Raw genomic sequence first — 72089 nt, forward strand, 5'->3', positions numbered from 1 at the left:
GATCTATAATGAGACGTTTCTTTCCGGAATACTTTCTAGTGGCGACCCCTATAGGATTAATGTGGTAGGAAGAAAGGGGGGGGGGGGGGGGGGGGGATCGAAGGGACTGATCATGAGTTTGTTATCAATTTCCTTTTGCAGAAGGGAATTGACAGACAGAGGATCAGAAATGGCAGACAGGAGGTTTTTGCATATAGTGCTAGAGAAAAGGAGGACTACGAGGCCGGTTGAAAATCCATTAGATAGACCATGCAAGAGGTAGGAGACGAACTGGGGGTCGGGGTGATTAGTGAGTTCTGAAGTGAGCACTTGGATGATGATGGGGGTGGATAGAAACTTTAATAGTCATTTTGGCATGTATTCATTTGGTTTAAGATTGGGAATGAGAGGCTTGGGTCCTTGGGGGCAGATGGTTTTTGTGTCTGCTTCGCCGCAGGTACTGCAAATGTGTAGGAAATTGCAGGAGGAGAAAGAGCATTCGCACTGGTTAAAATTGTTGCAAACTTGGCGACCTCCTTAAAAAATAATGGGACGGCCGCAGATGTACATTGAACGAGAGCTCCCCATTAGTTACATCTGGGATCAGTCTTACAGCAACCACATTGTTTGCTATAAAAACTGACAAAAATGCAAAACACATGCACACTATTATCATAGCACAGCACTGCAGCACAGTGTACTGCATTGGGTGAAATAGGAAGCTGCGCTGGGGGATGTTGTCTGGCCATTTAATGATGCTGCATGACTTCAAATCAAAATCATATCAAATCTTTATTTTATATAGCGCCTTTCACAGTGGACCACCATCACAAAGGGCTTTACAAGATGCAGTAACAACAAGAAAATACTTTAAATACAGAGAAATGCATAATACATGATATACAGTAAAAAAAAAAGCATAATACATTAAATACAGTGAAAAATGCATAATACATGATATAATAGCATAATACATAAAATAGTAGCAACAACACAGCAGCTAATAGCAGATATCAGGCTTAAAGAGCATGGAAAGCAAGAGAGAACAAGTGGGTCTTGAGAGTTCATTTAAAGCGAGCGACGGTGGGAGCATCATGCACCAAAGCTGGGAGAGAGTTCCAAAGAGTTGGAGCCATGAAGCTAAACAAGCGTTCTCCAAGTGTGGTGCACTTTTGCTTGGGGATAACAAGCAGGCCAGAGTCGGAGGACCTCAGCTTGCGGGCAGGGACATAGCAGGTCAGAAGGTTGAGGAGGTACTCGGGACCTGTGTAATGAATTGTAGGTGAGCAGGAGAGTTTTTAAAGTAATCCTGAACTTTACAGGTAGCCAGTGCAGCTGGGCAAGACAAGGGTTGATGCAGCGGCATTCTGAACTAGCTGCAGTCGGTTTATGGTGCGTGCCGAGAGACCACCATAAAGAGAGTTGCAGTAGTCAAGTTGAGAGGAGACAAATGGATGACAAAGTATCTCCGCATCCGGGAGGGAAAGGTAGGGATGGACTTTGGAGATGTTTCGAAGATGGTAGAAGGAAGATTTGACCATGGAGGAGATGTGGGCATCAAAGGAGAGGTTGCTGTCAAGAAGTACACCAAGGCTTCGTACTGTGGGGGAAGGCAGCAGCAGATAGTTTCCGAGGTTCAGGGCAGCTATATTGAGATTCTTAAGTTGAGTTTTAGATCCTACTAGTTCAGATTTGCTAGTGTTCAGCTGAAGAAAATTGGCAGACATCCAGGCCTCGATGTCTTGAATGCAAGCCGAGAGCCAGGCCATGGCAGAAGGGCTTCTAGGGTCGAGTTTTAAGTAGAGCTGGGTGTCGTCAGCATAGGCGTGAAACATGAGGCTGTGCTGGTGAATGAGGTGACCCAAGGGAAGCATGTAGATATTAAAGAGAAGGGTCCCAAGAACAGATCCCTGGGGGACACCACAAGTGACTGAGTTTGTGACACCACTGCCTCCAGCATAGAAAACAGACTGCATGCATCCGGATAGGTAAGAGGACATCCAGGAGAGACGGGTTCCAGAGATCCCAGCATACTTCTGAAGGCGGTCAAGAAGGACAAGCACAGAGGGAGCACCAGCATCAGCATTAAGCAGCTTCCCCACACCACAGGTGACTTGACAACTTTTCACAGCATCCTCTGCATAATAATTTCGACGTAGGCTGTAATTTCCATGCTCCAAACTAGTTTTTTCTTCAATTAAAAAACAAAGCAAAATGCAGTTCATTGTCACAGCTCTATATTATTATTATTATTATTATTATTATTATTATTATTATTATTATTATTATTATTATTATTGTTGCTACAGTACAATACAATCCAGTCTTCCCCACCCTAGCTTATAGATGCAATTCCAGTGTGCCTTGTCAGACACTCTGCAGTAGAAGCTACTACTAATGGGTCATTAATTATATCACAATTATAGCACTATTAATGCAGCACTAGAGTGTCATTAAAAATAATGTGTTTCTATAGTGCAAAGAAGGCTATAGCAGTTCCATAATTTCATAATCTGGACCTGTCTTCATTTGTAATCAGTGCTCACTGGCTTTATCTAAAGCAATTTAAAAAGTGACCTATTTTGCCTTTACAGCACAACAACAATGTATATATCTGGAATGTCAATGCGTACATGCCTATATAGTGCTTGTTTGTGTGTATGTGTGTATGCGGGTATGTTTAGGGTTATGAAGGTTGGGTTTTCTACAGTACAGTTCTACAGTAGTATTACTATACAGTTTTCCAATGAACATGAATTTCCACCTGTACCCATGCTGTATGATTGTTTCTTCAGCACAGGCCAACTTTTATGCAAAACTAATTTACTCAGCCAAATATGTTTTATACACATCCTTTTGGCTGCTATAAAAAAAAAAGTTCTCAAATGAAAAAAGGAAATATTTGTGTAAACATTTACATTACTTTTGTTGGTAATATGGAGACTCAGCATTAAAACAATGCGACAAGGAAATGCGTGACTAACCAGCTAAACGAGGATGTGTAGAAACCCTGATTTATGTATCCTCTGTTCACACTGGTGTTTTGTGGGGTTTCTAGTGGGGATTTAGTTGACTGTCTGTAAGACAGTGAAAATACTTCATTATTAACCCGCGTCGGATGGCATTCAATTGTACAGCCCCAGGTTACAAAAACCTGGCAGCTGCTATATCTATCTTATGGTCCATAGTTTCATTTGGTGCATTAGTGTAAAAGGTGCTAGGCTGACAGCACTGGAGACTGAAATCCATAACCTCATAAATCTGAATTAAACTAAAGAAACTTGACCTAGGATCACATTTTAATTATGGTGCCGCTATTTTAGTGGCTTGAAAAAATGCCTAAAAACAAAACAAACAATTAAGATAAAGATAATTGCTAGTATGCAAGCTCAACAAGTGCTCAAAAAAAGTTTTAAGGCTATTATTTGGGTAGGGTGCATAGGGTATAGCAGATTCTTATATCTACTCATTAGCTGACGCACCCTCCTGAGGGTTCCTTAATTGACATATTAAGGTTGATTAATCTAACAAGATTGACTGTGCTGTTTTTAGCCAGTCTTTATTAGAACAAGCTTAAACATTTCAGATGGAAACATTTTGCTCCATCACATTTCAGTTGTAATCAAATAATTATACCCGTCCTCATTATAGCAGTGTCCTTGGAATCCAAGTCGTTTTTTTCTTCTGAATTTGTTTTCATTACACTGCACTGGGTATTTTGATCAAGGATCATAGTATCACATAAATGAGCTTTTAATGAAAGACTTGCAAGTGGATCATGGTGTGCAGGTATTCTTCATCATTCAAGGATGTGGCATTTCTTAAACATAATTAGTTGAACTAATTGCTTTTATGTTTACATGCCTTGTGATATACAATTTCATTAAGTAACATTTATAAATTGAGACATCTCAAATACAAAAAAACATTAAATGCAGCACCTTTATATATAATGTGCATAATCATTTTAAATGTCTTGAAATAATAAACTGGTTGTGGGTGAAGGTTTTAAGTACTGCTGTATTTGATTTATGTGTTCATATTGTAGGTTTTGTTTAATAAGAATGCTGCTGAATAATTCAAAAGATGAAGGTAGCAATCACAAGGTTCTTGTATTTAGAACAATTCGTATTTTGCATTGAACTTACAATATAGAGAAATGGATATGCCTCAGTTCTTAAAAGTAAGAGCTGGAGGCAGTATACTCTTTCACCTGTGTAAAACCAGAGAGGATGCTGGGATAAGAGCTGCAATCAAAAGTATTTCCCTATTCCTCCATATTGGACTTAACTGTTACTTTGTATCATGTTAAAACTTGGGTTGGAGAGCGTTATTGTGAACTGTAATATTGTATAAGAGAAATTGACACAGCAATGTTATCCTGCACTTTTTGTTATATTATGCCATTGAAAATAGCCAGCAAAGCAAGGTGATAGCAGAAACATCAATCATTCTGCTAACCTTTGGCTGACCAATGCATATAGAAAACCATGGCCTAAGACACTGGTAAAGATCTTTTGATAGGTTTACTTTTTATGGTGTGTGGTCCTTAAAACAAAGCCCCCTCCCTTCATTTTGATACTGGAGATTGAATTATATTTTCATCTGTCAAAGTGTATTTCTTCCAAGGCCAAATTCAATGAAAGTCTGGCACAGTGCCTATATAAACTTATTTGTAGACAGATAGAGGGAATGAATCTGTAAGCTTTTATTTGAAGGAAAATGTGTATATATATATATATATATATATATATATATATATATATATATATATATATATATATATATATATATAGATAGATATATGTATATATATATATATATATATATATATATATATATATATATATATATATATATATATATATATATGTGTGTATATAAAAATAGGACCTGTGTCTAAATCCCTATAGTTGTAACATGTAACACAATACGATTCACACAACTTAACCTTATCAATTGTTTATTAAATAAAGAACTTTTCTGTACAAAGTCTATAAACAATGTTTTTGAACATTAGACCAGTGCCAGGATTAAATTTGCCCTCCTGTCCCAGACAGAAGATGTAATACTATCAATTCCAAAGTAAATTTCTATCAGGCTTGTTCCAAGGCACTTGGCAAAGAGTCAATAAAGTTGAATTAGTGGCTGCTGAAAAATGGGCTTGACTCTCCCTTTTCAGTCACCAGCTGAGCAGAATTAATTTACAGTGCTTTCAGCACTTTGCAATCAGTTCGTTATATTCAACTGTCCATGTACACCTTGAATTCTTGCTCAGTTTCAGCCGATGCAGCTCTAAGGAGTTATGTTGTTTGTGTGTGTGTGTGTGTGTGTGTGTGTGTGTGTCTGAGGTACAATTAAGAAATGTAGAGACTGAAAATCTTAGAACAGGTAAACCTGAATGCCAAGCAAATCAGATCAATTGCCCGTTGTGTTTTAAGTTTCTTTTAATAAAAAAATAAAATAAAATAAAAAGTGCAAGGCCTAGGCCTAAAGGCTTCTTCGGTTGAATCCAGGAGCTAGTATTTTTCAATGGCTCTTCTCCAAGAACAGTTATCTTAAGGCTCATCAGTGTTGTATCCACGATGTGGCTTCTGGATTTTTATCTGTATCTCCACACAAGCCTACAGCTGACTCTTGGTACTTGGTACGTCCTCCATTAATGGGCAAAAATGAGGTTCCTACGGGCTAACGCGCTGCAAAGAAGCACAGATCATTATCTAAAGCCAACAGCAATCCACAGGTTGCACTGGAAAAATTTGAAGTTCACAAGTAGCTTCTATGCTACACCAAAGTGGACACATGAAATCTTCTTCAATGGTCTATTTCATAAAAAAAAAAAGTCCAATAGTTTTGGCCAACTATATAGGTATTCAGAAAGATATATATTTTTTTCAAAGCAAAAAGTCTAACATGGTAAACACACTGCACTTGGGTGGGAAAAAAAGATCTGGTGGCCATCAGAAATACAACTGCTTAATAAGAACAGCAATCTTTAAGAGTCACAATATATTTTGTCTTTAGCAAAAATGATCTTCACAAAGCAAGAAGATCCATTGACAGCAGACCAAAAATGACAAGGATTCTTGATCATTGCTCTATCAATTTCACCAGTCAGCAGATTAAAAATCTATAGCTTTTTCTTTTGGAATAGACATTTTCTGATATGTATAGCACCCATAAAACAGTCAATCCCTTAGGGAACATTTGCAGATGCAACTGAAGTCCCAGTGGTTAAAACAGCAAAGCTTTATTACTGATGGGTGAGTTCTGTCACTCATTGACTCATATCGAAGTTGGCAAACAGTCTGGTATAGCACTGTGTTACTGTTGAATCATGCTTCGGAGCAACACCTTTGCTGGTTGATTTTAACTTTATGCTTGATCCCGTCATAAAGCTCGAAGTTGTAGTTCTCCAGGGTGGTGGAGCTCCGCGAGGAGAGTCCGTTGTAGGAACATGTACAATAAAGAAGGAGTCCAGCACAGACGGCTCCTAGAAGGACTCCTAAAGAGCTCATGGCGATGATGGTGACAAGGATGGGATCCAGTGAATACAGCCAGTTCTTATCCTTTTCAGATATCTGAGTAACGGGAACACCAGCAGAAGGTCCTGGAGTGACCCAATCTGGAAGTAGAAAAAGCATTGTTTGAATATCTTTTTTTTTTTTTTTTTTTTTAGAAACAGCATGATGAAAGATTAAATAGAAAGCACATTTGATTTAACAGAGGAACTGGAAAACATAAAAAAATATTATGCTCTGTCTCTTCATAATAGTTTGTTAAACAGAATGTTGCTTTAGGATCTGGATTTTCTTGGCTTTCATAAGCATCATTAAAAATTTCTCTTTCAGAGCTGAAAAAAAGTTGCCAAAACCACCCCAAAATAAAAACAGTTTCTATAGAAACCTTAGAGCAGTCTTGACTCCAGAGACCTCAGAATGCAAAGTCTCAGGTGCCTCATTTGAAACTAACACCATTTTATCAACACAATACTCCACACAGATTATGTTATTATTATCTGGCCAAAGCTAATAAAAAAAACTCCCAATATTTTATTAATATAATTTTTGCAATTTGGACGTATGTGTAATTTAGCACAAATTGGCCAAGTTAAACAAAAGCCTAAAATAATTTTTATAATTGTTAGGTATATGGCAATACATGCAATTCTTCCAAATTACAGTTTCTTGTTTATGTGGAACTTAGTGACTGGATCCTAAGGGCTTTACTGTGACCTTAGAGCTTGTCAAAAAGTGATTAGTAATAAACTCTAAAAATTCCAAATGTAAGAGCTAAAAATAGTTCTGTTAAAATTCAAACCCTTTCGAAGAAGTATGTTTGAATCAGTGCTTAAACTTACCACTTCGCTTCACTTTACCTTTGGGAAAGTATGACATACTGGTATAGAAGCTGATGAGATTGGTTTCCTTAGCAATGTGCCATGCTATTTGTACAGATTTCTTTTTTAAATGGTTAGTCAGATTTTTTGAGTGGACAACTACATTACTGATGCAGTCGGCCTTGGTGCCTACTGACAAGTAACAAGCCTTTAGAAGCTTGCTGCTTATTTACAGTTTTCCTTTTTTCTAATTTGCTTGGCGTGAGAAATGCTTCAAAAATTGAAGGGTTTGCAGACCTGCAAATTACCCACACAGAACAAATCAGCGAGGAGTCTAAAATGTCCAAATCAAAGAAAAGATGTTTCTCTTCCACCAGAAGGCAGCAACAGTTAAAATAGAACATACTAAGAAAACATACCTGCATTAGCTCGGTCCTTGCCGTTCAGCATCCAGCTGTCTCCGAAGTCTTTGACTACCCAATCGTCTGTTTAAAATAAAATAAATGGCAGACTTCAGTCTTTTTATTCTACAGCAAGGTTGGGCATCTAGTTGCATACAACGTATCCCTGAAAGTATGCTTTGATGAGACAAAAAAAATGCAAATATATAATATAAACTTATGGCAAATCAAAAGGCATTTTTTTAACAATTACACAGTTCTGCAGTTTGAAAACATTTATAAACTAAAACACTTAGGATGACATCAGTTTATCGGTTTATTTTATTTGAGGTACTGGTAATGACAACACTGTCAAGTGGATCCACAGTGTGTATTTATATAGCAGTACGTAGTACTTTAGCCATTAATGATTCAGTAGTGAAGCTTCATGAAGAGCGTATAGTACAGTGCGTGTTGGGTCTATCTCACAAAGTGCTCTTGAGGGCAAACAAACAAATGTACAAACCAAATACAAATTCCTTAATAAATTATTAGGAAACAGAAAATCCTGATGCCATGCTGATGTAATTTTAAGGCAGTGAAAATAACATGTGTATGACATTGTAAAATCTCTCATGGACATAACATTTTCTGCAAACTGAAATGTAGATTTTTTTTAAAGAGGAGAGCAAGTTTTTTTTTTTTTTTTTTTTTAGAAAAATATTATCTTTATTACATTCCACACAATACATCTCCATAAAATCCCACAAGCTAAAAGATTCCTTGATTTCTTACAAACAGGCTATGAGCTGAAGAGCATGATGGGCATGGCTCAGAATATGTAACAATCACAGTCTATGCATTACATTCACAAACATAGGACAAGAAGGATACAGAAGAAATCTTCTTGATTAAGAATACCATTGTATTAAATAAATAAAACATCAAATAAAGTTATGGGAAAGCCAGTAATACAATTACTGACCAGGAAAGAGCTTCCAGGAATTAAATCAGCAAAGGAGATAATAAGATCCTAGGAATACTAATTACATTTTTACACACAGCAAATGATTGAGCTTTCTCTAGATTCTGATGTACAAAAATAGTGAACATTTCAGTCTTAAATTCTCATCTGGTGAAATACTTGTGGCTTAAATAGTTTCATTCCATGTCCCCATCCCAGACCTGTTTTGAACTTGCCAGTTGGCTGTTGTACATAAAAGCACTGCAGGCTTCCCAGGAAGAAACTGCATCGATTGCACTACGAGTCAAAAGCCGCTGCTTCACTGCTTGGCATAGTTTATTCTTTCATTTTTTAACTTCAAGACTACTGGAAAATTCTAAAAGTAAGTGCTTTTTCTCATTAGTATTTTGTTCACGAATGGGGGGGGGGGGGGGACTTACTGCAGACTTAATAAATGCTATCTTATCCATTAACTAATTACAAATATTAAGAGCTTTAAAATAATTCATGGAGAGTGACAGAACCTAAAGCTGATTTAAAATATACATTGTGGAAGCAAGCCAATGTATCCCCAAGTAGTTCTGTCTTCATAAATACATTTTTTTTTAATTCAGATCTTTCCACAAGTGTTATAGGTTCAAAATGTCAGAGAACATACTTGCAATTCTTCAGGAAGACTTTTTTTTTTAATCCCCTGTACTTTTCTGTCTTTTTTTTCTAACTCCTTTAAAAACAATTGGAAAGAAACCAGCTTTTCTTCCGATAACTGTCTTGTACAGCACCCAAAAAGCCACTATATTTTGTAGCACAATATGAACTGTGGTTTGATAGGTTGGCTGACTTTTTTTTTTTTTTTAAACACAATTTTTCTGCACACATCTCTTCTGTAAAGGGGAAAGGGCTAATAATGCCAAATCAGGCAATACAAACATGCATCTTTTACAATGTCCTGGTACCTGGCATTCCTACATAACCTGATGTGTACATGAACACATAAAAAGACAGAACCTCACATAGACAGGTATGTCAACATGGGATTATTAACAAAAAATGGTTTCATTAAACAGAACAGCTATTTGTTAACTGATTATTCTCTAGACTATAACAACAATAAACACTAAAACATAAATGCAGTAGCGGGATTCATTATGAGTTCTTTATAATGAAAGACTATTAAGACATCTCAAGGAACTCCCAGGGTTCAGTGTAATCTATCTTGGGTGATGTTCTAAAGAGCTGGTTGGAGAGGCAGGTAGTCCTTCTGCTTCAGACTGTGCATCAGGTTTTTAAAAAGTTATCTGAACAAACGTATTACCTGTATGCATCAGTATAGCCAGATGTAAAATGTAAATGGATATTTTTTTTAAAACCACATATTGGTAATATTATCGTTTCATAGCTCTTAATAAATAATGTGGATTGAATTCAGGCAACATATGGAAGCCGTGGAACTGTCTTTTGTAACACGATAAGCACTTTGAACCAGTCGTCCAATGTCTAAGCAATAAAATGATCGAGATTGCGATTCTAATTAGGCATGGGTCAGCTTTGAAAGGCTTGGATTTGCAGGATAATGGCTTTTCTATTGGATACAATTCTGTTCTAGACTTGTAAGCTTCTTTCTATCTCTCGAACATTACTGGGCTTTAACTCCTTAGGCGGAGTTAAAGCCCAGTGGCCCATAAACATGGACGGCCCATAAACATGTAAACACGCTCCTGCACCAACCTCATTCCGCCCCACAAGATATCAGTGTTAGGCACTGCAGGTACCAGCAACTTTAGAATAACACCCTTGAACAAGAATAGAATCAGAAACATGTTGATTTCATTCCAGGCCTAGTTGTGCTCTGAAACTACAAGCATTGTGAGGTATAAAGGCATGTAACCTACTGCTACAGCTATGTGGGACTCCAGCAGCACTTGTGTGGGTTTTTGCCATAATGAATTCCCAGAGTGTTAAAAAGGAGTAACTGTTCATGATAAATTTAGTAAGCCAAAAAAGCATTGCAATCTTGTTGCTAAGGCAGCCTAACGTATTCAGTGTCACATCCAAAGCAGCTAAAGTGCCTTGGGAACTGCCACTTGTAAGCAAATCCTCTCCTCTCATCTAATCTAGTAGACACACTCACCATCACTCGACTGCACTTTTTAATTAAACAAAAAAAAAAGAAAAAAAAGCCAGACTTAGACAGCACCCCAAAATTTTAAGGCCAGTTTTCTCATGTAACGTTAATAGCATTACAGGCTTCAAACAAGCAAGGCTAGGTAAGGCAACTAGAAGCCCTTTGCATATGATAAACGCAACGTTTCATGTCACAAGTGAGCAGATGCAATAAGATTTGTTCTTTTTTTTTTCAAATTTCAGCTGGACAGCAGAAACCAGTTATCCCTTGGTCTTAGCATGAATATGTTCCTTTAATATTGGCTGCCAGCAATTACTGTATTGTACTGTTCAGTGTAGAGGAACAGGAAATCGCATCCTTCAAGAACAGTTTAGTTCTCTGAGAAGGTTTTAGCAAGAAGTTAATCAGTTTTTAAAAGCAGAGCATGTTGATACAAAGCTAATTCCAAATCACAGAAACCTCTGCCATTCCAGAACTTGATGAGTGGATAATGAATGCTATTGTTGGATTCCAGCTCAGTTTTTTTTGTTTTGTTTTGTTACTGAAATAAAGCTCTGTGCTAAGCTTGGAATGCCTCTTTTTCTATGTCTGCTGCGTCACTGTGCAGCGTATATCCACCATAAAGTTGTGGAGTTCTTACTGAGGTGAAAGGATCACATGGGTACCATTCTAAAAACTGAATTCTTTCATGTGACACAAAATAAGAGCCTTGGACCAGAAGTGGAATTTCATTTCCCTGCCCTTACTATTTTTTGAGCATTCAGTATTTGGATAAAATCAAAGCAAGCTCATATTTTAATGATATATCGTGATATTTAGGATCCGGAAAGAATTGTAAGCAGGGTTTGTGCCAAAACTAAGCCCACTACAACCAGAAGCGTTCTCTCAGACACCCTCCTCGCTGTGAGCTATAATTGGATTGTAGTCTATTTGTCATTCCTATTAATTTTTGTTTCCCAGATGCAGCATCCAATAGATAAAAAGGCAGTCATTTTTTTTCCATCAACAAATGGTATAAAAAGTGTAATTTTAGGCAACATGACAGTCACTTTTTTTTTTTGTTTTTGTTTGTTTTTTCTAAGCGTGTGTCTTAAAGAGTCCCTTCTCAGCACTGAGGGCTGTGGTCCTCCTTTTCTAGTTTTATAGTCAGGGTGGGCTCCACGCCGGTTACGGCGCTGCTGGGATACGGGCTGTTTTTGTAGGCGATGGAGTGCTGGCTCTTCTTGGCCGCATAGCGGTACCGGTGGCAGTAGAGAACCATCACCAACACGAGGGGCACCATCACCAAGAGAGCACCTCCCCCGGCCATTACGTAATACCAGTAGGTTGGGATGGGTTGCACTGACACCGAGTCTACTGTGGGTTCGCTCCCTCCAGGAAGGGTGCCCCCTATTGGAGAGACACAGAAGAATTGGCTTGGGTAGGGAAGCATCCCGACTAATTTTTAAAACACGCACCTCCACATGTACACAGACACACACAGACACTTGCATGCTTAATCAACTGCGAAAATGGCTGTTCTAACTTTTTTGTCTAGCCTGTTGTAGGGTCAGAAGTAATGGGCTTGTTAGTTTTCTACATACAACACGGCAAACACAATCCACTTACAAATGCTAAAGCCATTTCTGAATGTTGTGTGTCGTGTTAAAACGACAGAGATTTACTTATAAGTAGCAGTGGGAAGCAAATGCAAAGCTGCCACATAACCAGTGCAAATACATAATTTTATTCTCTGCTGAATTAGTTAAAAAAGTAACCCCCAATTTAGAAATTTTACTGAAAGAACAACGCAGCTTTACAATGTTGTTAATTTTTCCTTTTTTAATGCATCTCCCTGAGGGCCACAGCTCCCACACCCACACTCTACACATCACCTCCTTCACCCCTAATCTCACGCTTTCCCTCATGACCTGTCTTAATTGTCACAATGGGATTAGCTGCCAGTTAGAGGTGTGATTGGCTGATGGTGTCAGCAGCTGTATATGTTGACAACGGTCTCAGTGCAGGCCTGGTCAATGGAACTCATTTCCACTCTGACAGCTTCCATTACAGTCAGCCAGTGAAATAAATTACCTTTTAGACCTGGACTGAATTTTAATCCATGCACCATTTGAATGCCTGTCACACTTTCCAGACAGAATAAAATTCAGTTGCCAAAAAGGGGGGGCATTTGAATTTGAATTTAAGAGAATATAAAGTAGCTGTCTGAGATACATGTTTTCCAATATGGTCATACTGAGTCAAAATCACAGTGAAATCTATACCAGTGAGATGTCCCATACGGAAAAATAATATATTGCAGTATATGTCAAAGCAATAGAAATATATTTAAAATACGTGGTCATATATTGTTTTCTTTCTAAATATATGCTGTATAGTGCAATATATTTTAAAATATATTCTCATACATTTCAGAAAACATTCAAAATATATTGCAGCACATTCCTACAAGAATACAAGATATATTTTATAGATGGCAGAATACTAAAATATATTTTCAAAATATATTGCAATACTTTCTAAAAAAAAAAGGCTACTTTGCATGCTGTGTTTCTGTTACATACAAAATTCTTAAAATGTTATGAATTTGTATTTATCCTTTCCTGAAGAAGTCTAACACTTTATATTATCACACACAAGTCATTACTATCTTGACACAAAACAACTTTATAAATGACATTTCCTCACAGTAAAAGGAATCAGGGACCTAAACAGCATATGGCCGGAGAGGGGCATGCTGGGACAGAGCGATTGGACTTTCTATCGACTCTGAAGGACAGATGGACTGTTCTGTTCCCCTTTTCGGATGTTAACCCTGGTGTTACTGTTTCCCCTTGTGTGTACCACCACCCTGTCCTGTCTGGGGTAAGTGTGATGTGTTACTGTATAGTGTGTGTGAGTTGTTTGGTGTGTCCCCCTGTCTCTTCCCCTCTGTGTGTTTAATTCCCTGACTTGCGTTATGCTCTGCAGCTGTATGGGTTGGGTGAATAAAACTTGGTTGATTTAACTATATTGAATCTGTCATCAACTCTGGGTAGAATCGATGTATAGCAATAATGTTATGATAGAAAATATTATAATATAAATCTAAATTTTGTAAAAATATATGGAAGCATGCTTTGAAATATGTTTCCTTATATATATTTTTTTATGGACATTTTATATATTAAAATATATTTTTGACATATACTCCCAACATATTTTAAAGTATATGGAAGCATATGTTCCCTTATATTTCATACTATACGTTGGGATATATTTTAAAATATATGTCAATGTATGGCTAAATTATATTTAAATATATACAATTTTATATTTTTACAATGTATTTTAATACATTTTTGTGGCCATTTTTAAATATTTCACTATATGTTTTAAAAATATATATTTTGAAATATATTTATTGTATATTTTTTTCTGTAGGGGGTTAAACAGTTAATAGGTTTTGGCTTCACAATGGGACTTTACCATAAGCGAGTGAACTTTGTGTGCTACAGTTTTGGTAATTATAACAGCATGCACATTTCTCTACAAATCTTCATTTCATCAAGACACAGACTCCCACAGAGAAATGGAACTGCAGTGTACATTCTGTGCAACCTTCCCAAGCTACTAGTGTTAAAAGACATTTGCTTCTTGAAATGCCAGTTAAAAAATGCCCTTACAACAACATCTGCTTTTAATAAGGTGTGCATCTTTTTTCTTTTTTTTAACGTTAACCAACCGGTTTGTTTTCACTTGCAACAGCAGGGTGTCGTTGTCTTGCTCCCCCAGTTTGCTGGTAAACTTTCATGGCAGTTTTTACAAAACAGGTGAAGGATATGTGGAAGCAAACCAATGCAATGTAATTACAGTAAAACAAAACAAAAAAAAAACATCACCAACCTAATCACACCTAGTGTTGGTGCAAAAGGAAAGAAAATTTGGGCCCACTGAGTGAAACGTTAGGCCTATCTACCAACAATATCTGAAGCCCTGAAATACATGCACTGTTAATATGTCTTTTGTGCCTATCTAATAAAAACTGTGGACCAACAATTATTAGCTGTATCAGGGAGACAAGCTTGCGTTTTCTTTTTTCTTTATAGAAGTGGGTATAACATCCAATAGCTGGGAATACAAACTCTGCAGCATGCACCATCTCCTTTTATGTACATGCCAGTCTTAACAGCAAATGATTTCATTGCCCTGTGATGCTAAACTTGAGACTTGCGTGCTTGTTTTATAAACCAACAAACTTTAAGAATAGGTCATGTTCTTGACTCATTTCAGATCATTTGTCTCTTATATAAGAAAAATGTCAGACTTTGAGGGTATTGTTTGCTGCTGTAGCTGCAGGACCAAAGCTTTGTCAATGGATTAATGTAGTTACACTACATAAGCCAGCATAGCAAAACAGCCCCTGCCATTTTACAACTGCACCACATATTTAGCTATAAGCACAAGGACAAGTAAAAATACAGTAAATTAATTATGCAAAATGGAAGCTTACCTGTGGTTTCAGGGTGAAAGGCTGTGAAGGGTTCTGAAAAAAAACAAAAACAAAGAGAATATTTTTAAGAAAGTGAATCAAATAAACATATTAAAAATACATTTACAACAAAGATACAACAATGTTAGGAACATCTTACTTTAAACAACTGTTTTTCTACTTGTAAACTATATCCTAAACATATTTTACATTATAAAATAATTAGGCTTGCCATGTTTTTATTTTATTAATTTTTTTTTGCCTGATTTGAAATCAGCAAGGCTGTAGGAATTCCTTTAAAAATGCACCATCCAATCATTTGTGTACTTACGAGTGCATTCGTTAACTGGGATGCTGGTTGATATGTGAATATTATCAATTGCAATATCTCCTTTGAATCCACGGTCTATATCCGCCTCCATCACAATCTGACAAGAAGAATGAAAAGAAGACGTCAGCCAGCAAGCAGAACATAGAGGCACTACATTTTAAAAGCTTGTCAAGGCCTCTAAGCCATTCAGTATTATTTATTTCTTAGCAGACACCTTATCCAGGGCAACTTACAATTGTTACAAGATATCACATTATACAGATATCACATTATTTTTTTTTACATACAATTACCCATTTATACATTTGGGGTTTTACTGGAGCAATCTAGGTAAAGTACCTTGCTCAAGGGTACAGCAGCAGCGTCCCCCACCCTCTGGTCAAGAGTCCAGCGCCCTAACCACTACTCCACACTGCTGCCCAGATAGTTAATATATATGACAGTCAACAGTATAATCCTTTGTAATTCATACAGTGTAGACATTAGTGCTTCATGGTTATCAAATACAAGACATGTCTTGTTGCTAGCATATGGTTAGCTTGGGAGACAAAGGGCTGCAGTCGTTGCTAATGCTGTACCTGGTATTCCTTGGGGGACTCGGGAAGTACGGTTCTTCCTTCCCTCCACTCACTGCCCTGGTCGCCCCTCACAGACCACAGAGTGGTCTCTTGTTGGTCAGTTTCACTCATCAACACACGAAGGGTTCCCACGTTGGCCCCCCTCATGTGGTACCAGAACACCATGCAGAGCTGCCCCCCAACAGCGGAAACTGGGGGGCTGAGCAACTTAGCACGAAGCCCTTCTGTCTTCTGGCTAGCTTCCACATACAAATAGTTGCCATTTTCTGAAAGAAAAATAGTATGTATGTATATATATATATATATATATATATATATATATATAAGCGCGTTATAAATGAGGGAGAGGGTGGGGGTGCTGCGGGACACATAACAACACACATATGACTAAAATACAAACATAAAATAACTCCCTCTCTATAATGCACATATGGTGAAGCAAAAATGTAACTTTCTGTGAATTAACCATGTGATCAACGCTATATTATTTACAAAAAAAAAAAAAAAAAAAGGTAACATTCCCACTCATGGATCATTTCAATTACCAGTTTTTTAAACTATAAATAGCCTGGCTAAATGGTGGTCGGCAGTTCAGTTCGAAGCGACAGATAAGCAAACCAAGTGTGAGAAGGAGAGCGGGTTGGGAGAGGGGAAGAGGGAATGGGCACGCCCCAGGTTCGGCTGCCAGAGTGGGACTGAAGCGAAACTGAAGCGTCTCGTCTCCCGGAGAAAGCCGCAGCTCCTCTCGCAGCAAAAAAGTAAATACATTCGGAAAGATAACTACGTAATAGGCCTAATATTTATTTAGTTATAAAACGAATGCTGAATAAGATGTCTGTGTTATAAAGTGCCAGCGCAGCTTTTCTTCAGTTTAGATACTGTATCAAAAGTGAGAGACATAAACGGAAGTTAGACAGAGAAGTTGTTTACAGTGTGAACAACATCTATACTGTATTTACTGTAGAAATATTGCATGAATCACTAGTATAGGGAATCGGGGGACATGCTGTAGGAGCGTTATATCCAAGGCGCGTTATAACCGAGAGCCTTGAAAAAGGGCTTGAAAAACTACAAATATGATTAACTTACACTCCCTCTCTGCAAATCTAATCAAAGCCTAGGTTGCTCCCTAAAAAATGTTTTTTTCATCCACAGGGACAGCTAAGCTGTTATCTGATTTAATTTTTAAAAACCTTGTGTAACCTCATAGATGACTTGTAGGCAAAATTGATCAAACTAAGATTCTTTTCTTGAGATATGAACTATTTTGCTTGTCATTGCTATTTTTGTGATAAAATGTTTTAATGAATAACATTTTAAATAGTATACAGTTATTTTGTTTCCCATTCATTTATCACTGGAAAAAACAATCGTTTATCACCCACACATCTTCTGTCTGATGTCTGACCACCAAGCGTGTCTTTGTATCCTGTTTACAAGAAGCTCACCATTTGACAGAAAGTGTGCTGTAATGCCTACTGTTGTTGATTCTGTGGTGCTCCATACACACGTGCAATGCAACATGTGTAATTAGGAAGGAGCAGGATTCTTCTAGCAGTTCCTGCTGTAGAACCTGCTGTAAACTATCAAATGTGAGTAGGCGGCCAACTGGAGATATATGGTAGTCCAGTGATTTATTGATTAGATGGTGGAAAACACTGATTGAAAACTTTTTTAGATTAATAAAGGGTGCCTAATTATGCATTGCTTTTTAGGAAGTTGTCAGCCTCCAAGGTATCTGTAGGGCAAATGTGAACAATGTGGGGGGGTTAATTTTCTTTTCCATTGATCTCCTTGCTACAGAACTTAATTAGTGAGAAAGAAAATTCCCACTCCACTAGCCCCATGACCATCCTAACCATCTGGGAATTCTTCAGATTAGCACAGCGAGGGTCACAGCTTCCCTAAAGTGTCTGAAAGACTTGCACAGTTCTAGAAAATTAGCTATTATCATCATGGAAATTTCGCCAAAGATAAGTGAACAAAAACACGGCTTGAAAGCATTGTCTGGGTACTAACCTAAGCTATAAATGGGTATTTAGATTAAAAGCTTGGAAGAAAAATGCTATTGTTGGGTAGGATATAACTAGCATGTTGACACCCAAATTTTCTGACGTAAGTACATGCCCTGAAGTATTGAATAGGTTTGGGAAAGACTTTACAATCTGTTTTTCTTTTCTTTTATAGAGATTTCAGCCCTAACATATGGAACCCAGACCGCTTTCACAGAAAGAGTATGACTAGCAAGCTCTCAGGTGGTTAACAAGCGGTTTAAGAGAAAAGGAACAGATGATGCAGGACCTAAAAACAGGGCCAGTCAAACATTTGTACAGACGTTAAAGTCTTATTATTGGAAAAAAAAAGGAGAACAATTACGGGATCCCAGTGGATGGGAATTGAAAAGTTCGGTCATAAAGAAGGAAACTGCTTCTCACTTCCTCTGAAGGGTTTACATTAATTAAACATTATTATGCTGACAGGGGCTGAGACAGAAACCTGTAGGAAGCCAAGGCAGCCTCTCTAATTGTGATCTGAGGCTCTGACACCGACGGCGATGAGCTTCATTAGTTTGAAGGGAATTGAATCTCTAAAAGAATTCCGCTGGAGAATAAGAAAAGCGCTCCAGCACGTCTTAGTAGACAATGAAACAGCACAGCATTTGGAGGCTGCTTGGTTTTAAAAGCAATTAAAATAAATATGAATGTCATGCAAATGTCAGGTCAAGGCCTGCATCCAAAATGGCTATCTTCTAAAACAAAAAGGAAATAAGTAAAACACAAAAGCTGCCTTTTACAGCTTAACCTATAAAGCTATTCATGTTGGGATGAAGGTGAAAGGGTAATAATAGTCTTGGACCAGCCGTGAATACGAAACTGGTAATATAATAGTATAACAGTCATTTTTCCTTTTTCCCCTCAGGGTACACACCCCCATTCTCTTTTTTACATAGTTTGACATTTCACCAACTAAAGTTGCTTTTCAATGTAGCATCCATAAGGTGACAGTTAAAATTGTTCACTAAGTCACAAGTCCCTTTACCGCAAGGCCTGCTTCAGTGAGACACATGGCTCAAGCCCTGGCTGCAGTAACAGTCGCTCACCATTTGAACCCAAGAGGTGGTCCTGGCTGGGCCCAGCGCCCAGAGTCCCACCAGTCCCACGTGGGTGAAAGGCCCAGTTGAAGTCAGATGAAGGGTCATGAGACCAGCCGCAGAAGTCGTTTGTCTCAATGCTGCCAAACTTGCAGCTGAAGCTGTAAGTGAAGTCAGTAAATTCCGGGGCTGTTTGCAGAACAGAAAGTAGAAAAAAAAATCCATTAGAAAATTATCACAGGCTGATTAGAGACCTAAAACTCTTGTTTGAAATGTATACATATGGGCCTGATGGGGCCAGACTCCTGATAATAATAATAATAATAATAATAATAATAATAATAATAATAATAATAATAATAATAATAATAATATATATTTTCTTATAATATATATATAATCTTTTTTTATAAGCGATGTAAGAAATAGACTCCCCTTAGCAATAACAGCTGTTTAAGGCATACATTAGCACAGGGCCCCAGATCTGGATAATTAGAATTCACAAGTTGGCTGTTATTATATGTTTCTGTATCATTCAAAAATCTGCATTTTTGTGTTTTGACAGGAGGAGACACATGCTTCTCCTGATTGTAATGGTCTAATCGATAATATACTCAGCAATAAGTTAGAAACAGAATGTACCACAGCTCACCAGTAAAGAGGGACAGAGCTATCGTCATATAACTATATATAACTATCAGAGCTATTGTCATATAACCTCCTGCGTTTTGCGCTGGGTGCTGCTTAACTACACAGTGGTGTATTACATTATCACTGCCCGTATATCAAGACCGTTTGAAAAGTCACCTTGTGTGACGCAGCCCAAGGGGTCACTGTGACACGGAGGCTCTGTCGTGATGTCTTCGTTTCGCATGGTCGGCGTCAGGGTTTCAGCAGAGGAGGTGGTTTCTGAAAACAAACCAAACTTCAGTTTAGATCAGTTTGCATTTAAAGAAACGTGTGACTTTTTAGTAATGCCCCCCCCCCTATAAAAAAAAACACCCAGTATGCGCTTTTGATTCACAATGAATAATTCCCCAGCAGGTGGGAAGGCTTTGTATAAACAAGAGAAATAAATGATAACGTCTTTGCAGATTAAACATTCCCCTCAAATGCAAGTGGGATTTTTTTCATGACAAAACAAAACAAAAAAAGCGCTTTTAGGAGTTGGGGGGTATGAAAACTTCATGAATACCTCATATACGAACGGTATATGCCGTCAAGATTAAAATAAAAATAAAATTAAAAAAAATGTAATCTCCCTAATCACTTTCTTTTGGTAATATACATTTTTATAATCAAACCATAATGGGCATGCAAGTTTATACAGTACCTATGTATTATCCACAGCCAAAATCAGAAAAGAAAAAAAAACTTTCTAGCTCAAGGACCCTGTCCCTGACGATGGAATAGCACTTAAAGTTCTGTAAATCAGATGTACTTTACAGGTTTAAAAAATATTAACTGTTCAAAGCTGGGAAAAAAAGGCTTGCTTTTGTTTTCAATGAGTTGTATTGCGTAACTGTTTAAAACTAAAACCGAAAAAACTAAACTGCATTTAAAAAAAGAGAGAGAAAAGGCAGAATAACTGCTGGTAATACCGTGACATAAAAACGTATTAATGGCATGCCCTTTCGAGATGTAATTAACCCCCTTTAGAAGGTGGTACTGCCTGCACTGTGAAAGAACAAGAGCAGAATCCCCTCCATTCAGCTCAAAGACTGACATTACCACTCCATACAATATTAATGTAAGACCAGGGTTTAACATAAAATAAGTCATGATTAATATTAATTTGAACTTCTTCTATACAATGTAAAGGTCAGGTGCTATCACAAAATAAACAATCTGACCTTTAGCAACATTTCCAGAAGCCTACATCCCCGGTCCTATGTCACAGGTCTGTCACCGGTAAGAAAGAAAAAAACCAGGCAGGCTAATTTGATAAATCTTCTCCAATGTATCATTATGACAATCCCTTCAAACAGTATGTGTGTATAAACAGTGTGGCATATTGTTTATTGTACAGAACTGAGAGAACAGCTTTTCCTTTTTCCTGGAAAAGTGTAGTTAATTGTATATAATATATATAATATGGTATATATAGCAGAAAAATATAGAAGAAACATTCTTCCAACATATTTTATAGCACACGGCGAGAGATTTATAATAATTCAAGAGTTAAAATCCGCTGTTTAGCTTTTTGACCCACTCCCAAGGCTCAGATTACATTTTTTTTCAACAAAAGGAGAGATGGCTGACATAACATCCACTTTCCACACAATAATTCTGCATTTGTATTTTGAAAGGCGATCAATTGGAACCACATGCAGGCCCAGGAGGATGCAGCTGCCAATGGGAGCAGCTCTCCGTGCTTCTCCTTCACAATCCCATCGCTTCTGAAAACTGTCTGGAGGTACAACTACAAAGGGACTGACACTGCATTTTCTTCACAAGAAGGTACAACTAAAAAAAAAATCTATTATGTAGAAAGCCTTCATAAATCTTCTTATAATCTGGCACATTACCATCACACAGTACTATATCTGCCCTTTTCTAGTTTGGAACGAGAATTATACATATAGTTGGGTAGACAGGATATCTAATCTTTATTAGAGTAATATTAATATTAATATTAATTATCATTTTTCATTCTGTTTCCTTTTTATCTGAGCTGACTGTATTAGGTTGCAGCAGCTCCTGTGACGACCTACTGAACAAGATCAATCAACCCATAAATATGCCTTTTGAAGCAGGCCGCAACTGTAAAATGCAACTGTAAACAACTGTTACTCTTAAGGTGGGAGGAAGGGAACTTTCTAAGGTGAGAAGGGGTACATGAGAATACGACACGAAAACTAGTTCTCCTGCTCAAACAACGTTTAAAGACAATCTAAAGATAGTGTTAACTTTGTGCTATACCCTGTCAATATTTAAGCAGAAACAGCTGTCCAGCACTTCAAAGGCTAAGGCCTTTTATAAAATATGACTGTGCGGATATGGTGTCATCTACAATGTAAATCACTGAAGAAAAACAGACTTTTCCACACAATTTGTTATTTGTATTTGTATTTTATCTGGAAATTTGCCACTCCTTATTATTAATGGATATCTCTGTTCATATCATTAATCTGGAATTTGATCAACTAGGCTTTGGCTTCGCAACAAAAATAAAATGATTACATCCTGCACGTTAAAGAGCTTGTCTTTCCATCCCATTACTTCTAGAAAACAGCATCCTGGGAAAATATTAAGTAAGCGCACTGGTGCTCACTGACAACTGAAGTTGTGCGTCTGCCTTGAGCTCAACATTGGAAAGTCCTCAGGTTCTGGCTTCTGCTTACACAATGAATTCCTAGAGGGCTGTAGTTTATAACAGCATTGTTCAGAGGTGCGTGTGAGCGCTTCATCAGTTTATTTATATAAGCTTTATTTATATAGAGTATAAACAGTTTAATTGTGAAATAGAAATACTAGGAGAGAGTACAAACACAATTACTACCCTATTTCAAAATTAAAAAATTGAAAAAAATATGTGAGAAGATGGATGTAGAAAGTTCCAAATAAAGATAAGCATACTTAGGGGTTGATTTGATCAACCTATACTCGACCGGGATAAACCACAGCAGCATTTATTAGAGGATTCTAAAGAACCAGGGAATCCTGATCAAATTAATCCCATAGCTAATGTAAATACCGGTACTTAAGCTTTGATATAAACAAGCTGTTCTAAATTAAACAATAATAATAATAATAACAGATATTGAACTGAAGTGCATAACATAGTACAGGTGTCTTTGCTTAAGACTTTTAACTAAGGCTCTCACTACTGGCTGGTTCCACAGACCCTGATTAGCACTAATCTCATCTAAGATTACTGTTGATTGAGATCTGTGAAAGCAGCCATGCTTGCTTGGTTCATTTCCTGCTCTTCTGGACCACATGGAGAATCACAAGTGAGAAAGTGTGGAGTGATCCATTGCTCACAACAGATTTTCTTTTCAGCCAGTCTCCCTCCCCTAGAGCAACACTATATTTCCATTGTGATTTCCTAATGCTTCCCAAAGTATTTGGGCCTCTCCATTTGCTTCCTCAGAAAGAAACTTCCTCCCTTGTTTAGTGCAGGCACAGTGAGTATTTTGTGAACTAAAGCCACATGATCGCTGCAGACAGTGCCACTAAAAGGTACCTTGTCTGACTGCAGGGATCCCTGTGGATTACTGACTATGAATTGAGGGGAGTTAGTTCACTGCAGATTGATAACAGGCCTCATTCATTCCACAGCTTCCCAAGATATGAACTGTGAAAGCCTAGTCGTCTATAGATGCAGTTTTGAAATGAAAAGGCTTCCCCCCTATCCCCAGCATCTGGTATGCAGCCCTGGAACAAATGATTACCATACTTAAACATTACAACAGGGAAGCTTCTCAGGCTTACAGTTTAGCTGCCGGGCCCCATTTTAAAACTCGTCAATGTTGTTGACATTATGTACTTAAAAGGCAATAACGCCAACGAAAGGGATGTTATTCAGTCGCTTAGAAGATTTAGAATCTTTTTTTTTTTTAATGGCTTAAATTGGAATAGGAAATCACTGTCCACACTGTTATAGCTACAAAACCTATTAAAATAACTTTTTTTTAAAGAGAAATGAAATGAAAGTCGCTGAGGAATTAGAAGGGATCTGTTTGAGCGTTTTTCTTTTTAAATTCAGTTTTACAGCTATGCTGTTGTCACTTGTTAAATCCATAAAGTTGTTTTTAATGGGCAAGAAAGCGCACAAAAAACTGCTAAAGAGGTCTCTATGTCTTACCCAACAGATCGCAGCCCAGCACTTCCAGCCTCATTCCGATTCCAGCAGGGGACCACCTCTCTGGATACACGCGGACATACTGAGCCGGCACCGGGCTGAATCGACGGATCTCCGGGGTGTCGTAATGTGTGTTCCCTTCAAACATCTGGAATAAGATGGATCGAATGACTTACAGTGTAAGTGACTTCTCTGAACATACTGTATTTATAAAGCACCGTTTAGTTTAAGTAAATCAATAGTAAAGATGGCAAAAGCAATAGGAGCTAATTAAAGTAAACACTTTCAATGGAATTTCAATATTGTAATTATTACGATTGCATATTTCATATATACAAAGCTGTACGTGCTCACAAATGCACTAAAGAAACCCGTCCTCACTCACCTTAGGCTGCATGGTCCTCTGGTCCATAATGAAGTCCCAGTCCTTGCCGTTCATGCTGTGAGCCACGCGGAACTTCCTAACAAAGGCGCGGTTCTCCACTGTGGTGCTGCCCTCGCTGACAGACCCTCCGCGAGCCCCCTGGATGATGACCCCCGTCACAGTCTTGGGTACCCCCAGATCTGCCTGCAGCCACTCCTCCCCTGCAATGGGCTGTGGAAGTCTAGGGAACCACCCAGAGCGGCTAGCCACAAGACGGGCAGCTCCCGAGGACCAGTGGATGTCCCGAGCCGAGGAGGCGGTGATCTGGGAGTCAGGAATGAGGCCGGAAAGCATGCCCTGCATTTCAGTGCAGGGAATGTCTGGGTTGGGAGAAGAGGAGAGTGTGAGAGAAGGATGCCTACATACATTACAGAGTGGAGGGTTTCGAAATCCAAGCTCCTATCAGGGAAAACAATGAGCAATTTCAATAAGTTTGAGCTGAAGAGAAGTTACTGTGTTCAACAATATAGTATACTTTGTACAAAATATAATTTAGTAAATTTAGACAGAAAATCTGTAAAATGTTTTAATTAATATATACTCAACGCTTACTTGCCTTTGATCTCAATTTAAAAAAAGGAATTTCCAGAACAGGAACGACTAAAAAATAGTAAAAACTGACCATATTGAGGCACCAAACTTTCATCGCTTACTAAATCATCTCAGGTCAAATCCGCCTGCCAGTTTCCAATCACAGAAAGGATCTTTTACATACATGATGCAGTAGCTGAGGCCTAGTTTAATCTCAATCCCCCCTGTAGGGACTATAACTCAGGCTTAGGAAAAAAAAGAATTGATCGAGCAAATTACATCCCTGAGCTTTACTTGCAATGAATCACAAGGAACATGTTTTATCTTCTGCTTTATATTACTTTTATAGCTCTGGTTTTTATGTTTCTGCTGTCCGCCTATGGGTATCTCTATAAATTCCCCTCTCCTGATCTCCTGAACTCTTAATCCTGAGCATCTTTAAGAGCTATGGGTGTAAGCAAGGGAGCAGTGTGTGAGCCTGTGCTGGAATGCTCACATACCTGTGTTTTGGCAGCCATATAGTTCAAATCGAAGAGCAATCCCATTTTGCCAGGCCTGGGGTCTGATTCTGACGTAACGAGTCAAAACTGGCTGTGGGATCCTGTTGAGAACCACTTCTGCAGGGTCAGTATTCCCATGGAACACCTGGAATTAACAAAAACAACTGAATTATTATTATTATTATTATTATTATTATTATTATTATTATTATTATTATTATTATTATTATTAATATTATTATGTCATGAACAACTTGCTTTCCTTGGGAAAAAACAACTTGAAACAGAATCCCTCTTCCCCTTATCAGCTCTCTAGCCTAGCAGACGATTATTTATCAAAATGTTTATGGCAATTTTTTTTTCCCTGGAATTTTCCACCAGAGATCAAAACAATGAAAACAAAAACAACCAAACCTCTTAAGCAGGCTGCGTGGCAATTAAGGCACATGAAAATGAGAAGAACTTGATGAAAAGAAAAGATTGGGAGACGTAAATGGAGACTTTTCACAGAAATGTCTCCCAGACTTCCCAGCCTGGGAGTGTAACTGTGGTTAATTTTCCTGGGGAACGCACATCACAAGCAATGTTTGAGTGATGTGTAGACAAGATGACAAGCCCTGATAGTGTCCCCTTTTGTTTGTGGGCCCTTGAGAGAGGGAGAAGGGAAGCTGTACTGCTCCACTGAACTGAGGGAACAGTGTACATCCTGAGTGCCACCATTACCACTGACCATCAAGGTATCCAATAACAGTGGCCAGCTGGCCAAGCCTGACAAGGAGGGAAATGGCGTGTATGTGAGAGCCTAAGGGGGGAGCTGGCACATTGGTTAATCTATTCCTTGTTGAAAGACTATGCTTGAGCTTTGGGTTCCTGTTGAAATCAAAGCCGGGCAAACGTGACCAGATACATTATTCAAGCAAATGTGTTCAGGTGGCTACAGCCCACAGGAAATCACATGAATGACTTCCGTGAAGTATTTCCATTTATCAGTACCATGGTTCCCATGCCTAAGCATGGATCGGTGAGTCCATCCATTTGTCATTAGACTGAAGAAATCTTTAGCCGAAAGTTTTGTCCCAATATAGTTTGACCCATTAGCAACCCATTAAAAATATATTTTGCATTGGACACACATTTAGGGATTGAAACTCAAAATAATAATAATAATTAAACATGGATTTGAATGTAAAACATAAGAACTAACCCCCCATCGATGCGTATAACCTCCTTACTTACTCATATAACTGCATAGCCACTAACAGAAGACCGACGTGATCCTTGCATCTTCAATCACTTCATTTTGAAAATGAATGAGCAGCACTTTATCCCATGTACAGCTTGTTACTCATCCCATCTGGATCGATCCGAGTGACACAGGGTCAAACTCTTCAAGAGAATGCATGGGGCTTTTAAAAAATCCAATATGGGACAGGGAGAGAAGCTGCACTATTTGGGGGGGGGGGGGGGGGAGTTGGCGCAGATACCGAATCAATATGTACATGGAACCCGTGGCTTAGACCACTGACTGCTGATTTTAATTACACTATAGCACTAGTACTGAATGCCAGCACAAACAGTCAGCCTTCTTCTTTGTTAAACATCTAAATGAATATGAACATAAATACCTGACAGCTAAACATGGGAAATATGTCCCATGCTTAATATTTAACAAGTGTCAAAGGACTAATCTATCCACAGGGTATCATTCCGAGGGGGAAGGTTAACAATATTTCACTAGAGCTGTCTGAAGAAATAGTTTCTGGGATAAAGCTACATGTCACATGCAAGTTATACAACCCATCAAACATCTATTGATGTAAAACTCAAACAGAATGTTCGTCTCTCTCACAGTATGTTAACATAGTACATCTACCGCCTGGCTAACAGCTGACTAAAAACATCCTAACTGCCAGATAAGCTACACATGAAGCCTGTGGCAGCAAGCCTCCTCAATATAAAATAACTATGTAAGTAAATATATATATATATATATATATATATATATATATATATATATATATATATATATATATATATATACACTTTCTTTAATTATAATTGTTATAGTATTATCTGTGTTTACTCTTCTACAAATGCCTTACAAATGGACAACAACAAAAAAAAACTGTTAGATTTTATTTCCTGTTTAATCACATATCCTGTTTTAAAAAATATATGAGAACCAAATGTATGGCTCAGCTACAAGGCTGTCTGTTTGACTAATTTACAAAGTGCGGCCGGCAATCTTTTAAACAGACGGATATCACCTGCGAAAGTTTTGAAAAAATTCAAGAAAGCGAAAACAACACATACTAATTTCTGAACTTTCCCAAGTATTTACAGTATCCCCTTACTCCCGTAAGCTTAGGAATATTCCTGCATTGCCTGAAACTACTCTACCTCATGGAACAAATGTCTTTAAGTCAAGACTGTAAAGTCTTTAACGATATACCCTCAGGACTGGAATTATTTACAGAGCCCTTGTCATCTCATTATTCATCCTGCAATCCGGAATTCTAAAAAGACTAATTACAATTTGGGGAATAGCAAAGGTTCAGCAGTTTGCGATTCTATCTTGTGTATAATCAGGTCAGAACCAGAAGAACTTCCCTTTAAAAAAAATCAACTTGACACCTACAGAGTCAGCGTGCTCACTGGTGGAATTCGAAGGTCAGACACTATCCGGCAAAATGTTTAGTTTAAATCTTTTAATATTTCGGCTGCTCGATTCTACATAACATGTTGACGGTGGTTGTGGACACCTTTGTAGAATGTTCAACCAGCATGTGTGTGTGTGTTATGCTACCATTCCTAATAATTAAAGAATTTCAAGTTTGCAGCTCACTTGGTAGTATCGTTTTTGATGGTCATTCAATTTCAATCACACATGTGGCAGTGGTATTTCTAACTTCTAAAAGTGAAGAGGAATTAAATAGTGTGTGTGGGGGGGGGGGGGGGTGGGGGGGGGTGGTTCTAATGTAGTCATCTTCATCTGACCACCAAAGGAAGCACAAGAATCTAAACTCCCCTGACAGTCATCCATATTATTTAGTACTAATCACAGGGGGACCAAAACAGTACTGAGAGCTTAGGCAATCAGGGGAGCATTAGAGTCATATATTTGAGAGGTGACAAGAGAATAAGCAGTGGTCTTTGCATCAAGAAAGGCATGCATTTGAGCCAAATAGCTGTGAACATAATAGACAGCCAGCAGCTATATTTTAACTCGTCTTTGTATCCTTTTGGAAGGAAATAATATTGTTAAATAATGGCCCCCAAATATTGTGTATTACTCACAGTCCACCTTGTTACTGAAAACTATTAGCTGTGATATATTGAAAGTCTGATTAAACCACAGGTTTCCCAGAAAAAAAAGGCTTGACCTAGAAATATGGACTATAGCTGAACTGAAATATGGGCCTACAATATTTGCTTTCTCCAGTAGGGCCATGACCTAGCACTGTGTGTGGCACTCTGAAATATTGGCAAGATGCCTGTGAGTATTGCATTTATCAAGCGGGTGCATAATAGTTTGTGGGACTTTACTGGTCCCACAAATAAAAAAAGAGCTTTAAAATAGAACTGCCGCCACACTGGTAAAGTGGGGATCCCATTGCATGTCACGGATACCTCTCTGTTTGCGTCTGTCTCGAACACTAAGCTGCATTTTAACAGTCCAACATGATTATCTTCCAAGACTGTGAATGACTTTTGCCTCCCCCTGTCCAGACGACTCCAGATCGGAGAGCCCCCCTTCCCACCGCCTCCGCAGCTAAACACTTTGGGACCTTGAGAGTCTCCCCGCTCCACCCTCCTCATGACAAGTACCAGCCAGAAGCTTGGTAACCTAACCCCATCAAAGACATCCAGCCTGTCCGTCTCTTTCAGTGTAACCCAATCTGCCAGTGCTTCTGTTAGGAGGAGGAGGACCACCTTGTCAGCACAGATGTAGTCTGAAGGGTCTCGGATCTTCAGAAATGCCAGCTGATAACCATTCCCCACCCCCTTCATTATTCCCATATTCAGACCACTCAATGGCAGAAAAAAGAGCAAGGACATCTAAGTGCCTGTAGGGTCAGAGACCCCGGTTCTTTCTACACAAGGCACTCTAAATGCACCGTGATTTCCTTTAGTTTGTGTTATCAGATCATTATCGTTTACAAGAGAGAGCAAAGGAATGATTATTGCCCAGCAAGTCAGGGGTCAGGGTTCAATTATTTCAATACAAAGGCAGTGTGGGTTTTTCTTGTTAATTAAGTGTTATAGGTCACTGTGTGGCAAACAAAAAATGAAAAAATACATAAAAAAATAAAAATAAATGTACAGGGTTTATATACAAATTGTATTTTAAAATCCAAACAACATACTTCCCCTGCGGCCACCAACAAAAACAATTCTCTATAAATAAATATGCAGGTCACAAAAAAATTATGAAATGGTCATATTTTTATCCTTGCAAAATTATAAGAAACATTTCGCAAGGTGTGTTTTTTTAATTGTGGCAGTAACCTTTTTGTGTGCATACTTTCCACATTTGCCCTACAGACAACAAGTTTCTAAATAATCTAAGACTCTCTTTCAGGTTTACGCAGTTGAAACACTGAATAGACCAGGTATTCGGCTATACATCTGGGGAATTGTATGTAGGGTTGGGACTGGGAACTGTGCCATGCTTGGAAGTGTGGCTGTTGATAATTTCTCTGTGAATAATCATGGAGGAACTGCAGTACAATAGGGGGGCAAGGCTACCGAGTGTTCATTTTTTGGGGCCTGTAGTACATTCATAACTCAATAAGCCATATTTCTGGGACTAGAAATAATCACTGTGGAATGAAATGTAAGGATTGTGCTATTAACATTAGTGATGAGTACAAATAACGGGGAGGGGGAGGTGGTCCTTCAAAAACAGGGATAGATACAGTAAGGCTACCCCTCACACAATTGGTCCTCTCCCTCTTTATCTGTCTGTATGTTATCCTTCTTTCATGTTGGCACTCTGCCGGTCTGTTTTTGTAAAAGCTGACAGCACCAGAGGGAGATGCGGTCAGTGCTCTCAGCTCTGGTGAAAACATTACCCCTCCCCCTACTCTCTTTTTCTCTCTCTCAATGAAGATGTTGACAGTTTGAGCTGGTTCCAAATGGATTGGTGCCAAGGTTTCTGCTTGGAGGGGAATTACATTGTGTGTGTGTGTGTGTGTGTGTGTGTGGTGGGGGGGGGGGGGGGGGTGAGGGTTGGAATGAACGCAGAGAACAAGATGTGAAGCTCGGGGTCTGTGGCGTGCTGACACTGATGGACTGCAGCTCTCAGACTAAACACCCCAGACATGAAACAACTCAAATGCTTCCGTCACGCTGCCGTGATAAACAACAAGTTTTACAATTCCAGCTCTGCGGCAGCACCACGTTTGTTCCTTTGCTTTACTATATAAGGCTGTTCAAGGTCTGAGTTGTGCCGGGTTTACCCTGTGGACTGTGAGCTTCAGCATGTAACCTTTTCCCCTTCTGGGAGTAGGTAGAATTTCATGGTTTCTTTCATGTGTGTGAGTGGCTTTTTATTACAGCATACATAATGTTCATGTGAATGGGTTCATATACATTTGTACTGCATGTGTGTGTGTGACTATCCATATATACATTACTTATATAATCTAAACAGCATTTTATTTAAATGCTATACTTTGGGTTAGAAAGTAAATTGCTAAAGCAACCAACTTCACTGCAAGCAGCACAGCTCAGCATTTATATAGTACAGTTTGACCAACTGCTTTTCACTAATACAAAAAGAGGGCAAACTAAAGTTTACTGCCAAGACAGCAGGCCAAAAGCACACAAAGCAGAATCAATAACACAGCATGACTAAATTACCAGGGCGCAAAGACTTGCTTATCAGATGGGTGAAGGTACTGAACTTTTCAGACTTTGTGCAGTAGCCATATGCCCTTCAACTACAACAGAATGTTTTTTGTCAGAGTACACAGCATCTGTACAGCAGATATTAATCATGGTTTTCAGTCATTCAGATCACTTTAGCAGATGGCACCTTAAATAGAGATACACAGTTACAACATCTTCAGACAAAGATGTGTTTAGCAAACAGCTTCAACTTCTCCAAGTAAAACAGACCACTGCACATTTGGTTATTCCCAGGAATACCCATGTTAATTATGTAAAAAAAAAAAAAAGAAAAATCTTATCCAAAGTATGGTTTTAACAAAGTCCTCCAAAATCAATTACTTGCATTTGCAGACTACTTGAAACATATTGTGAAAGCAGTGCACTTATATCCAGCAGGTAGAATATTATGGATCAATGGTTGCAGCTGTGGAGCAGTTGTATTTCTATGCATACTTAGGCACTGGCAACGTTAGCACTATAGTGAGTTTGCAGTGGTAACGTTATGAAGTCAAAGGAATCTTTTTGCATTCTGGAAACGGAAATAGGAAGATAATATAATCTGTTGTCAGCAACTTGTCAGCATTATCGTTTTGATTTCCTTTGCATATTCTTGTTAAGAGTGGGGGGTGTAAACAGGATACTCAGCACCTGTGTAAAGCAGGAAAGGGTGTGATCAGCTTAGGGGATGCACACAATTTCCAGATCCCATTTGCACAAGGGAAATAAGTATGTCTTGCGGGAATGGATGAATCAGGATCCTAGGGTGTAGGAAAGGAATAAGGCCTAACTTTGAGCACAGTAGAACCTTATTCCTGTGGTATAAATGGAATATACCACTCCTGTTAAAAGGCTCTACTCTGGAACAGCTCATCACTGTGCTAAAATACGTTTACCAATTTATTACTTGAGTTTCTCATCTTTGAAAAAGTCTGCCCACACCTCTTGCGAATCTCAGAGTTCCCATTAAATAAGCATAATGGAAATTCTTGCATTTTTACCAGTGAAACGATTAGTAGGTTGTGACCCCCCGGGAGTGTTGCTATTGCAGAGCCCAGCATGGCCAGACCGGTGTGCTGAGTTCCGTGGCAAGGTTTCGGTGCGGCACGGCCCCAGAGGCCCCACTGAGAGCTGGCGTGCAGAAAGCCTGTCCCCGTTAATTAGCGCCTCTCTCCCGTGATCAGAGATGCCTCACAGCCTGACCATTATTACTTAGGGCTGAAATCAGAGCGTGTCTCTGAGCAGGTTGTAAATTATAGTGAAATCCCACTGGCCGTGCACTTGGAACAAGGCACACCATATACCAGAGCACAAACACTGTGTAAGAAAAGAGAAAAAATGAAAAGGAGTGCAAAAACAGTAACCTCTGGGTTCCCAACGGGCATGTCCATAACTGGAGTAGCAGTACGCCTGTGTTTCTCCAATTTACACTCTTACTTACCAAAAGTTGCCAGTAAAGAGATAAGCTGCTTACTTGAAAACTTTATGGAATAGCTTGTCATCACCACCTAATTGCCTTCTGTTTGTCTAGTTTTGTGGTTTTTTTTCTGTTATCGTTTATATTATTTAAATAAAAAAGGATGAGAATTATAGATAAATGCAGACCGATATATACAGTAGTGTGTGACACCCCATCACATCTTTAACTTTGATTTGTAGTGCATATGAAATCAAACTACTGTAACTGAAAATCTTGGAAAATTGTCAAAATAGGCAAATTAGTGATTGTGACTTTAATAGGCCACAGATTCATTTAAAACAGTAAGAGAAAAGCTTACACATAGCCACAAATGGTAAAATGCATGAGACTTTTTAGAAGTTGTTTGACGCCTAATTAAAGAACAAAGTGGTCTAACATTTTCACACATGTGTGCCTGTTGTTTCTATATCACTGATTACTGACCAAAAACTGAAATTCTCTCACCCAGAGGGTATATAAAGGCTATAAAAGACAAATCTTGAGGTGTTCTAATACATTTGCATGTTAGATAAGCAATAAAAGGTTACAAATAACTAGAGATGGGTACTAGCTAGTCAAATATATAAATGTACACTTTAGTGTATATTACTGTTGATCTATACACTAATAGGAATAGAGATTTAGTTAAACCTGTTGTGATAAAACTGTCCTCTTCGGTGTTTGCTGCAGATACACAGCATATAGACATAGGTGATGGATTAAAAAGGAAGCTACTCCTCAGCATGGGTTTAGTATTCCAAGGCCTTTGATCCACAGGTGGCTAAACGGTTTACATTGCTGTTGCCAGGTAACCACCACTCACTCCCCCTTGAAAGACTGAGCCAGAAGCTGTACTTGGCAGCTGCCTGTAGTATTCTACCTTGTGATTCTTGCCGTGGCGGTACATCATCCAGTCCTCTCCGTTGGTGCTGACTTCCAGCTTGAATGTGGTGATGTGGTAACTCTTGTTGGTCTCCTTGGAGATGGCTCCCTGGGTAGCGATACCTGTTAGCACTTTCAGGAAGAGCAGGTCCACCTGTGGGATTTAGAAAGGAGAAGATGGTTATAGATATGTGCAGCCTTCTCCTGATGCCATTTTGTCCATTCTTAGGCAGTTCAAAGTTACCATGCTAGTTTCTACTCATCTATCGCTATGGGTAAAGCCCACTGAATCCAGCATGAGGTACAAGGTTTGGAAATATTCACATAGCAATATCATGCATTACATATGAGCATTAACATTACATAATTTTGTGCTTTTTTAAGTAGTTAATCTAATGGTTTAAAATACTAAAGCTAATAACAGCCTCCAACTGCATATTGAAAATAGATACTGTGACTTAAATCAATGTGCTAAAAAAAAGAAACTGTATTTCACATGTCAATAAAGTTAAATAAATAAGTCAGACCCAGCCTTTTGAAGCCCTCCCAGCTTGCCGGTGAGAAAAATAATGGACACTGACACAAAAATCAATAGAGGAGAGGAATGGTTCCCTTGAAATGACCCTCATCAATCATGAGGCTGTTATGATGAAAAAAAAAATAAAATACTGCTGTCCAATATCGGGCCATTCCATTGGCCAGCAAAATAAAACTGCCTTGGTGCTCCCCAGTAACGCAAGGTTGATTGTACAGCCGCAGTACTAAATTGTGCTATGAATAATAAATAGACAGTTTGAGAAGATCCACCCAACCCTTAGTAAAAAAAAAACATATTTAAATGAAACACTTTCAAATTCAATATTAAACTATATGCCTAAGCAACAACAGCTATCAGGGCCCTCACACCCTCATGAATGGCAAACCCACCTCAACCTCAAAGTCTGCCTGTGTCACATATTTACAGTATACTGAGCTGCCTACTGCTGCATTTTGAAAGCAACGCTAACTATCGCCCTCATTAGGCATACACATGTCACACAAATCCCATTGAGGAGTCTGAGGCTGGAAGATCTGTGCTTTGCATTTCTGGCATTTACAGCGGCTGTTTTGATCAGGTTTACAGTGGCTTCTTCCTAGGTGCTAACACAAGACAGCAACTGAATGTAAGTGAAGCACCACCAACCCCCCCCCCCCCACGCACATCCCTGAGATCCAGATCACACTGGATTGATGGTAATGTCTTTCACCCCCATGTTAGTTGGGCTAAGTTGGACTTAGCCATGTCAACTGTGGTCTAGCAATAAACCTATAAATCCTTTTGCCTGGTCAATATGTTAATTGATTAACCCAAGACACTGCAGACTAAATTTTCAAAGCTATGCACTCCAAATTGTCATTAGTGCATTTTTTGTCTGAGAAAAAAAAAACATAATTTGCATTTGTAAAACAAATAATTAATTGGTAACTTTATTGAGAGTGTTTCTACTATCTGAAAAAAATCTTGCAAAGACAATTTGGAGTAAATAGCTTTGAAAATCTAGTGCTACATCTTATGGTGACTTTTTCTATCCATTTTTCATCTAAGCATAAAGGAGTACTGTAGGTGGATAAGTCTCCTGTCTCTTAGAAGTGTTCTAAAGCACAACTTATCTCTGAAACTGTCATGGAATCTGGGTGTAGTTTTTGACCCCAGTCTAACCTTTGAGTCTCATATCCATAGGGAGACAAAACCGAACCAGGTAACTACAGACCAATAAGCCTGACTTATATTATATGTAAACTTATGGAAACTATAATAAGATCCAAAATGGAAAATTACCTATATGGTAACAATATCCTGGGAGACAGTCAGATTAGGGAGTGGTTAACATGGAGAAAACAGAAAGTACTGATTAGAGGAGAAACCTCAAAATGGAGCGAGGTAACCAGTGGAGTACCACAGGGATCAGTCTTAGGTCCTCTTCTATTCCTTATCTACATTAATGATTTAGATTCTGGTATAGTAAGCAAATTTGTTAAATTTGCAGACGACACAAAAATAGGAGGAGTGGCAAACACTGTTGCAGCAGCAAAGGTCATTCAAAATGATCTAGACAGCATTCAGAACTGGGCAGACACATGGCAAATGGCATTTAATAGAGAAAAGTGTAAAGTACTGCACATGGGCAATAAAAATGTGCATTCGAAATATCATATGGGAGATACTGAAATTGAAGAAGGAATCTACGAAAAGCATTCAAAATCCTAAAAGGTATAGACAATGTCGACCCAGGGGACATTTTTTACTTGAAAAAAGAAGCAAGGACCAGGGGTCACAAATGGAGATTAGATAAAGGGGCATTCAGAACAGAAAATAGGAGGCACTTTTTTACAGAGAGAATTGTGAGGGTCTGGAACCAACTCTCCTGTAATGTTGTTGAAGCTGACACCCTGGGGTCCTTCAAGAAGCTGCTTGATGAGATTCTGGGTTCAATAAGCTACTAACAACCAAACGAGCAAGATGGGCCGAATGGCCTCCTCTCGTTTGTAAACGTTCTTATGTTCTTATGTTCTTACGTCAATAAGGTGTCCCGCCTGTGCCCTATCTTGTCCATGCCCGATGCAGAGAGGCTAGTGCATGGTTTTGTTTCTTCCCGGCTTGATTATTGTAATGCTTTGCTTACCGGTGCTTCAAAGGCTGCTGTTGGCAGGCTGCAATACATTCAGAACTCTACCGCTCGCATTTTGGGTGCTCATATTACACCTGTTCTTGCCTCTCTGCATTGGTTGCTGGTCAAGAGTAGTTTTGATTTTAAAATTTTACTGCTAACTTATAAGGCTCTAAATGGCTTGGCCCCAAATTACATCTCTAATTTGTTAACGAGGTACATTCCCACACGTAACCTACGCTCTGCGAATTCGGGTCTGTTAAGGATTCCGAAGGTTAAGCTTCGTTCTATGGGCGACGGGGCTTATTGCTGTTATGAGCCTAGGCTTTGTAATAATCTTCCACATGTGATCAACAACTAAAAATGCATCCTATGTACAAGCATTTCATCATATGTCATTGTGCAATGTTTTATTTTATAATCGGTGCTATTTTTAACTACAAGCTTGTGTATTTGTTGTATTTTTGTTTTGTTTTGTAGTTTTTAGTGTTATTTTTCTAAATTGTTCAATGCTTTGAGATGCTTGCATGTAGGCAATATACAAAATAAAGATTATTATTATATTATTATTATTATATATGTATTTGGAGAGAGATGTACCTGAATGTATTCCTTGTTGCTGTCCTCAGCGGGGGTCCAGCCGTTGTCATGGTTGTTCAGCCTGCCTTGTCGTGGTGACCAGCGGCCATCGTAAAACGAACTGGAGGCGCTGATCTGCTCATCAGTGATTTTTCCAGACTCCATGCCGAAAGCACTGCTACAGTGGAAAGCTGCAATTGGAGGAAAATGATGTTGTATCCCACGTTTGTTGGAATATTAGTGAGCATGCCCCAGCCCAAAATAATTCCCAGCATGCACAAAAAACCTAATATCCTCAAAACACCATGTCTACAAGACTATTACTTATCCTTGTCTACAAATTTAAATGATTAACTATTACTTTGTGGTTTGTATTGTATAAAGCTATGTGGTACATACTTTACAATTACTGCACAGTAGGTAAAACCACAAGGGCTTACCCATTAGTAAAGAAGAAAATGTTGTACTCTATATGTATACAGCTCAATAACAAAACCTTTTGCCCTCTGGGTGGGAAAGGGCAGAGTAAAAATAATTAGTCTCATTACTTTTGGTTGTTTAATCTTTGCTTGGCTAGCAGCTTGTCTGAGTGGCTGTATAAAAGCATGTTGTCAATAAAGCTTTTCAAAGTACGAGTACCTGATGAATGGATGGCTTTAACACCAACTGGGATCGATGAAGGGTCTGGGTAAGGATTCACAAGCAGGTCCCTGTTCTCAGCTGTAACTGTAGGACTGTGAAGCCCCCTTGTTGCATTTCTGAGGTAAGGTGTACTCACTTTCAGTGGCTTCCTTGGGTGTCATGATGTACTGTGCGGAGAAGCCATCCTTTGCGACCGCCATGTCAGTGTGGAAGGAGAGTGACACAATGCCGGTAGACGATTGGATCTCTGGGGGCACCTTGGTCCCGCAATACCGTCCAATCAGGGGTCCAACTGGTAACACAAACAAGAGGAGAAAGGATTCCAGTGAAAATGATACATGAACCCATATGGAAAGACCTTATATTTCACATATATAAAAAGCAATATATGTTACACTTATATGCTGTAATTTCTCTTCATTTGGTTTTTATGTGTACACATATATGTTCATATATAAATTATATACGGATTGGTTATTAAATTGGCCCAATTTTATAGTATTTTCAATATAAGGATTTTATGTGTTTCCATTTATAATCTACATGTGTTTTTTATACTTTAAATATATGTGTTTTTATAATTTAAATATGTCTTTCTATACTCTATGTATAATGAAAATATACCCCATTCATTTAGTGAATGTTTTATACAAATTACTACATATGTTCATATATGATCTATTGTCCAATTAAGAAAAATGTGAAAATGAATATTAGAATATACACACAATTTATATAACACATGTATTTACACACTGTAACCAGAACATAAAATGTGACACTATAACACTTTCATATGAATATAATTCCTAGGATTTGTCCATTACAGAAAAAGACAACACAAGATATATAGATAGGAGTTAATAAAGACTGGAGTAAACGCTTTGAAAATATGTCCCTGTGTATTGTAGTAACTGATAGACAATCTAATATTTATTCAAGTGTTGTTCCTTGGTAAAATGTTATAATGAGATGATATGGATGCTAAGATAGCTTTAATTGTGTCTGATATGACCTGCATGTTTGATATACGCTTTGCAGGTAAAAAGCAGCTTTAAGCAGAAAGTGATTTGATGCTATTTACAAAAATGTTTATGATGCATGATAATATATATATATATATATATATATATATATATATATATATATATATATATATATATATATATATATATATATATATATAATAAAGAAAAAAAATCTTGTAATTCTTATTCTCGTTATTTTCATTTTTGGAATCAGTGCATTAACTCACATTTTTGTATATAAACTTGTACAGCATTTTGTGCAATTTTTAACGTATTCCTTATTTACGCTATCTGTCTATACACACACACACACACACACACACACACACACACACACACACACACACACACACACATTCATCTATCTTTTTATGGCATACAAATCGAGTTGCATAATATTAATTTTGATCATGCATGTTCCTGTTTTGATTATATTTAAAACACATTAAGAACATATGTATAATCAATATATGGATATGTGATGCATATATGTAACATATAAAATGGTATGCACTGCATATATTTATAATATACTGAAAAGATGTGTTCTTTCCATATTGGAAGGAATGCCATCTTCTGAGTCTGTAATCACGTGACCAAATGGGACCCCTGATAAATGTCACTTCCCTATGGATGAAACTGCAATTATTAACTGGTAAGGGGGAGTATTTGATGTGCTGTTTCCAGACTAGGAAAAATCCCATCGTTATTTACACCCCTATTTTTACAAGACGGCTGCTAAGTCTTAAATGAATATTATTACCCAGTGCATTGAGAGAAGACAGGCAGTATATGAAATGAAAGTGGTGTTAATCTCTATCACCTGTGTAAAAATAGCTGTAATAAAATAGGGGGAAATAACATTACAGTATTACAGTGGTGTCTTGCATTTAACCCTGGTACAGTACAGCATGAAGTGTACAGAAATAGAGTCCATGATCTCTTTGTTATTGCACAATACTTCAGAAAGGAAGGTATTTATTTATTTATTCATCATTCCCCTTAACTGGAGACAACACTTGGCAATTCACATGAATCAAAGTTTGAATATGGGTAGTGATTTCATATGCATTAGTGTGGACGGTATCAGTAACCTATGATTCATTCACTTAAATTTAATAAGCAGTCATAACTGATTTAGTGCAATTCATTTGAATTGTTCCAAAGTGCTCCTGGCTGCATTTTATGCTGTCTACAGCCATTGTTAATGGTAGCCCTTACCCTGGGGCAGTCCATCCCAGACCTCCAGCCAGTCATATTTACAGTCTCCTTCTCCAGAAAGCAAGGGGTCGTTCTCAAGGTCGAAGGTCAAGAATGTCAAGGTGACTTCCATCCTGGGTGGGACTGTGATAATAAAGATGCAGTCCAGGTTGTGGGGGTATTTGTCAGGATATTGGGGAGATTCAATCACGCCACTGAGACTGGTAAAGTTTCTTGAGCAGTAGTCCGAACCTATAATAATAGTAATAATAATTAAATTAATTCATTTTATTATTATTATTATTAATAATAATAATAATAATAATAATAATAATAATAATAATAATAATAATAATAATAATAATAATAATAATACATTTTAACATTATTAACAACAATAATCACATTTCTAGTATCATTGTGTTAAATTGTTCTTTATATTCTTTATGCTTCTTTTCCTCCATTTTTATACTCCACATAAAGGAATACCACAGTCCAGCAAGTTCCTTAGAAGGCTCATGGATACTGACAGTTGAAGTGCTGACACTATGTATTAGATTAACTGTTCTAGATCGCTAACTGCACTGGGCTGCTATTATCAAAAGTATTATCCTAATCACCATAGTGCAGAGTGGAGAAAGCCTGAGTGTAAATGGCCTGCTTCGCAGAAGGCTAATGGGATCGCAGTAAAGTTTGCTTAAAGTTCCCTGCTCACCCACAACCCTGAAGAATCTAAGAAGGCACCCTTTAGTATTAGTTCCCTATAACAAGGCAAAGATAAGCCTCTTTCCCTTGGTTGGTTCTGCTGCAACAGGTACTAAGAGGCCCTGGGCAAGGGAGAGCTACTAGAGCCCAGGCTAACCTTCCCCAGCTGTAAGAGACCATGCATGGACTGCCTGCTGACAGGGATTCGCGAGAATTACAGGGGATAAAAGAACAAACGACTTGTAATCTGAAGCTCTAACTGTTAAATAACTGTGATACTTTAGCTATTTATATACTGTTACACAAACGCATACCATACTGGTCTTTGGACTGTTCAAATCTATTTTATAAAAACCGGGAGCGATGTTCCTCTTGTCTGGGCGTTTGCCATTAAAATTTAAGACATTTCAGATATTTAAGTTATTGGGAAGCTCTGTTGTTTATCTGACAGGCAATTGTAGCATTTTACTCCAGTGACCCTGAAAACAGCATGCCAGACTGCCATTGTTTAAAGGGTATTCTCAAGTGAATTAACTGCGGTGGCCTTCTGTAGGGTTGAATGTCCCCTAGAGCCAACACTATTCATACAATAAGTGCTTGAACACAGCTCCAGGAAGAGAAAACAATGAAAGGGAATGACCCCATCTTTCTAGCAGTGCAGACCCTGCAGAGTAGATGGCAGGTGTCTTCATTTCTGTGTTTCACTGAGATTTGCATGACACGAAAGGTTTCCTAGGAGGGAATCTAAATATTTTTTTCCCATCAACAGTTCTCCGAGCGCTCAGCTTGAAAGTCTAATATAATTAACTGCAGTTTTACATGAAAATCAAGTCACTACTGTGCTTTCTGTTGATGTTCCTTTCATACAATCCAAATGGTTATATTATGATTTTCAGCAAGTACCTGCTTGCATGCTATTCGTACTGAGTTTGAGGTTTTGTTAAAATTAATTAGGTGCAATACATTAATTGCATGTAAAAATGTAATGACTGGGACAATAGTCACAAATTCTGTTAACAAGGATACAAAGGGCAGTGTGTACCCTGGAAAATAACTACATTAGTTTATCATTCCTATAACCTGTGGGTGTTATTACTCACAGTTAAAACAATAAGAAGAAAATAGAACATACATATTTTTATTCATATTTTAATAACTGTGTTGAGACCATTTGCAATATTTATTTTAGCTTCCAGTCCATTTAATGCACTAAAAGCAGATGCGGTTTCTTAAAACTGCCAATTGCCAATGTGGAAAATTCTTTAAACTGGAAAAAAACAACAACCCGGACTCCTGAACAATAACCTTTGTGGCAACATGCCCCTCCTAAATATGCACATAATGTGTGGTAATAAGAAAAACATACCTCCGCTCTCCCAAAACCGAGGAGCACAAAAACAATTCCTGTTTAACTGCTAATGTCTAACATGTGGTGGACAAATCTCGATCAGAAACAAGAAGGAGCTGGGGTAGCACTGCGAGGGTGTGGTTTTATTGGGAGGAGGAGGGAAGGCGCCAAAATGCTTTAAGATGGCAGTTAAAATAATCGGCAATAAATACTTTGATGGCTCGCAAAGTTATATGTTAATATACTTACAGCGGAAAAACATCCTAGGTCCGGTGGAAAGAACCCTTTACAGATTTTTGTTTTTTTAACAGAGACCAATAGAGATGCATCAACACATGTTACAGGATGTACTATCAGAGTAGCCTTGGAAACAGATCTGAAGCACAAAGTTTTGGAAACTATTTGGGTTAAAATGTAGCCATACTCAATCTTTAAGCCTGAGTAATGATGACAGAACAGATGCAGCATCCTGCCCGACTCTGCCCAGCTGTTGACATCACAGAGAGGTCGGGGTGGACACACACACACACACACACGATGACTTCTGCTTGTTCTTAATATCTCCCAAAACAGAGTGGCTTAAACACGGACAAGATAACATTGTGAGGGCTGTAAGATCCGAGGCGGGGCCAAACAGGGAAGTTCACTGCCTTATGCCAACACATTTTCATATAACACCACATTGACCGGACAGGCAAAAAGACAACTTAGTTAATGGCAGGTCCTGGAGGTTATTCCCGTGTCACCATCACCCATTCAGCCAAAACAGGAGCAGACAAGACACCTTTTGATTCAATGGCTTTGTAATTCATTTGTATTAAAAAAAAAAACAAAAAAAATAAACATTGAAAGCTATTGAGGGGGAAATGAAGGGGGAAATAAATGGATATGACAAGTAGTGATGACATTTCCACAGAAATCCAAGCAAGACATTAAGACACCTAAAAAAATGATTTCCTGTCATACGGGAAAGGAAGGATTTGACTCAGCTTTTAATCCAGCTGCTAGGAAAGAGGGCAGACACGGCTCTCTTCTGTGTATTTATTTAACATCCTATCAATGAAATGAATCGGCAGTGCCTCCCACAACAGTGGCTTGGGCTGGATGAACACAGCCTTCAACAACACTAATAAAAATAAACAGATTAGGCCATTTTCTGGCGGCCTTTGCTCCCTCAGCTCACAAACAGTGGTTAAAAATATTTGGCATAGTGCTAACATCTTAAACAAACAGCACTGGGAAAAAAAGTTCTTATTCCATAAATATAGCAAACTACTGTAGGATGCTCCCCTCCCCCCCACACACACACTTCCCTTTCTTACTGCCGTCACAGCAGACAAACAACATCCTATTATTGCCATGGCAACTCCATTCAAATCCCCATCCCCATCATCACTTGTTTATGAAAAATAACTATTTAAAAGAATGGAAGTGCGGTTTTGAATGGACTTCTATCATACTTACAAAATGGTCTGAAAAATGTAACTGAACTGCTATAGTTTGGGGAAATTCCATGTTTTTATGAATAGATTTTTGGCACTTAAATATCAGTTTGCTGCCCGATACTAAATGTATTTAACCCTTTGTTACTAAGTTAGACTGACCTGTTTTATAGATCTCATAGCGCAAGGAGAAGCCTGCCCCCTGGTGGGCGTAGTCAGAGGCAAATTTAATGTAGAGCACTGGTCCAGAGGAGATGATGGCAGGGGGCGCTATGTTGTTGCAGTGTTTCCCCAGCAAGTCTGCGGATTCATTTTCACCATCTCGGATTTCAATGTAGTCGTACCTGGGAAAAGAAAACAACCCAATTACCAAGACTGGCAAAGAAAATATATGGTGCAGAACTTCTACATCTGCTTTTAAAAAAGTAATGTTTGGTATTTGAATGATAGGGTATTTTAGGATAATTCAGTCCTTGTAGCCCTGATAAAGCCACGGCTACCACAGAAGTGCTGAATATATCACCCTGGTTTCAGTGTGAAGTGATCCCATCTATTCTTTAAGTGGTGTACGGTTTTAAGTGGGGCAGCAGTGTGGAGTAGTGGTTAGGGCTCTGGACTCTTGACTGGTGGGTTGTGGGTTCAATTCCCGGTTGGGGACACTGCTGCTGTACCCTTGAGCAAGGTACTTTACCTAGATTGCTCCAGTAAAAACCCAACTGTATAAATGGGTAATTGTATGTAAAAAAATAAAATAATGTGATATCTTGTAACAACTGTAAGTCGCCCTGGATAAGGGCGTCTGCTAAGAAATGAATAATAATAATAATAATAATAATAAGTGAAATAATTATGAGGGTCTTAGGAGCAAACACTAATAGGGATCCTGAACATTATGCTTCAGTAACTGTAACGGCAAAGGTCATAAAGGTTGACCATTGAGCAGTATAGAAAGATCAGTGATATATGGGTCTTGATGTGGAGTGGTTTAACAGTGCTGCACTGTATATCTTCTTTGATTTAAACTATAATTGCTCTTCTAAATAAAGTATGCACATGAGAATAGTTCATCTAAATAAGGGAGTATAGCTGCTCCTAGCTGCTGCCTCTACTCTCTGTCATAAAGTATTGCTCACAGTGTTCTGAAGGTATGTGACAGGCTTTAACAGGTGGTGGCTAAGGAAGTCCGAATGAGGTATGGTTTAAAAACCAATCCCTCACACTGCTGGCTGAATCCCATCCTTAAAAACAAGGCACAGGCAGATATCTCTTAAAAGAATGGGATATTTTTAGTACAGGAGCACTAGGGTGTGGACAAGGAGACAGGGAGTAGAGGAGCAGATGTCTTTTTATACATAAAAGGGTCTGGCTGGGAATGCATAATATTATAGGAGCCTTTATTTTAATGCCAACAAAAAAAGAAGATGTGAGGTTTAAAATAACTCTCTCTACCAACCTAATGTGATACTGGATATATTGTAAAGTAGTAGAGTTTATTGACAAAGACCAAACTCTGGGCAATGTCTCGTCAATGGAAATAATATTTATTTTGGATACTACCCACATTATTGTCATTATGGATTAGTGGTTAGTGTAGGTGTCTCCGGCCTGGAAAGCCATGGGTTTCATGACAGTAAGTCTAAAATGACATCCCTGCGCTCAAATAGACATATACCACTTTACAAGAAAAACAAAAAACAATTGCCTTAGGAACCAAAGTTGACACCTTTATTCCCTTCAGAGATGGGGAGCCAGGACTAAATGCCCACAGAATGTCTAGCAACACAGGAAAATACATAAATATAGAAAGCTGTTTCAAAACTGTCCTTTTCAATGGATTCTACATTTTTGGTTTGTTTACTAATAAATGGTCATACTTCTTTTTTCTTGGTAAATATATCCCGCTTTGGGTAGAATTTGAGAGGTGGGGGAAGTTGCGTAGTGACACTGTTTGCATCTCTAAACTACCTCTGGGGTAAAGGTCCTACTTAATTCTTCAGATGTGTGTAAACAGAACTATGCAGTCCTACAGGTTGTAAAACACATTGAGGATCTGTGTCTCTCTGACACTTCCAAGGACGTGTAAGCACCCTGCTGTTAATTGCTTTTCACAAGTGTTGTGTTTTAAAAAAGGATTTTTCACACCTGCACATTCCCTACGAACAGCAGGCCCTGTAAACCCAATCGCCCTGAAAATGTTTGTTTACAACAGCGTTAGGGCCTGCACCTACTGTAAGCTGTGTCAGAGAGAGAATATGGAAAACAAGAACCTAGCCTGATTCATTCTCTTTACCACAGCCAACAATTTCAGATGCATAGTTTTCTCACAAGCTTTCACAGTAGAACATTAAAAAAAATTGTAAAAATCAAATAACAAAAACAGTTCCAAAAGCAATGATCACATAACCATAATTGCCCAGTCAAACCTAATATGCTTTAAGTGACTTTAAAATATTAATTGGATGTTTGAATTAAGTCCCTTAAGGGTTTACACTCCTTTTAGTTCCATGCAGCACTGAACAAAAAACAGCCAGTGGTTTACCATTAAGTTCCTTTAAACATTGTCATTTATGAACCAAAGAAAATCTATAGATATTGTTATGATGAATTCAGATATGATAATTATAAATTAGAGTCTAGATTGCCTGGATCAAGCACATTGCACATGCTTTGTTTTTAAGTATTAAGTAGCTATTAATGTGCTAATACAAGTTATGCATTTGCTATATGGGTTAAAATATCCTCGTCTATGAGGATAATCATTACAATGCTTTCTTTATTCTGCTTTTGCAGTTCTTTCAGAATGGTCAATGCATCTCTAATCAGTTTAACTGTGATGCAAAGAGAAGGGCAACAGAGATACAGACGACTGTCTGCCATGACATCACTGCTCCTAACATGAACCCTGTGGCATCCTATTGATTCCTCATTAAAACTGTATTTTTTTAATTTTATTTAGTAGTCGCCAATTGATTTTACCCCGTTTTTCTCCCAATTTGAAATATCCAATTGTATTTTTAGGCTCAGCTCATCGCTACCACCCCTGCCCTGACTCGGGAGCGGCGAAGACGAACACACTCTGTCCTCCGAAGCTTGTGCTGTCAGCCGACCGCTTCTTTTCACTCTGCAGGCCTGCCATGCAGCCAACCCAGAGAACAATGCCACTATAGGGAGCACCCTGCACTCCACGCGGAGCACCTTTACCGGATGCGCCACTTGGGAGCCCCTTAAAACAGTAAAATTGATTAAAAATCCATTCCCCTTTTTTTGGTTGGCTAATTCCCTAGCATGAGATCATACGTACAAACAGTGTGACTGCCTGGCCACATCTCCACTATAATTAGAGATCTATCCTGGATCCCACACGTTGCTTCTTCTCAATACTTTATTACACAGCAATATCTGGGTCACCTAGTTTTCCTTCTTATTCTTTGATGCATATTAAAGAGTACATAGCATGGAGTGTAAATTCTACTGGATTTTAAACACATTGGCTCTGCTCAGTGATTAATAAAGTATAGCTAGTATAGTACAGTAACATTGATGGGTTATTTGAGTGAGTTCATTGTTTCAGTAATGACAATTCTATGGTGTGAAGAAATCCTTTCTCAAAGGTCTGTTCATGCACAGTTATCCTAAAAAGAGATACTCCAGTACTCCAACAGCCAACAGTCCAGGATGGTGGAGCTACCGTCGTTCGGATTAGAAGTGTAAATGAGGTCCTGTCAGTTTTGTGGACATTAGACTCCCTTGGCATTTGTTGAAGAACAGCAGGGGTATATTGACCCCAGAGCCCTAAATAAACCTCTAGAAGCGCCTTCATTAATCCCACCATCAGCGTGAGAGACAGGACCACTTTGGGAATTAACATGCATGTTTGATGACTGAAGACTTCACATAATTACAGGAATTGTAGCTATAAGAATTGCTATAGACATGTTCTGGAGTTACAAGTTTCTAGTGTCATCTTCAGTTCTAGATTCCCTTTATCTCCAATATTTTAATAACGGAATAAGTAAATTGCACCTGGCCGGCTCTCTGTTCCTATTATAATTGAGTGAGAATAATATAACCAGACAGGACTAATTTCTGCAAGGCAAAATACGCGCCTGTCATTTCATCTTTATAACTGCAAGAGCAATGTGGAATAATTGCATATTACATTACGGATTTATCATCTTTTTTAATAGACACTGCTGGTCAGTATGCAATTCCTAAATTTCATGTGACATATTCTGAAATTAAGTTCTGGGCTGGGTTGGGTAGTGCTGGGGTAAAATGACACTGTAAATTTTAGGTGATTTTAGGGCGATGGATGGTGTCACTTTCAAGGGGATTTTGGTAGCTTTGTGGATTTAAAGACTAATGCACACCTACAATGCTGCACTGCTTAAGGTATTGAATGGTCAGGTCAGCTTAGCGACTTTGCACAGCAGCTGCAGTAGGAAATCACATTCTAAATGGAAGGAGAAAAATAGAAATCTGCAAAGGCAATGATGCTAACAACAGTAATACAGTGTACAGCAATTCCGGAGTGGTCTGCGCTATTGTCTGCGAAGATATACTGTACTTAGGAATGCTATTAAGAGATAACAATAAGAAACAAGAACAGAGTACCCAAAGGGAGGTCACCATAGAGACAATAAAGAAATAGAGAGGTGGCTCACACCCAAGGGAATTATTGCATTCAAAGCGTCAAGAACAAAAGAGTATCTTAAAAATCTTAACAGCTCTCGTATTTTCGCCAGCAACCACTACAGGAAGTCGAGTATGACAAGTCTGACTGCAGCTCATAAACAAAGATTGAGATCCAACCATTCAGCCAGGCGCCTCACACCACTTTAATTGTGGGAAAAAAAAAACACTGTCTTCGCCCCCATCTCTATCTTGATACGGGCCGTGGCTCACAAAGGAAGATTCTATCTTGGCTGCTCCCTGCTTCATCTTTGTCTTCCCACTAACAAAGACAGTTCTGTCCTCAAAGTGAAAGACACTGTTTAATTATTTTAATATTATTCTTTATTATGAAAAGAACAAACCTCAGAAAAAACAACATGGCTGTGGTTCATTTTTTACTAAAATACAGTTTTTATGTTGATTAAACTTGACTTGTTGTCTTCTTAACCACACTCTAGGAAATGTATTGAATACCAAACTCATTTAGTCTATCAAAACTTCAAAACCTTTTAGTGCTTTCAGTAGAGGGTTGCCACGTAACATTAATATCAGCCATCCATAAATGTGATGATGCATGGTTATCTTGACCAGGTTTTGAAGATGACAACTGGAGGCCAGACCTAAACTCACTTCCTGCATAAAATGTCCTGCCTGAGCTTGTCTTTTGTTGAGCAACCATCTTTCTGATTGTCGCATAGCAGTTGCTGTCTAGCTTATTGATATTTTCTTAAGAATGTAACGCCTTGAGAGCTGGTAAGAGTTCTAAGGTCTGGAAATGTCAATGATTCAATTTACACACACACATATCAAAATCCAAGCAGTCATTTTCTGCATGACATTGTCCAACATTTCCTAACTCAATTTGTGGCATTTACAGACTCTTTCTGTGACTCAGAGGCAATATTAAAATGCCATGTACAGGATACCATAGTAACTCTTAGTATCAGTTATCATCGTTTACAAATGTTCATATTAAAAACTATATATAAGCCAAACGTTCTTCAGTTTAGCCTTCTCTGTGTGATTCTTGTATACTGGAATATATTATTGTAGTTATAATGCTACAACAAAAATGCCTTTTTATAAGGCTCTTACTAAAAGACCACAGCTGCTGCTTCACTAGAAAAATTATATATATATATATATATATATATATATATATATATAAAACAAAAAGTAATTTAACCTTATCTAAAGTTGTATATATGTTCCTGCTAATCCTACCTGCCCTCATTCTATCTGATTCTTTACCTGTGGCAATGCAGAAGGATTATAATAGGATCTTGGTGGTCCAACTCTTTTTGTTCTGCCATTCAGTATTAAACAGATGCATAATGTACATGAAAACTACCTTTCAGCCAAAACCATTTACAAGAGGGGTTCTGAACCCATGATAAGCTTTGTGGCAGAACGCTAACTCCCCTTGTGTGGCTAGTTGAAATATCTCTGCTACTTAAGCAGGGCTGTTCAAGATGAACATAACTGTTTGCTACAACAGCAGCCTCAGGCATTGGCCATCATTTCAAAGTGGCCAGACGGCTCTATAACATGATCATATTGGTCTAATTAATTGCTCTGCCTCCTGATCAGCAGCCTCAAGATTATTGCTATTCCTTTGTGCCACCTATCCTTTCCAATATGGCTTCCTCTGGGAGCAGCCTTAGGCCTGAAGCAAACAACAGCTTCCAGGGCAATGTTTTGGCATGGACGAGCGTTCGATGCCCTGTGTTTTTCACCGGGGTGGTTGTGCTGGTCAATCAGGTGTGTCTCTTATCTCTTATCAGTGTTGGTCTTTGGTGAGAAAGGATGTATTTGTATCTCCTTGTTTTTTTCTCTCTTTTCCGAATTGATTTTTTTTTGTTATCTCAGTACAAATAGTTTCTCTCTTGTTTCCCAGTCGCTGCTGCCTCTGCCAGCATGATTGCTCTATCCTTGCCCCAACACCTCGACCGTGATGTGTTTACATCACTAGCTTTCACACTTCGGTGGCTCTCGTTCCACTGAGAAGGGAGGAAGCAAATAAAGAGAGAAGAATTTGTTCTTTGTCAGAAATCAATTACTCAGGATGACACTCTATTACTTTCTATTAGACGCTCTGAGCTCGGCCCGCTCTCGTTTGGGAACATTTTTGACGGGGAAGTATACAGCAGGGTCTGTCAAACATAACAGTCTAGTCCAATGTCTTGAGGCTAAAATCAGAGAAAGGTTCCTGCACTCAGCTGGATATGATAGCTGTTACTGCCTTTTCAGGCACAAGAGTGTATGAATGATTCCAGATTTTCTGAAACAGTGACATTTGAGTGACAAGATGCTATCTGCTGCTTCTTACCCTCCCCCTAATTGAGGTCAATCCCTGGTGTAGTTTACACAGACTTCTTTAGTAACATTGTGTCATGCACTAAAGGGTGTTTTTTTTTACATTTGGGTGATTTTCAATGAAAACTCACCAAAGTTAAACATTTACCCTCAAGAAACACAAACAGTGAAGTTAAAAGTGAAGGGCTTATTCACACTGTGCCGGCCACACAAACAATGGAGGTTTCAGGTACAATGTTGAATTAAGATACAGCATAGGTAAGCTGTCCCTAGATGGGAGGACACGAGGAAAGAAGGGAACAAAGGCTTTCATTTAGGGTTGGTTTATGTGTATAAAATTAACTGAGTAGCAGTCACTGTGTTCAATAGTAACAGTTTATGTTCTTCACTACAGCAAATGAAACCTTTCACTCTGGCACTGATAAGTGTAATCCACCTGTCTTAAAAGCCCCCCTTTCCAAAGTCATTTTATGGAGCTGACTGTGCAAACACCTCTGTCCACACATTGGGTGAAATGTAAAGAACACCAGCAGTCAGATAACAGGCATACTGTATACAGCATGCCAATGTGATACTCTAATTGATTTTCTATACAAAAGGTGTATCAGTCAATGGCCTATGTCAGCATGGTTGATTCTCTGGACACTTTTTTTTATTTTGTTTTGCTCTATCTTAAGCAATATGACCCAGCAACACCACATACAGTAGTTTTTTCTCATCTATTTTTTTTTTTACCTCCCCTCAGCACAAGAAAAGTTAAAGAACTTAAAAATCAATAAATAATTGAATTGTTTAAAGTGGATTTCTCTTACTATGAGCTCAGCAGTTCTGCGGCACATAAAACAGTCCATTGCACAGGAAGTATTTATAAGAATTGATCCTTTTTTCTGATTAACCACTAGAGGGCGCACACCACACTGGAAACCCAATTGCCTTGGCATGCCTCCGTTAATCTGCTTTTTATTTTTGCCTTACATATTTTTAAAACTTGGTGATTTTTTGGGCCTCTGATGAAAAATAAACTGACACTGCTAGAATTCTATTATAGTTATGCATATGTCCTTGCAGTAATTAAAACACACGTGGAAAGTTGACCTCTGTTTAAATGCATACGTTTTCCTTATCAGAGCAGTTCCAGCTTTGCCAACTTAATTGGAAAATGACAGTTTTCAGGACCTTTCGGCCCCATTAAGATTTAATCATAGTGTCAATTTTTTTTTTAACATTAAAATAAAACCCATCCATTTGGCCGTTTTTTATAATGCTATCTCATTATACAGTTGGCATGTATTAAAGTGCTGCAGAATTGAATGAACTGATCAATTAGAAATACATGTGCACCAACAATGGTATTAAAAACAAAGGCTTCACAACTCACCTGCAGTCGAGTTTTTCAAGTTCAAAGTGAGGGTTAAAGTTCAGGACAATCCTTTGCGTCGGTTCAGGAGCAGTAATGACCCACTCACAGCGCTGGTGAGGCGGGTATTCGTGCGGGTATCCTGGAGACGTGATGTACCCAGCATCTTTTGCGTTCAAACGACCTCCACATGAAGTCTCTGCAAAAAAAAATAAAAAATTAAGAACTGTCAAAGCTCCCTTTAAGTACAGTGTCCTGATTGAATATTTTGTATAAGCTTTGAAGCGAAAATTCTCCACCTCCCCCGTCGTTCTACAAACCCAGGGATATGACTTTCCTTGACTCTACAAACCTAGGGTCATAACATGGTTTTTACCTTGTTATGCTACTGTAAATAACTTCTATTTTAAAGGGGCTGACTATCCAGAAAAGGGTTGTTTCTTTGTCAGCCACTGTTTCGATTATGAAAGGGTCTTTGAACCAAATCGCTATAATAATAACACATTCTGTCCATGTATTGGACATTTGGAAGAAACTTGGTCACAGGTCACTGCTGCCAAGGATTTTGAGTTCAAGGGTCATTTCAATTCTGTATGGAGGTAATATCTGGCACAATGCAGCAATTCTCCTAAAGTATGAAAGGTTTGTTCAGCTACTGATCCCATCTTACAAGAGCTTATGGTAGCTGTCTCCAGGCTGCATGTTATAAGACAAATCCTAAATTACTACTTCATATCTTTTCATTCGCTGTGAAAGGGAGACTTAGAAACAAAAGAGTGCATTACTGGAGGCCTTGAAGACAAAAATAAAAGTCTCGCAATTTTTTTTTCCTCTTTCACAAAAAAAGCTAAACCCCCTCTCCCAAAATGAGCTCAACTTTGTTCTCTTTTCAATGCATTTATACCTTTTCATTACGATCTAAACAGGGCGTATCTTGGAAGAGACACTGAAGACAAGGCTGTAATTGACAACACAGGGTTTGTGGCTCCAGTCCACAGTGAGACATGGAAACAATTACATTCCTCATAAGTAGTCATTCCTATTATAGGTTATAATGAACCCAGTTGGTCAATTCCACTGAAAAAACACTTAATCTAACTACCAGGAACATTATTACATGCATTCCAGGAGAGAAATATTATCACTTGGAATGAAGGAAAAAAAAAAGGAAATAATATGTGGTCTGTTGTGAAAAAAACCCGAAATGACCTGCATGGAGTGACATTTTGAATCATATTATATTTTAAATAAAGGTTTGCAGACAAGGCAGTGTTCTTTAATCGATTTAGTGGCTTGATTGTTTTCATGTCAATTTTTTTTCTCCAGTTTTTCTTGTTTGTTCAATATTGCTTTAAAAGAACTGCTGCTAGCAAAGCAGGTGAGTGCAGGCCACAACTCTCTCCAACTGCTATTTCATGGACCTGTGTAAGTCACAGCTCCTTGGTTAAGTCTAGACACAGAGGTGTAACAGCTTTGGAAAACCACCATAGTCTTTTTGAGTCTCTTTGACTGCATGTTTTTAAAATGAAACCTAATTAAGACGTCCCGACTTGCATGTGATATGTGCTAGACGGTAGTCGGCTCCCTTTTGAAGGGAAAAGGATCCTATAACTCAGCTACAGCTTCATGAATGATTGTGTTTTACTGACTTGTGGTGTACATTTCATATCGCAACGACTGCCATATGGTATTCTATTACTCTCTCTCTCTCTCTCAATACAAATTACACAGAACTCAGCCCATGCTATTGTGAAGTATATATGAAGTAATATTCATAACCCAATGTTCATATCCCATATCCATGTTGGAACAAATGTCAAATACTACCTTTATTGATTTATTTATTTATTAAATAAAACTGTACTTGTCCTTCAGCTTTATTCAATTTCTTTCTGATGGCATATTATCATCTCTTTCTTATCCTGCCTATGCAGATTGAACAACTACTTGTTTATACTGTAAGATGCAAATGTGTGACCTTTATATCTTATATAACATGTAGCCTGTTTATTCACATAGAGGGTATCTCATGAAAGCAAGAGTGTGGCAGGGCAGGAGATAAGCCCAGGCCCACTGAGAGGGCACGGAGGACGGGGAAATTTCCAAGGGGCCCAACGACCCAAAGGAGGCCCAACGCTGATGAAGGGGGAACTTTTTTTTAGTGTATAGCAACACCATTAAAATGTAGTTTATGCTAAAAACGTATGTTATTTGATGTTAAGTAAGCTTCCAATTAATGACTATTACACGTGGAGTTTGTACAAAAAAAATATTTATGCACTTACCTAAAAAAAAAGTTTGAATATTGTAAATAACTTAAACATAACTACTTTGAGAAAAAGTAAACTATCCTGCTGCAGATTTTAATTGAGATATTGAAACTTCGATGCGTCGTTGACCATGGGGGGGGGGGGGCGTCAGTAGGACATACCAATCCTTCCCCGGGGCCCATGACGGCTCTCGACGGTCCTGTATGGGGCAGGGCAAAGCCCTGCTTAGAAATGTATTGTGGTGTAGTGTACTATTATTAAAAAGAAGTGTTTTGTTTGGTGTTTATTGGATTGGAAACGGGAGAATGTATTATGATTTGTTGTATTTAAATGCATTGGTATTTAAATTGTGTGGTTTGTGTATTGGTGGTGGTTGGCAGGGATGGGGTTAATTCCTATCTCTGTCAAAAACATGTGAGAATGTGGCTGAAGCCATTTATTGAATTATTGTTTGAGTGTTGTAATTATTGTTAGGTGCACATGTATATAACCTGGTGTTTTTCTGTGTTCAGGGTGGGTGTTTGGAAGGAGGAACGTGAGCGAGCGGAAAAAAAATTTAAATACAAAAATAAACGAAAGTAAAAAAAAAAGAAGGTGCTACTCGTGCTGGGAAGCACCAGCACGGTACTTGTCGGTATCAGTTTGGGTTCGAGATTTGCTTTTGTTTGAACTTTTATGTTTGCTCTGTGAGCTGTGTTTTTGTCAGCCCTTTTTATTTATTTTTGTTTTAATAAAAAATGGCGCACCAGCGCTCATTCACTCGTAGTGCCTGTATCTGTGTCAACCTTCAGGTCTTTGACGTTACTACTCGAGCCATTGTGTCACAAAGAGATATTAGTAATCTTTCATTTTTGAACTGTGTGTGTCAAAAGACTGGAGAGGCCAGTGTTCAAAAAGCTTTAAGCTGAGGGAACGAAGAGATCAATTTTCAGGAACAGCAGCTTGAAACCTGGTTCCAGGACACCGGAAGACGTTTGAGGCAACTTTACTGCATCAAACCCCAAGTCCCCCCTGGTGTGCATGCAGTGACCTGAAACCTAGTCTCCTGAAACCAAGGTTCACGCCACAAAGTTGGCTTCTTGTTCCCTCAGCTTTAGATATCAAATTTGTGAAGAGGTATTGGCAGCAAAAAACTGAGTTCTGTATGTCCAAAATACTGTTGTTTGCGTATCCTGTAGCTTAGGCTGTAAATAAAATCTCACAGCTCTGGGTGGTTTATCCTTTCCTTCATGCTAGAACACCTTCTTTAGTTTGATCCCAAATATCTGGCACACTACTTTGCAGATGAAGGTAGAGCATGAAGTACTCACAGGAAAAGAGCCAAGCCTTGCTGGCTGTAAAGCGCAAACATCTGAAACTCATCACTGAGGTGCATGTTAGTGAAACTTGACTTTGTGCATGACAGGTCGTCAACGTCACGCATTCTTTTAAATCAAACAAACAGTTTTATTGCGGGCGGACCAAACTGTTTGTAAAGGTGAATTTGATTAAATGATATTTCAAACAAGACTGCGGGGCAAAGCAAGTCAGCAGGCTGGGAAAACAACTGTGCCGGAAGATGGTGTTACTCTTAATATATATATATATATATTCATTATTAAAGAAGTCATTCCAACTGCTGCTGTGCTGGGATACAAATGGGTTTTGTAAACAACACAAAGACCTGTATTACTAACAGATGGAATTCTAGTGGATTGGTAATTGTACAAGCCAGGACTAGGGTAACCAATTCAAAACCCCAAAAAGATATACTGGATAGTAATGTGAACCTGTGTTAAACTTGGGTTACGTGAGGCGAAACCAGCACATAATTAAAAAACAACACAACAGTACAAAAGACCTATAGGGGCATGGATTGTACAACATCCACAGCTTATAATACAGAATGGTTCCTTAACATGAGGAGCAGGTGGTCTTGTCACACTGAAGCACAATAGTGGGTGGTTTTGTTGTTTACTTTAGTGCACAGCCAATTTCAATGCTTACCAGACAAAACGAGTAGCTATATTTGGGTCTATCTAAACATATGTAATTGTCAGAACTGATCAGCAAACCCTGTAATTCAACTTTATATCATGTGCATATTATATCATGTGCATTTAATTGACATATAATTTAAAACCTGCATACTTAACCAGGTCCAGGAAAGGTGGAGCTCTCTCCTATTGACTACAGCAAGTACAGTAAGGTATAACTGAGCAACACCCTGCATGTCTGCAACATTCCTGTTTACTGTATTGATAACTGCCAACATGTGCTTTGTCTGGATCAATATGGCAATCAGCACATCAAACCTACAAAAGTATTACCTGGTGAAAGTAGTAAGATAACATTTGCACCATTTTTTCTGAGAGATACACTCAATCCTAACTGTATTATATCCTCTTAAATGTTTAGAGCTGGAACTATATTACTCAAGGGGTTAAAGTGAAATGTATGCTTAATAACATTTATTTGAGTTCAATGGACTAATCAAGTTATTGGTATTAAAAAATCAATTGTTATCCGTTCAGCCCGCCTCACAATACAACAGAACCGTCCTTATATACAAGAAAAGTACAGTCCTCGATAGAAAATGTTAGGGTGAGCTTATATTTACATTCTCCTATACACAGTAGTGGAAAATAACTATTTTAAAACATGACCTTTTCATTCAGAAACCATAAAAAATAATGACTGTGTCATGGGATTTGTTGATTTGTTATTTGATCAAAGAAATATCGACACAAACATACATCTACATTTTCCTAAGTGCATTAGGTCTTTTACATTAGATTTTTTATATTGATGCAACTTTCAAATAGAAAACAACAGCCATTTAAAGAAGTAATAATGTATTTTGTTTTTTTTTAAGCAGCTGAACACTTCAAAATGAGGATGTGCTACAGGTTTGAAAGGGGAACTTGTTCATGGATTAAACGAAAATGGAATAGAGTATTTCCTATACACCCCCAGATACTTTAATTAGGGGTTGCGATTAGGTTTAGGGGTAGACATTAGGTTAGTTGTAGACATTCGGTTTAGGGGTAGGGGGTAGATTTAGGGGTTAGTAGGCTAATAAGTACCTACTGGCCCATTCCTGTGTGATGATTTTTGCTTGATAACGTCCCGTAGGCTCTTTTTCCGTTAATAAGCTTGTTAATAAGCTTACTGTATGTTGTGACTTTTGGCAGAAGAGAAGGTCAAGCAAACCTTTAGAAGAACTACACAGACCGCTTCAAAACAACTTTTGGCCCGCTGAGTGCTGGGATTTTTTTGTCATCTTATAATAATAGCCTCTTCATTGTTTGGCAGAACCAAATGTTCTTAAAAGTATTTAAAAGAAGCTACGGCAGCACTTGGTAGGAGACTGAGAATATGTTTTTTCTTGACACAGCAAATTGTATTCTGCCAAGATGTGTGGATCAATATATGATAAGATTTTAAGACGGTTTGACGTGTTGTAGGTCTAGTCAAGGCCTAGACATTGGGCATTACAGACACCTTACAGTAAATTGTAACAGTTACATTACTAGGCGTGATTGGAGAAATGAACGTGGGATGTTCTGGCTGATACTGGAGAGCCAGGGCAGGCTGTTTGCTATTAGGCAATAGCCTAGCTGACTGACTGCGGTTGGAAAACAAGAAGACTGACTCCATCTGCTCGAGGGGTGTTTGGGAAGTGCAAAGTGCTGACATTCTCCGGTACAGACAGTGTTGACTGAGTATTCTCTGTTCTGTTCTAATACAGGGTGCCTGCTTCATATCCAACAACAACAACAACAACTATTATTATTATTATTATTTATTTATTTATTTATTTATTTATTTATTTATTTACATTGTAACCATGTACTGCCCTGTAACACATGTAAGTTGCTCTAGATAAATGCGTCTGCCGAATAAATACATAATAATAATAACAAATAAATAATAATAATGATAATAAGGTTCAGGAGTCGGACAAAGATAACATGGTTTTGGAATATTCTGGTGAAACTTGATTGCAACGAGATAAGTAGCCCACAAAACGAAAGACCTATACAGGAATTACGTGCGTTGTAGTGCAATCGCCATGATCAATGTTCTGTATGTCACTTAATGTATTTTGTTTAGCTATTAAATTAACTGACAATCACATCCTTTGAAATAAAGCATAATAATAACAACAACAAAAACACACATACACACACACACACACACACACAAAACCAAGCCTACTGTGGCCAATTTATTGAAACTTACATTGCATTGCATTGTTTCATGTATGTAGTGTGCAATAAACTATTGTTAGCCTACTATTCCGTCGTTCCTCTTTTGAAATTAAAGTATCTCCAGTATTGTACAGTCTACATAATGGTGCTATATACTTCGAATTACTACAAAGCAGTTTTACATACAAATACATTGGGGAGGTAGAAAAGCGTAACTGTTCAGTGGGAAACTCAAGTTTCATGAAGTCATTAATGGCCCGCAATAAACCATCTCTATAATATAAACGAGTCATCAACAACAGTAGATACGATGTTCAGCGATTCATTTCCTATGGCCTTCCCCCCCAGTTCTATAGCATTCTTTTCAGTACTGCTGCTAAAATAATAAAAATAAAATTCACGGCTCTAGAAAGGGAACTTTTGATCATTTATTAAACTGATTAATGTGTTATTTAAATGGCCATGCTGAATCTTGGGAATGTTTCTTAGTTAATTAAAATTAATCATTATCTCCAGGTGTTAATCCATATTTGAGCAAGTGTTCTCCGGGATAATAACGCAGGTTTGATGTATAATGTAATCTGGCAGGGGTAGGATAAATGTAATGCTCAACTATCGCGTTTTCTATTCAAGTAATGTAACCTAAAAAGCAGGAGTCTGATTAACGACAACGAAATATGTATGCTAAAACAGTAAGCAGAAGTGAATGATTCACAATAAATCACACTGTAGAAAACGTAGACCTATATCTGATTAAACGAAACGTCAAAAAAGTAACTGGAATTTCACGGATTATGAAAAAATATAGAAAAATACATAGAAAAATACGGGGACCCCCATCTCTCAAATGAAGTGTTTCTTTCTTGATATGGACTAAAACGCGTTATGGTTATACTTGTTGCAATGTTTTCCTTGAAAAACATCATCATCCAAAAGACTGGTAATCTTCTTAAAAGGCTGCGTTTTGGCAAGCTGTCAAGGTTTTAATGCAGGTTTATAAATGCATTTCTAAACTATTCCCCCCCGTGATTTTGTTTTCTAATAATAAAAAGGCGACTCCTTTTATGTTATACTTAATTAACCTAATAACATTGAACTTTGAAGTATGGGTTGAAATTGTTTAGTTCCCATACAAAAAAGAAAAACGATTTCTGCAGATTTTGGCACTTCGTGACTCACGCACAATTACGCAAGGCTCTGTGTTTTCTCAGTCGTTCAATGTTTTGCACTGTTAGCTGGGGTTTATAATGTTTCTTGCAAGGCAATAATAACTAAATGTAAATAAATAAATAAACTCTAAAAATAAGGTGAAATTTTGTTTTTAGACCACAATAGAAATCTGGAAGTATATTTTCACGTTTGTATGTGTGTATTTATAAACCCTTGATTTGTAACAGATGTTATAAGACAGAGAGCTCTGCTCTGCGTTACTATGACACAAACTGGCGCTCAAGCTGTCATAACATAATAATAATAATAATAATAATAATAATAATAATAATAATAATAATAATAATAATAATAATAATAATAATAAATAAATAAATAAATAAATAAATAAAACACTTTTTAATAGAACTGTCTAACTACACCCACATATAAATAACACATCAGCATGATGTCTACATTACCTTCTTGTCCAGAAACTGCCGAAGTTAAAAAGCACATAAGTAAACTTCCAATTAAATGCATTATTATATCCATCTCGGGGTAAATCCTGCGCCCTTTTCAATTCACTGCAAATCTTTTCACTCGATTTTGGCTGCTTCTTTCCACCACTGCGGTATCCTGCAAAACTATGTCTGTGGCTTTTTTCTTGAGAAATTAGATTTCTTTCTTCTTCTCACACTTCCTTTATGATTCACAGTAAAAAATAAAAAAAAACGACGTCTTTAAGCGTTAAAACAGTCTCTCAAACAAGTGTCTATCTAAAAATAAATAACTGTCCACGCGTTTATATTTGTTGACTAACTCCGGTAGACAGCGGGATTCGGTTACTCAGTCGATTCATTCCAATAGTTACTAAAATCTTCAGAATGGTTTAACGTCACCAGATATACTGTACTGTATTAGTCGTATTGGGAGATAAAATGTTTTTTTTTCTTGTTGTTGTTTTTGATGTTGTTGTTGTTGTCGAGATTATCGAGTTTCGGAATGGTATTGCCTTGGTTCGTTTTTAAAGAGATGTCTAGTTTTCTCTCGATGGCTTTTTTGCATTTGCTGCCTCCTGCTCGTCTCTCTGTTTCTGAGTTCTGAGTCTCACTCTGCAGCAGCATGTGGATGTAATAGCGTTAAGGCATTGCTGCTATCGGATTACACTCTGCGCCTTGGACCGCCTCCCCTTGTCTCTGATTAAAGAGGAGGACTGCCGCTTTCTTTTTTTAAATTGGAAATGAGAATACACACACATCAAATACACATCAAACCAGTAAGGCTGATACGGAACCGCAGGTAATTTACTGTATTTCTAGATAACACTAAACAGTAGTTCTAGATAAGTAAAAACAGTAAAGACAACAATAAGAATCCTACTACCTCCATCGCTACCACTACTACCACTACTAATACTTTCAGGTTTTTAACTGAACTTCAAGAGAATCTCCAACTGGATAACAACATAACTATATATGATAACTTATCGAATCAATGAGCTTTAACTAAGAAACGCACAAAGTTAGTCACAAAGGCAAAATATCCATTGAAAATCCTAGCCCACACACAAATAAAAACATAGATGGATGGCAGGTTCCAGAATCTAAACAAGAGGCAGAGAAAACATTACACAACGGGCATGAGTCAGAGCCTCTTGAATTGAAAAGAGGCTGGCAATAGGAATTTAACTCTTGGTAAGTTATGTTTACCTGGATTCCAACCCACATTGACTGACACAAACACCACACCAACAAGAAACACAATGTGAAGGAAACCTCTGGTCAAAAGACGTTAGCTAAGTTCAAAGGGACAATGAAAAATGACAATAAATTCAAGAAAGTCCAGTGGGACTGGAACCTGACCCATATCACCATTCTAACTCATATAAATTAACAAGACACAGCAATCCTAAAATAGTCGTGCAGCCACCCTGGTATGTCAGCATTGAATATGTGCATCTCAATAAATCTTCATTTCTGTTTGGTGAGGTCAAAAAAGTCAAAATAAGATCATGAGCTCTGGTGATCATTCAGCGCTTGCATGGAAAAATCTAATTTCCTTTGTCTTTGTGAATAACCCATTGTATGGGGTATGTCCTGAGAAACCTCTGGTCTAGTACTGTAACCTATTTTCCTAAAATATGTCTAATCACAAACCCAAGAAATCTGAATCTTCACAACCAACCCATGTGCACTTGATAGAGATCCGTGACAGCATTTTTAAAAGGAGTTTAATGAGCTACTGCAAATGTGGCTTTTCATTTTGCCTTTTAAATTACAGACATGCCAACTTTGACATTCTTTATGAAGAATTGTGGCTTTGGGAAAGTGATACAGCTTTAGAGGAGAACTCTGCAATGTTCATTGCGGTTGACAGTTTTCAGCCAGTAGTTTTTGTAAAACAAGTAGGCTTTGATATAATTAAGATAGGGTGGGCTATATATATATATTGTTTTTTAAACTAGAGGAACCTTGCTGTTGGATCCAGCCACTGGAATCTCTGTGAAACACACATCAAACCAGAAAAGTCGAAAGCAGCCCCAACAGTCTAAAACTGAACCCTGCAAAAAAAAAAAAAAACTGTAGGGTTGAACGCCACATTTTTTTTTATTCTGTCGCACATCACACATCAAAGCCAGCAGCTTCAAATCAGCAAGAAGCACTAACCTAACATCATGTCACCATAAACATATACCAATCCCACTGAGGAAAGAGAATACAGAAGCCTAAAATCAAATCAACTGAATTCCTGGGCTATATTTAATAAATGAAGACACTGAAGCTAACTTGCCCTGCCTGAGTCAATCTCGCTCCCCATCATCAGACATCAAGTTGAAGACAATCTGATTGGAAAGGTATTAGAATCTATAAACTATGAAATTGTATATGGTGTTTTTCTGCAGTCAGTTACAGAAATGGATGATTGCACAGGCCAAGAACAGGGTTTGATCAGTAATAATGGATAGGCAAATTATCCTATTATACGTCCCAATTGCAGTTAAGCGTCTGATCACATTGGAAATAAGTATGCTTTAATTGCAGAGTTGCTAGGCTATGAAATCAGGGTAAAAATTGTACCACATAAGTAACACCTGCCCAATTTGTCCATTTCAATCCCTTTCTTGCACTATGGGATTGACTTCAATGAATACAAGCACCCCAACCCAACAATCTCTGCACTCTCTACTTAAGGCTTTGGAAGATGAATAGACCCTGAATCTGTTCTTCAGAAGGCCTTCCAACATTTTGTAGACTCCACACCTAGGCGTGTCCAAGCTGTTGTCAGATGGCCCATCAGCAGATGGCCCATCTTACTAACTAGTGATGATGACAGGTGTTTTTTTTTTGTTTGTTTGTTTTTCTTGGCAGGGCAGTGCATAGACCATAATTTGCTTTTATTACTGCTTTAATATGTAATTCAAAACACAAAAGTGCCCTTTCTTTTTCGTAGAACCAGCACAAGTAAAAACCTGAACCCTGTAATTGCTTTTGGTATGACCAGAAACATAGAGTACCCTCACTAAACTCAAACAGTAACTTAGTATGTCAGTTCTAAGAATACAGCCGACATTCTAATTCACTTTTCCAGTTTGGTAATGGATGGGTATTCCTTTTCCTTTTACACTGAGAACTCTGTGAAGCTATTTATCCTCTGAATTTAAGAGACCCTTAAGCATGAATTATAGCAATTCTACTCAAATCCCCTAATAAAACCACCTCTGACTTTGATGTTTAGGAAAATAGCTAAAAAAGGACATGGAGCAAATTACGCTATTAATACATTATTAAAACACTGATCTATAGCCACATGATTTTTTTTGGTCTTGTCTTGAACACAAACCTTAAAAGAAAAATCTATGATGATGATGATGATGATGATGATGATGATGATGATGATGATGATGATGATGATGATGATTATTATTATTATTCAGGATTCTAATAGCTATTTTATTATTTTACTCAGTTTTAGAATCTATTCCTAGATATTTTGAGTCAAATGTTCACCTTCTTCATGACACAGTGTATACCTGACTATAATCTACTACTGTATATGTATTATGTAAATCAAATACATTTCTTACCACAAGGGATACTTAGGTGGACATTATCTAACAATATGACATTAATCATGCTTGTTTGTAAACGGGATCTTTACAATGAAGCCTCTTTGACTTTATTGAATCAACAGGTTATACCTATGTTAACAATTCAAAAGCCCATTGTTAATTTTTTTCTTTTGTGACACCCCACACGTGATTAGCAAACTTTGATCTTAAATAATGACATCATTCACAATATTTGGTGTTTGAGTAAAAAACGAAATGTTGGAAAGATTCCTTTCCAAATTCAATTGAACCACAATAAAATAACTTCTGTCATGGAAGTTATAGACCAAATAAAGTAAAGGGATTAAGTAGTGATTTGCCTAGCAGCGACTTTGGCACGCTCTATAGATATTCAACTAAACCAAGAAAGCTTCAAGCATTCATACTGTCATTATGTCAATTAACAAGTTGCAGCACCTGTTTATAACTTAGAGTAAATGCTACACAAGTGAAACAGGTGTAGGGTGTGGAATACAATAGCCTACAGGTACTTACAAAACACAGCTTTTCGTTCTAATAATAATAATAATAATAATAATAATAATAATAATAATAATAATAATAATAATGCTACAAACACAGTGTCATGTGAATACTGAACATCCTGATAAATCATGAGATATGAATCTTACTTCTCATTTCCCAGGAGAAACTGAAGTCACGAGAAACTTCTCTCCACACAACCTATGACCTTGTGCCCTACTGAAAAAACTCATGTATTTTTGGTTTCTAAATCCATCTCACTTTTTATGTAAAGCCTATGGAATAGTTAAAATTATTGTTTAACTAACGCTTTATTGCCATCATATTGTTGGCGTTGTCTCCACAGTAATCACTCACAACACTGTATAATTACAGACATTCTGTACATTTCTCACAATGCGAACATCAACGCTATGTAGCTTCGAACCATCGGGGGGCAGCTCGCAGCCAGGAGAGCTGCCTGGGAAGCAGGGGAACGAGACAGAAAGAAAGAATGAAAGAATCCCTCCGGGGAAAAAGAAAAAAAAAAACCACGCGCGCGCGCGCACACACACGCACACACAAAGCAGCAAAACAACTGCAGCCGTAAAAACATCAGCTCCAGTACACGAGAGCACTTAATAGTTTGCAGATTGCTGTCGCTCATCTGCCTTTGTGTAAAGGGATTATCGCTGGATTTTGTAGTATACAGTAGGCTATTACAAAACTAACTGCTATCACCGGCCAAAGAGGAGTTGAATGAACAATTATAATGTTGCCGTAGTGACGAAGGAATGGATTAGAAATCGACAGGCACTTTTTATAATTGAACAGTATTCTATGCCCAACAAAACAGATACACAAGGAATCTAATATCGTTTTGTTAATCCTATCGCGATTAAGATAATTTGCTCGATGTTCTTTTTTAAACAAATCTTGTGGAAATCTAATACCAGAAATCATATTTATGTATTTAATATGAATTAATAAAGCAGTATATACAATGTCACAATGCTTAGACTTGTATCAATGGAATTCTATAGAAAATCTATAAAATCGTGTTAATTCCATAGGGATTCTATAGAATTTAAAATAAATCTAAGGCGTTCGTTTTCTACAGACAATCCATTGAGGTAATTTAATATTGATGACTCATTGGAAACCAAAATAACTACTCGTGGTTACACATGCGGCCGTTATCGTTTACTATTAGTGCATGCGCTTGTTTTAGAGGAGAAGCACACAGCTCATGGAACACTGTGGTCTGTTACTTGTATGTTTCTAAAAGACAACCCATAACTGTGTCTTGCAGCAATGTATCACCGCGGGCATTACTTCGATTGTTTCAACACCGCAGTACTTTATGACTGCTATTATCAACTGCAGCATAATGCCTCAATCCTGCAACAACAAATCAGTATATTGCAGTAACCTGCTACTGCTGTGTTATAGGTAGTCTGACTGTAAACCCTGTCTTCTTCTTCAGATACATAGCTGGTACTGTCAGATGCTTTGACAGGGGATCCGTTTGCTAAGTTTATATGCATGTGTCACATTGGTTTATTATGCTTTCAAAACATCCCAGCTGCCCATTGCAGTGCAGGCAGGTCCCAAGGGCACAGCTATTTCCCTGCCAAAATCCCAATCCCTTTAGTAATTGCAGGATAAAGTAGAATGAAATTGAATATTGTTAGCAAAATATTGGCAGGATATAAATTCACAATACAGGAATTACTGGAAAAATGTAGATTCTCTTACGGTTTTAACTTATGTTTCTCACAAGTGGTACCAGGTGCTTATGATTATATATATATATATATATATATATATATATATATATATATATATATTACTAAAAGCAATTACAACTATAACTGCACTTCATTAGTGAAATGAAAATGTCTAAATAATTGATATTATATAGTATTTGTAAATAAAATTGAAAAAGTTTTTAAAGACTACAATAATGCAAAACGATTTAGAAAAATGTTTTCTATGAATTGATGGTCAGACTACTGTAATCACCAATGAGATTTTTTGAATTGGGGATCAATCGATTTTTTAAAGGGGGGAGGGATCTCTTTTTTTCCCCCAACCTCAGAAATCAACCTGCTGTACTTAACCTCACAAACCAACTGGCCAGACATCCTTGTGTGTTTTTATCATGTGTCCTCTTTGTCTAGAAGAGCAAGTACATTTGCAGCAGTATTTACATAAATCAATTACACATCTTTCATTGGTCCTTATCCACATAGTTTGAGGTATTTAATTTTATATTGAACCTGTTCAAGACCGGCATCTTTAAAAGCAACCTAGACAAATCACCTGATTACCACATTTTATTCAAAGCATAATAACAGTGTTTTAAAGAGTATTTTAATAAACTCTCGGGTTTAAACTTTGTGAATAGGGACCATCTGATCTGCGATTGGGAATCAATATAGGACATGGCTTTAGCAACAACATCACCCTATGTCAATTTAGAAACAGCTTAGAAAATATATATTCTAATTTGATGTTATTGCAGCGTGTGAGTATGCAGCCCTCATTCCCATTGGGTTTAGCCCCTGATTATGCAGCCTAATTGATTCCTGAGCGTGTATTGATGGGTACTGACTGAGAGGATGGTAACATCTGTCTCATTCCAGACCTTCATTTCAGGAGTCATAGAGGCAAAGCTCTTTGGAAAACTCCTTTATGGCAATCTATGGGAAGAACACATATAGAAATGCATAAATATGAATGAAGCTGAATACAGGTTTCTCTCTTCTGACAAAAGCAAAATGTATGGATTAAACAAACTCTTGGTCATAATTCAAGATTTAGGGAGTAATACTGCATCGTATGCTGCACTGATAGCTTTTTTTGAGTTCATTGCCTCTCTGCCTCTTCTGTGTGACATTCTGAGGTATTCTCCATTTAATGTGATGGACAAAGCCTACATTCTGACCAGTCAATACACAAGTTCAATGCACAAGTTCACACAATCAGAAAATAACTCCTGGACTTTCCTCATAGCTATGCATTTGTGCTTCACTGAAGATCTTACCTGCAAAAAAGAAAAACAAAAAGAACATTTCTATTTTGCATCACAATGCCTTATTAATATACATTTGCATTACACCTATATCCGTTTCTGAAGTAAAGTATTGTATATTAAATGTAGATGTAAATGTATAAATTCTGTAATCCAATGGTGGAAATGAATCTATTACGAAACAGAACTCCAACAATGAATATCAGTGTTGTACTTTAATTGAAGAGAGATGAGGGCATTCTGCCAATAATTGTAATCAGTTTTATGACACCTGTTTAGCCTCCAAACAACGTTCTACTGGAGAAGACTGAAAAATCTGTCTATTTATTGCACTTGTGGACATATGGCTTGTGATCTGTGTATTCTTGTACAGAGTTAACACATGGGCCTTCCTTATATTGTTGGTTTGCTATAATTGCAATATCTAGAATATCATATAGGGTGCAGTACAATAAACACTGATATACACTCCACAAGAGGTCTGAGCAGCTAACTGCAAATGAGCTTACTTTGCCCTATACTAATTGTTTATTATATATTGGTAATATCAGGGTCTACCTATATATTCTATTTTAAAAACTTTTTTATGCTCAACAAACACTTAAACAGTTTTTTGGTATGAAGGAAAAAAAATGTAGATACTAGAAGAAACTCTGTACAAGTTATTTCTTTGATTGCAATAAAAATATGAAGAGAAATCCGGAATGCATGAAACATTCTTTAGGTAGTGGGGATTCAGTATTAGGTAGGGCAGATTACAGCAAACCAATGCATGTTTAAGGATGGCCTTACTCAGTCTATCCAGACTGAAATGTTTAAACCACATTTGGTTTGCTGTGCGGTTGAATGACTTACCCTGAGTAAGATAAAAGATATAGATCTTGGAATTGCCCTCAAATCAGGAGGATCTGAGTTTGAAGCAGATGGTGCTGAAAAAGCAAAGGTCTTCATAGCAGCTGGGGTTCTGATTCAAAGTACAGATACAATTTGCAGGGATCTACTTCTTAATACTAACAATAAAGAGGTAAAGGCAAACTACTTGAGGCATCTGACTCAATTTAAGAAAAGGAAACTGTCATTAGTTCCATCTTCCTTCACCTGCATGCAGTTAACTTTATTTTGTAAAGATGCAAGGTAGCTGTCAGCTATATTAGATTCCATTCTCTGAACTGTGCCTTGAAAAGTAAATAGCACTTTCAAAGAGCACATTTTATAACCCTGACATTAACATAATTGAAAAGAGGAATAATGCCTAATTGAAAGTCTTTAGTTTTTTTGTGTTGTCAGTTTCCTTTTTACTGTAATATTAAATCGGAATGGATAGGGGATCTTTGATGTTTTATTTGATACAACCTAGTTGAGATGAAAAGGCCATTGAATAGCTCATGCTGAGTAAACACAGTGGACACGTAATGAGATCAGTATCTTTTATGTAACTGTTTAGAGTAAAGAATGGGTGATTTGATCTTGTACAGAGTTGCCAAAGGGTGAGAGTGGGGTGGGGGTTTTATTCCTAATTGAAGTTTTGGTAAAAGTCACCAGTCTAGTGAGAACAGGACTTTATCGCCAAGGACAAAGAGGGGCTGAATTAACAATTGTGTGCATTGAGCTGGAGGGGGAATGTAAATGTTTAACAGTACGCTTGTTCATAGATAGGTATTTAGAACATGTTCTATATAGTATAGGCAAATCAAAGATATGTAGGATAGAAAATGGTATTAAAGGACAACAGAATCTAAAAGTAAAAACAAAAGCTCTAATTAATTTCTAATTAACTCAAAATAGCTCCTTGTTACCCGCCAAAGTCAGTTTTACAAAGCAGCTTGTTAAGACAGCTACAGGTCCTGTTCTTTTTAAAGGTTGGGGCCTCTATTAGTCACAGCTGTTTTGATGGGGGCAGTGAAATGCATTGTAATTATTATTCTTTTTAAATTAATATATTTTAGAAAGAAAAGTATAACAAACTAGATATAAGTCTTATTACATGTGTCTTAATTGAACTGATAAAAAGGGTTTGACTAGACAACCTAGACAAATAAAGGGTTTAGACTTTAGAAAAATATATATATTTTCAACATAACTGACAAAGTTAACCTTAGTGTATATATGAACTGCACAGGGACCAGGACCAGTGAAGACTGGTTTACGATAGACAAGTAGTGAGTATATGGAACCGATTACCACCAAACCACATTGCTGCTGCTGCTGATTCAGTGGGATCATTTAATAACCCACAAGACAAACTTCTGTTATCATTCATCTTTTGGCAACCAGACAGAGGACTAAATGGCTTCCTCTCGTTTGTAACGTTTCCTGCGTTCTTATGTTCTCAATACATGTTATGCTTTCCCTATTGATATAGAGAAGTTTTAAGGCCATACAATACAGAGGTGTTTTTTTCCACAATGTTAATATTTCTGCCCTTTTTTGGTATATTCAAATAAATTGTGCTATTCCAATGTCTGGTGGTTACACACGACTGCCTATAAACGTTCAATCTGACCAACGGTGCAGTAATTGCTGCAGGGAGTGGAGTTTATCAGCCATCGGCTTTGATAACTTTGCCAGACCAAAACCTTACCAGCTATGCCTCAGTTTATTGTAAACGGTCATGGCAGGCATTAGGTCATGACTGGATAAACACCAGTAATTAAATTTATTTTTTATTGTGAAACATGTAAGGCACTATTGACTTCACAGTAGCACTAGTAAAGTGGCAGTAAACCATCTCTCCTTACAAACTGTAGTAGAGTGCTACTTGAAAACTACCATTTGTATTTTGGGAAGTTTACTGTTGTTAATGTAACATCATTTTTATATTCTTGTGCATTTTTAACCCCTTGATTCAAAATGAATGCAGGCATGGATTAATTTACAAAAAAAAAATACTTGAAATAAAAAACTGCTTGGTCAATCAAGCAAAGTGAATTGAAAACTTTAACCAGGAGCTGTGTGGAATACTTCATGGTGCCCCTGTAGCACATGCAAGTGTGTTCCAACATGTCATAAAATGGTGATCACTAACGACAAATGACCCATTCTATAGTACATTTTTTTACACCCAGCACAAAAGGATTTAAAAAGTTGATAACAACTCAGTGTGCTAAACGATGAAACTGTCGAATACAGCAGTCATCACGGGACACGATTTAAAGGAAATCATCTGATTCATTCTGTGTCACACAGAGAAAAGCTCAGGTTTGTAGCGAGTCATGGGTTGACTGTGAAGTCACTGACCCATCTACTGTATATGACTCCTATTCATTTTTATTGTTCAGAGATTATCTCAGCTACAGGGGGGTTTATCTGTATCAGCCACTGGTTAGTAGGTAAGTATATACATATACAAGGTGGGGGCAAAACCATGGCAATATGCAAAAGTATTTATACTGGTACAAAAATCTGAATAAAGTGGAAATAAGTTTCAAAGACGTTAGAATGAAATGATCATCTACCAGCATAATAATGAGGAAGATTTTTATTAAGATTTCAAAAGCTGCTGGCAATTCTATTAAAATGCCCAAATATCTACCCCAACAAGTATTTCTTTGTATTGTTTCAATTAGTTAATGTGTGCCAGGTTTGTCAGCCTAAGGAAAACCTAAGTACTGGGAACTCTTTTTTGGAGGGAATTTTTCTGTAATGTGGCGTGTGGATAAACAGAGAGACAAAAGCCCACTCCTTGCTCCCTTCAATCCATCCCCTATCTGACACTCTGGAGGTGTGGAGAAAAACAAGAGACGCTTTCCTCTTATCTCTCTGTAAGATAAGATACGACTCCCCCTCCCCTCACACATCACCCACAACACCTTTCTTTAATTGAGAAATGTAACACTTTTTCATCTAGGCCTGCTGAAACAAAGACACAACACACAGGGACCTTCAAAACCAGTGATGTAATAGAATGATAAGGGCTCTCCGACAACAAGGAACACATCTGAATATCAAACCAATCTTTTATCAACAACCATTCTCGCTTTTTTGTCACAAAACAAAAAAACACAAACAAAAAGAAAATCCATGAAAGGTATACACATTACAGATTTCTCCAGATTTCATTTCAAGTGTTTTTTAAAGATGTGTGTCTGTCATTTTTCTGTTTAATGTAGTGCGGCTCATTAATCTGCTGCAAATTACAGCCCATTGATAAATAAGCATTACTACATTTGAAGCACCATTCCCAGGTTATCGTGTGGAAAAAGTGGGATAACTGCAAGAAGACCTGCCAATGACACCATAAGGATTTAGTTATGTATTTATTTTTAAATCTATAGCTTAGTATTTTTTTTATTCAGATAAGCTATATGTGAAGCTGCAGAGTTCCCCAGTGTAGTGGGAAATCGGTCCTTTTAGTGCTTCTGTATTCGCTCTCAGCTCAGTCAGAAGTATTCTACACGAAAGAACAGAAAAAAGATGGAGCAGATGAAAAACACTGTGCCATCTGATGATACAAAGTTGATTTGCCATCATACTTTTATTTTTTTCAAAACAGTATTTGAATTTATACTTTGTTGAAAATAAATGCATCGAATTCTGGATCAAGGAGTAACAAAAAATTGGGTTTCTTTCACTTTGGAACAGAGTGACCTGCACTTCAAACAGGTAAATGTGAACCCAGAATGAGTCATCACAGGCCTTGCAGGGAAGAGAGGTCTACTGAAAACCTTCTGTCCCGTCATCACCTTCTCAATGTAAAACAGAATGGATCTTGTATATAAAGGGGCAGTACTTCTACAGAGGGGAAACTTGTTTCCAGAGTGAGCATTTTTTTTAGGACACCCACAGAGACGAGGGGGGTGTGACGAGACAGGACAGAGAAACCAGTTTTCCTTTCCACCACAGGAACCCATCAGAAAGGGGCTGAGAACCCCAGCTGTCACATTAAGCATTTGTTAATAGTCAGATAAGCCTCTTGTAAAAAAATATCTATTTTTTAATAATCCAGATTACAAGGGTGTAAAGATATATGATAAGGAGTAGGGAAGCAGTGAGGGGGAAAAAATCTGAAAGATTTATGGTGTCAGCCTGCCTGGGTGACATAATATCAACAGGTGAACGTCAAAAACAGAAGAAAAAAAACACATTAACATGTCAATTATTGAGCCGGTTGTTGTGAAAAGAAAAAATGCCATTGGAGGATTTTAAACTATAGGAACACTATATCTAGCACAATAA

The 72089-nt window shown here is 37.8% G+C and overlaps 1 protein-coding gene across 2 annotated transcripts; it reads right to left on the reverse strand.

Annotated features, from left to right (window-relative positions):
• Positions 1–4925: 4925 nt before the first annotated feature.
• On the reverse strand, positions 4926–60451 carry nrp2a (neuropilin 2a). Of its 2 annotated transcripts, XM_034044318.3 has the most exons (17): positions 59787–60447; positions 51714–51891; positions 43508–43689; positions 39872–40102; positions 37759–37914; positions 37002–37171; positions 33752–33907; positions 25521–25665; positions 24451–24809; positions 24069–24213; positions 20066–20167; positions 19268–19447; positions 16168–16433; positions 15590–15686; positions 15280–15312; positions 7738–7803; positions 4926–6604 (listed from the first exon to the last, which is right to left on the reverse strand). In XM_034044318.3, the coding sequence occupies exons 1-17, from the start codon at positions 59857–59859 to the stop codon at positions 6315–6317; spliced, it is 2829 nt and encodes a 942-aa protein (XP_033900209.1). In that variant the 5' UTR covers positions 59860–60447; the 3' UTR covers positions 4926–6314. The 2 variants fall into 2 exon arrangements, with proteins under 2 accessions (XP_033900209.1, XP_033900210.1); XM_034044319.3 differs by lacking the exons at positions 4926–6604; positions 7738–7803 and adding an exon at positions 9480–12176 and having other exon boundaries at positions 59787–60451.
• Positions 60452–72089: the final 11638 nt, after the last annotated feature.

Source organism: Acipenser ruthenus, chromosome 11 (assembly GCF_902713425.1).
Source record: "Acipenser ruthenus chromosome 11, fAciRut3.2 maternal haplotype, whole genome shotgun sequence".
In the NCBI taxonomy this organism is placed as follows: domain Eukaryota; kingdom Metazoa; phylum Chordata; class Actinopteri; order Acipenseriformes; family Acipenseridae; genus Acipenser; species Acipenser ruthenus.

Coding starts and splice junctions, on each gene's coding strand:
- nrp2a (XM_034044318.3), bottom strand. CDS start 59,859: ATGGATATAATAATGCATTTAATTGGAAGTTTACTTATGTGCTTTTTA. Junction 51,892..59,786: donor GGCAGTTTCTGGACAAGAAG/GTAATGTAGACA, acceptor TTTTTTTTGCAG/AGACTTCATGTGGAGGTCGT. Junction 43,690..51,713: donor CTTGAAAAACTCGACTGCAG/GTGAGTTGTGAA, acceptor TTCTTTTCCCAG/GTACGACTACATTGAAATCC.